This window comes from Eschscholzia californica, unplaced genomic scaffold, assembly GCF_041429995.1.
Source record: "Eschscholzia californica isolate CP2 unplaced genomic scaffold, dmEscCali1.0.p SCAF_6, whole genome shotgun sequence".
In the NCBI taxonomy this organism is placed as follows: Eukaryota; Viridiplantae; Streptophyta; class Magnoliopsida; order Ranunculales; family Papaveraceae; genus Eschscholzia; species Eschscholzia californica.
Genome location: NW_028238483.1, coordinates 15,269,798 through 15,341,886, shown reverse-complemented (window position 1 = coordinate 15,341,886; position 72,089 = coordinate 15,269,798). Strand labels below are relative to the sequence as shown.

The 72,089-nt window shown below is 36.5% G+C and overlaps 3 protein-coding genes across 3 annotated transcripts; 1 reads left to right on the top strand and 2 right to left on the bottom strand.

Moving 5' to 3' along the window:
- Nucleotides 1-20,934: 20,934 nt before the first annotated feature.
- On the top strand, nucleotides 20,935-27,008 carry LOC147531939 (polyadenylate-binding protein-interacting protein 7-like). Its single transcript, XM_086651035.1, has 6 exons — nucleotides 20,935-21,559; nucleotides 22,468-23,347; nucleotides 23,923-24,370; nucleotides 24,474-24,544; nucleotides 25,665-25,789; nucleotides 26,310-27,008. Exons 2-6 carry the CDS (start codon nucleotides 22,565-22,567, stop codon nucleotides 26,602-26,604), a joined length of 1,722 nt encoding a protein of 573 aa, XP_086507161.1. The 5' UTR covers nucleotides 20,935-21,559; nucleotides 22,468-22,564; the 3' UTR covers nucleotides 26,605-27,008.
- A 2,893-nt stretch (nucleotides 27,009-29,901) lies between these two features.
- Nucleotides 29,902-34,487, bottom strand: LOC147531938 (Alpha/Beta hydrolase fold-containing protein). The gene is made up of 8 exons (XM_086648094.1): nucleotides 34,141-34,487; nucleotides 33,369-33,695; nucleotides 32,866-33,063; nucleotides 32,463-32,735; nucleotides 31,921-32,023; nucleotides 31,627-31,745; nucleotides 31,099-31,275; nucleotides 29,902-30,997 (listed from the first exon to the last, which is right to left on the bottom strand). Exons 2-8 carry the CDS (start codon nucleotides 33,666-33,668, stop codon nucleotides 30,203-30,205), a joined length of 1,965 nt encoding a protein of 654 aa, XP_086504220.1. The 5' UTR covers nucleotides 33,669-33,695; nucleotides 34,141-34,487; the 3' UTR covers nucleotides 29,902-30,202.
- Nucleotides 34,488-38,729: 4,242 nt separating this feature from the next.
- On the bottom strand, nucleotides 38,730-42,180 carry LOC147531937 (butanoate--CoA ligase AAE1-like). Its single transcript, XM_086648897.1, has 2 exons — nucleotides 41,917-42,180; nucleotides 38,730-40,205 (listed from the first exon to the last, which is right to left on the bottom strand). The coding sequence occupies exons 1-2, from the start codon at nucleotides 42,115-42,117 to the stop codon at nucleotides 38,730-38,732; spliced, it is 1,677 nt and encodes a 558-aa protein (XP_086505023.1). The 5' UTR covers nucleotides 42,118-42,180.
- Nucleotides 42,181-72,089: the final 29,909 nt, after the last annotated feature.

Here is a 72,089-nt window from a genome sequence, read left to right as displayed (position 1 = left end):
ATTCGCGCTGAACTCCATAAAAGACACCTGAGAATGAGAAACAAGTAATTCATCAGAGTAACTGCTCGAAATGGACTAACTAACCCAACTTAAGAGATTCAGATGGGACATTTTCATGTCTTATCAAACATCCCCAAACTTAGATTTTGCTAGTCCTCGAGCAAAACAGAAAAATAAAACTAAACCAATTCACCATTTTCGTAGGGAAACACGATTGCACTTAGCCTGTGCAACAAGCCGTTAAACCTCTAGGTTGCCCAAGAGGACGAGTTTTGTCTCGTGAGGGTTTGCAGTGAATATACCCACAAAATTCGAAGATTTCGAAAATCCATAAGGATCTAAATATAACATGGACTAAAAATGTTTATCCGGTAGCCTTTCGAAAGTTAATAGAAATGAAATCTAAGTTAACCAGACCATACAAAAGCTAAACATCCCTTCACTAGTAATCATGACCTGAAGTGCACGTGACCAGCCAATATGAGTATTATTTCGGTTCTGAACAGACAAGACTTTGATTACCTTCTCAATACATTTCGCCTCGACTGTTGCCTCACGGTCATACACTCAAAAATTAAAGTCACTCAAGAATGGTTCACTCAATGTGCGAGTATGAGTATGAAAGAAAACTCAACACATTACAAAAGATGGACTAAATTTTTTTGTGAACGACTGATCTCATCGGAAGGAAACAACCACCAATACGGAATGTGGAAGCTAACCAACTCTTCTCACCTGATCTACTTTCTAACAATGCTCCCTAGAGGTTGATAGACTAAGGATGAACTAGAACTTCTGAGAACTTGACGTCTTCAAATCTTCAAGAATTTCTTCAAAGGATAAACACTTAAACTAAACAAACTTTTTTCTTTCTTTTTCTATTTCTATTTCTTTTTTTTCTTTTTTCAATACACTTCTGGTAATAAAACTCAAAATACAAAACATACTTTCTTCACATTATTCTATCTTTGGGTAAAATTCTTTCATTTTGCTTCATGCCTTATTCTCAGGGTTCTAAATAATGGTGGGGTCCCTATCTTCCTCTAGTTGACACTGTTTTCAAGTTTCCAGACTACAAGAGAAAGGTTTACTTCCTGATGACATCCCTACTAAAATTTGAACTCAAGAGATCAACTGAGCTCTAATGAATGTTGCGAGGTTGAGTAGCTCTTCACTCTACTCGGAGTTTACGCAGAAGAGGTCACTCAAAACAAAAAGAAAGGCTCAGAATTTCACATAGGTTAAGTCTCCACTAATGATCGATTAAGTTCTCTCAGAAAAGTCAACTCTTCACCTATCTAATACTCACATGGCTAGTGCACAGCCAACATCAAGACTCGAAATTCGTGAAACAACCTTTAGTAAAAGCACATTACAACCAACTAGACTCTATGACCATTAACAAACAAAACCAACTAGACTCACTTTTTCAGTCCAAAAATTTAAAAATTTTGAAAAATTTAAAACCCTTTTGAATTTTTGAAATAAGGACTTAGCAAAAAATTCAATCCCCTATCCCCAAACTTAAACCGAACATTGTCCTCAATGTTCTGAAGACTATGCAAAAAAAATAACAGGGTGAAGGGAAAGATATTACCTGATTCGGAAGTCCTAAGCGTGGGTTGCCTCCTAGAAAGCGCTAAGTTTAACGTCTTCAGCCAGACGAAACAGATGACTTGAAAAATAGAAAAAATTATACCTACTGGATTACAACTATGTGATTAACTGTAAACCAATAACCGATACATCTGTGGGTCTACCCAAAACACAAAGTTTTCAGTGAACGATAGTCTCACATTTTTGTGAATTGGTGATAGTGTAAGTGAGACTATCAAGTAAGAAGGGCAATCCCCAAACTTAGACGACAATAAGGTCGTTAAGTTTGGCACCGCAATAGAGAGAGTACAGATCGGATAGAATGGGTCATCTAGACTTTTAAGTAAAATTGACCAACCTGTCAGTCGTCTAGATTTTGTTTAGGTTGCTTGGTTAAGTCAGCCGTGTCGTCTGGATGCTCTTTAGTCAACTGATTTTACCGGTAAGACCGGTCTTACCGGAATTTACAACTTGACACCCGTGTCGTCTGGATGCTCTTTTAGTCAACCGATTTCGACCAAAACTTTGACCCTCTCTATTTTTCTCATCCAGACTCCGATTTAACTTTCGTCTTCGCCGTTGGGTTCGTACTGGACTCTACTTTTTATCAGGGCATCTACATTGACCAAAATACCAGAATCTCCAAATGACAAAAATACCCTTTTCTGCGTCTTTCTCCCGTTTTTTATCTGTTTATCGTGCACAATTCTTCAGAAGGCACCTGAGAAAGAAAAACAAGCAAATCATCAGATTAACAGCTCGAAATGGACTAACTAGCCCGAGTTAAGAGATTCAGATGGGACATTTTCATGTCTCATCACGAACGTGATAGATTGAAAGAGTACACTCAAGGTTGAATTTCCCAACGGAAAGAATGTAGTGTTTATGATATTTTTCAATAAACTACAAGATGACGGGAGATGTAGAAATCTACTAGACATTTGTGTGCTTCACATTCAATGCAAAACTCGTTTGAAGTGGGAATTAAGGACCGCGTTGGTGGAATTCTTCTTATGCAGGCACATCAAACTTTTCTTAACCAAACGATTCAGGATGAACCTCTTGAGAGTAGGGGAGGTTGATGCAGATTATACTGGGTTGAGCGGCCAAGATCATGGGCCTCAAAACCAAGCCATTGGGCCTCACGGCCGAACTAGTTAGAGGGCCTCACAGCCGAGCCCATTAGGGTTAGATTTGAGAGTTTCTATGTTTGAGTCTTTCTGATTAAGTCTAGGTTTAGAAGTTTCTATGTTTGAGTATCTTTGATATTTAGGAATTCTAGTTTGAGTCTATCTAGAAGAGTCTAAGAGCATCTCCAATGCAAAACTCAAAAGAAACTCTAAAAATCCTATGTGTCGAGATTCAAATATCAATCTCTAATTTTTCTCTTTCCTATTTGTCAAAATTGAGATCCTCTATACGAAGGACTTCTCCAGTGCAAGACTTTAAATCTCCAAAAATTGCTTATGTGACATCTTTTTTTTCATTAAAATATATGAAAATGTTGACTTGGCATTTAGAGATATATAAAGAGGACACTCTAGAAATGGAGTGTCCTCTTGAGATATCTCCATTTCACCCTCGACACGTCATCTTGGAGATTTAAATTGAGTTTTGCATTGGAGATTAATTTTAAGATAAAAACTCTACAAGTCCTACGTGGCACTCTGAGTTTCTAAGATTGAGATTTGCATTGGAGATGCTCTAAGTTCCTATAGAAGGAAGTCTAGGCTTTTATTGTTATTCACCTTCCAGAGAATTATTAATCAAGTTATCGTATTTTTCCTTTATTCTACTCAATCTTTATTCAAACTTTAGTATTCTTATTATTTTCGCTGCGTCTACATCATGGATTTCATTACTTTATTTTTGCTGGGTCTACAGCTGGTATTTAGAGCTTGAAGAATCTAGGGAATAAAAGATAAATGTTTTTTCATCTACCGATCCCACGAAAAAAATACATCTATGGATACAAATCATCTTGAATGTTGGAAAAATTTTCCATGTTTATGTTGAGATTGTATTCGAGATGCATCTCCATTCTATATTGATCGAGAAAATGAAAGAAAGATCCATAAAGTTTCTAAAATTCTATTCTTCGATGGTCAATTTCATATAAATTTTTTGATTCAACACATGAAAGATTGGTACAGAAATCAAGATGTTCCTGCAAAATATAAGGTTTTTTTGGTTGAGCAACATATGTCCGAAGAAATCTATGAACAATTTAACGCAATACAATGGAGACTCATTGACCAAGGACAAAAAATCATGGATGATTGGATTACATTGAAAAGTATCTTCAGGTATGGTTTTCTTCCTTTGGATGACTATTTGTTATATATTGAAACAAAGATTGACTCGAGAAGATAGTTCTCCGAAGTTACTTCGATCACTGTGATCGATGATATTGAAGGAAAAGTTCTTGACAAAAAGAACAAAATTCTTTCAACGACAGAGGAAAACGAAGTAATGTTCCTTCATTGGACCTAAACTCTAGTTATGCTCTGAAGAAACATGCCAGAGCCAAAAATTTGATTCATATGCAATTTTTGAAGAACAAATCCTCGTTTCGAATCACAAAATTCTTCCACATCAAATTGTGTCGTCATTGGTTTTATCACTTCATAATCATGAACAAATTACAAGTTCTTGGTTTTATTCATGGAATCAATTGGAAGACGCCCATCACGTATTCGATATAGTGTCCCTTAAAGGGTTTTCACCTACTCGATTGTTTCCATCTAAGGAAGAAGTCAATAGGACACTGGTTCTTGCTACACAAAATACTTCCTCTACAAAACTGATTTTGTGTGGAGCATTGGATAAGGTAGTTCTAAACTTGACAATTTATGATGGAGTTTTGGTTTATAGCCTTCACGAATATGAACGTGGGAAGATATTTAAAGTTGTTTTTAAAAAAGTAATGTATTGGATGTAGAAATCGAAGGTTGATAGAGTATTATGTGGTGTTTGTGGTCTTCTTCGTCAAACTAAAAGATGATGGGAGATGTCGCAATTGTTTGGAAGTTTCGTTCATACAATTATTTTTGCGAGATTCTTCGCAATATTGGATTAAAGTTAGTGATTTAGTCCAAGTGGGTATACTTCGAACTCAATGCACCGTTCACTCGAGGATGGAATTAAGGATCGCATTGTTGAGGACAAGTTCGTTCTCGGACGGGGAGTATGATGGAGATCATCCACGGTTAAATGGGTCTCACGGCCAAGGTTAATGGGTCACTCGTCTAAGTCTATGTTTAAAGAGAAGTTTCTTTCTTTTAGAAGTCTAATTTTGGTGTTTAGTTATTTCCAAAGTTTAGGTATTTTATTTTAGAATTTTTGGGTATATGGCCCAAAAAACAGCCCCAAATAACACTTTTAATCCTCTCTAATCCCATAAAGGGTTTAAAAACCAAATTATTAATACAAATAGACATCTAGTCCATTTGGATACATCTAGAGAGAAAACACAAATCTCTAGAATACTTGATAAATCTTAATACCTAAACTAACCTTCCTTAAATATAAAAACACATTTATCTTCTAATTCACCAAATATCTTTTCCATTTTTGTCTCCCAATTTCTCTCTCCAATCACGTTTCTACACAAAAAAACCGTGATCTTCATTATAAATCTGTAACCGAAACCAAAATAATGATTTTCTTTCTCTCTCGACATCTTAATCTTCTGGAAATCCTCCATTAAATCAGAAACATTGTTTCATATTCATTAGATCTTCTTCATCGTTTCATATTCATTAGAGCTGCTGAAATCATCTTCTTCATCAAAAAATCAAGCTGCTCAAATCATCTTTTTCCTCCTTAATCAGGTAAAACACATTATTGAAGTCAATTTTCGCCTGTTTTATAAGTTTTTATATTCTGTTTTAGTTTATTATAACAGATTCTCTCTCTCTCTAAAGTTGATCATATATGATTTTGAGTAAAAGTTTCAAAGATTCGTTTACTAATTTATTATTTTTCGAATGTTTGATGTTTATTTTCTTTTCTGAATCCTTCAAATCGAGTATGTTATTATTGCAATCAATCATCATATCATATATCTTTAGTTTGTTGTTTAAGTTTAATGATATTCACATTTGTTCTTCAGATCTCATTTTCAATCTGTACAGATTTATGAAACCGGCGTTTTCCGTACGGTTCCTCATAACTGAATCTACATTACATGTCGTTTCTGGTAAATTCCCATAATTTATAGTAAATTACTCAAACATCTTCCGTACGATGTTTTCGTAACAGAAAACATAATATTTGTATTTTGTAACAAATTATCCATACTTTATCAGGAATATCAAAAACATTATACTAATGTTCATAAATTATGGGTAATTTATTGAAAATTACGCGTACTTTAAACCCTAAACAGTACTCATTTCATTATTAAAACAACCTCGATTCACTACCAAATCTCATGTACTTTGAAATAAATTATAGGTCATTTACAGTAAATTTGCATACTTTCTAGTACATTACGCAAACATCTTACATACCATTTTTTTATAAGAGAGTGTAAAATACGCGTAATTTGTTATATATTATATATAATTTATAATAAATTATTAAACATCGTATAAGTGCACATAAATTATGTATTATTTATTTACCATTACGCGTACTTTTCACCCAAAACAGTAGCCTTGTTAAGCTTACCAAACCACTCAAACCCTTCAAATATTGTTAAAATTTGACAAACATTATACACAATTTACGGAACTGTACATGTAATTTATAATACAATATATGATTTTTTGTTTAACGTATGCGTATTTATGTGTGTAGATTTGCTATAACAAATGGAATTTCAAACAAAATCATAAAATCAAATTAAGTCAACAAAAATAAAATCGGATGGCTGGGATAAAATATTTACTAAAGTTGGTCAGTTGTTTCCTGGTGGTGCAAAAGCATTTAGATTAGCTCTTCGACATATAGTGTAACTGTTGTGTGTCCTGCTCAAGACTACAAATGGAGAGTACAGGGATGGGCACCATTTTTGAACCAGAGAAGATTTTGTATTTTTTTTTGTAACAGAATGTAAACGATGTGTAATGTAAAAGGAATTATGTGTAATTTATTGAACATGACCCACATACATATGATAAATTACGTTGTATACATGACAAATGATGGTTTCCTCGTCATAAATAACACATAATTTACGTATTTGTTTCATAATTTGTATTCGATGTGTATTTATGTATGAGTAAAAACTAAAACAAATGCTGCTATAATGTTCACAAAAAAATTTACTATTTCTAAATCTGAAAGTTAAGTGAGAGAAAATGATATATACGTTTTATACATTAATCCCCAAATCACGCTTAATTGATTTAAGAAAATATTCTATTTCCAAATCTGAAAGTTAAGTGAGAGAAAATTGATTTGAATCAGAAAAAATTACATAGTAAGAGAGAGAAAATTGATTTGGTTTCCAAATCTGTAAAGAGAGAGAAAACTGATTTGGTTAAGATTTTTGTTTTGAATCGATTTGGAAATAGATTTGCTTACCAAAACAGTTAGAAGAGAGAGAAAAATCAATTTCGGATTTATACGTTAGCTGCTTTAAATCCCACAAATCACGCCCACATTAGATGTAGTTTCCAAATTCACCCTGGAAATTAAAAATCCCGCGATTTTTGTAGGAGGGACATGGACGGTAGTTATTTCTTAAAGAATGGGTTATTATGTCCATAATGTAAAAGGACTAAAAATCCATATTTTGTGAAGATTGGATCATAAACCTTCTTTGAACATTATTTTGGTCTATATACCCACGGATTTATTTTATTTTTCCTAGCTCGTGAGAATAAGAAACTAAGAGTTTAATAATTATTTCCTTCCTAGTTTATGTCGGTCAAGAAGTGTCTAAAACTCTATAAAATGAGTTTAATATGTCCTTGTTATTTAGATCTTCGAATATTATCAATTGAGTTTATTATTAATCGAGTTTATCATTTTTATCATTATTTTATCAGTTTATTTAGTTATTTTATCATAGTTGTAATGGTGGATTCTATTACTTTAACGGTTTTATAACAATCTACGTCACTATATCTAATGCGCCGAAGGGAAGGATTTTTCGCTTGAAAAACTGATAGACTTTCAAACTAGTCTGGTTTTGGAGGATTCGTTGTGCAGGCCACATTGCTGCTCAGATTTTGAGGAAGTCAAGCTGGAGCTAAGGAAACTAAAATGGAAGCAGCTAAATAATATTTGAGTGTGACAGTCCCTTGTTCTTCAAAGTGTCTTCTCTAAAAGAGAAATATAATATCATGTATTAACTTTCTATCACATTCTACGTGAATGTTCTCGCCCAAGTCTTTTATGTGTTAACTCATTCGGTTGTTATTTTTGCTCAGGTAAAAAATGATGCTCCTTTTGGGGATAGTAAAATCTTCACCTATGCTTGCTTGGAGGTTGGGAGTGGATGGAGCAACAACATGTTGGGTAATAAGGGAGGAATATCCAAGAAAAGAAGGAAATCCAAAGGAAGAGAAAAGAGGAAACCAAACCATGATTGGTTTAGATATTTATATTTTATGTTTATTCTTTCCTTTAATATAATGTTTATCTCTTTCTTATGTTTCTATCTTATGTAACCTCCTTAATATTATAAATAAAAGTGAGGAGGAGTCTAATAACTCACTCCAGTTTCATAATCTATTATGGTATCAGAGCTTAGAAAATCTAACGAGTATAGTTTAATCCTATTTAGCTTCTGCTTAACCGGTGGCGGTTGCCGTTTCAATGACTATCCTCCGCCAGAATCAAAGTTTTTTTTAAATCAATTACATTAAGATTAGTACAATTTTTTTTCTAGTATTCTCATCATATTTAGTTCACCAAATTTTATTATCGTTTGTCTTTAACAATTTGATTCAAGACACAAATATCTCCTCCTTTCCAGCTTGTTACTCTTCTCATAGACTAATCGCAATCGATTGATTGTTCAAGTTAAGTTTCATTAGGATGCCAGGTCAATATTTTAAAAGGGACAATTTTGTTATGAGAAGTTGTTTTGTTTCTTCCTGGTTGGGAAACCATCTCGGTCGTCGATTATCACTTAGTCTCGACGTCAATTTTTTTTGTTCCCATGGGTCTATGCATCCAGTGTGATCAAGCTCACTAAGTGCAAAGAACCTCTAAGTTCAGTTTGGTTATGTCCATTTAAATTTCTGAGTGGAATTTATTCGAAAGCCAATTTGCTCTCGATGATTCAAGCCAGTTGCTCACATTATTACCGATGTTTGCTCATCATTATTGTTCCTAAATTATTCAGTTACTTCCATTATCTTCATAAAGCAGTGAATTTATTCGAAAGCCAATTTGCTCTCGATGATTCAAGCCAGTTGCTCACATTATTACCGATGTTTGCTCGTCATTATTGTTCCTAAATTATTCAGTTACTTCCATTATCTTCATAAAGCAGCAGCCTATTAACAACCAATTCAATGGTCATCTCAATTAAGAGTATGTCAAAATTGCATCATCGACTTATTTTTCAAATTGAACTTTCGGATTATTCCCCTTTCAATTTGCGAGAGGGTAATAAGGAAAGAATAACCAAGAGAAGAAGGAAATCTAGAGGAAGAGAAAAGATGAAACCAAATCATCATATACTTAGATATTTATATTTTATGTTTATTCTTTCCTCTAATGTTTATCTCTTTGATATATTTCTATTTTATGTGACCTCCTCAAATTATAAATAAAGCTGAGGATGAGTCTAATAACTCACTCCAATTTCATAATCTATTAGTAACTGAAGAGTTCACAACCCAAACACGTGCCAGACTTGTTTAGGAGGATTCAAAAAATCCGGACTGATTTGGAGGATCTTCTTCTTCGTTGGAACAACTAGAGAGAGAAGAGGATATGGGAAGATGAGGAAGACAAAAAGAGAGGGAGGAGAAGGGGGAGAGAAATAATGGTGGTAGAAGGTGGTGGACGGAGGAGAAGAGAGATTCGAGAAAAAAATTTGCCGACAATGGTCGTTCGCCGCCGACCATTACCGGAGTGGAGAAAAATTGGTGGTGTAGTTGGGAGAAACAGAAAGAAAAATAAAAAACAATTTCACTCAAAATTGTTTCCCTTTAGCAATTAGAAAATAAAATTGTCAAATAAATTTGACCACTTTTTGAGAAATCTTTTCACTCCGAAAAATATTATTGTTTCCCCACAACGCTAACCATCGTAAATAATATTATCATGTGCTACATTTGGGGCATCCTGAGTTCCCTCACTCACATGGTATCAAAGCTGCTCGAGCTTTCTTAAAAATCTTTCTTGATTTTCAGTGTAATCTCTTCTTCCTTGAAATATTAGTTAGATGTCTAGTTTTCCCTCTCTAACTAACATTTCCAACTTGATTTCTATCAAGCTTGATTGAAACAATTATCTTTTTTGGGAAAGTCAGCTTCTACCTATCCTTCACAATTAAGACCTATTCAAGTTTATAGATGGAACTTTCCATTTCTTAAGTCATCTCTTAACTCTGTGTCTCATACTCTACCCTCCCAGATTATTTACTGGTATAGAGTAGATCAAATGTTGTTATCTTGGATAAATGTAACACTTATTGAACCCATTCTAACTCAAATATTTGGTCTTAATCCTCTAGATTTGTTTTTGAGAAAAGTCTTACATGGGAGAATGGCGATCTAACAACTACGAATATAATGTATAGATGCTCTCCACTCATTGCTAGTTGGTTTTGAGTTGGATGACCACAACTTAACATAGTATCAGGGTTACGCCCACACATGATAAGCTAAAAAGCCACATGTGCTCCATGTCTCCCAAAAAAAACGAGTTAGGCTTAAAGCACTCCACACGTGAGGAGGTGTGTTAGAATAGTCTACATGTGTTCCATGTCACCAATAATATAGTATCTAGGTCTTCCCAAACATTACCAATTGGCAACCCCCCCCCCCCCCGGCACACACACCATTATATTGTTTATCATTGATGAAAAATACCCAAAAGGATAGTTGATATTTATTTCACGTTTTCTTGACAATTTTTATTCAACATGCATTTTTCACAAGGTCATAGTGAACATAAGTAAGCTATTAACAAAACAACATGACTAAACAAATTAACAAAATGCATTGACGAATATTCCATATGTTCCAGAATGATCTAGACCTAACTAAAACATTTTATGACTACTCAAGATCTACAAAAAAGTCAAATAAACGACTTAAGCCTACACAAAACAAAAATACTAGGTATAAATTTAAACTCCACCATCTTGTTGTGTTTCCCTTCCATTACTTGCAACAATAACTGAAGTACACCTTCACGAACTCATATCAAAACCATCAAAGCTTGGGTTGCTCTGCATTTTCCCTCCGCTGGTTTTGACCTTTCTGCTAGATGATTCCATTTTCTTTAAAAAGTCCTCTGCAAGTTCTACTATTATGACCAATAGATCTACAGATTTTGCATTTTCTTTGTTTTTTTGTCTGCTATGAACTTTATCAGTTCATCTTCCTCTTGGCATCTTAGATTTGCCAGGTGACCTCTTCAAATTTAGAGGCAAAATGTCAATTTCAACCTGCACACAAAATAACACATGTAACAACCTATAAATCATAATGTGCAATTTATATTGACAATCATTACAAGTGTTTACTGTTCCCCAATCACCCTTGTTAGCGTAAGGGAGTATAGGTTCAAACCATCAAGCTAATACAAAATATGTCCTTCTAGATTAAATTCAAATCACTCCATGGACACATTGAGCACTAAATCAGTAGTATAGCATTTGAGTTTTGTATTTTCAATAAGATGACCATGGTTTCATTCTACATGGAAAATTTTAGTCTCTTTCTGAAAAAAGAACTACTGACGTCAAAATTTATCAATCTGGTATTAGTCACAATAACGAGATCGTGATGTAAATCACGCTTCAATCTATAAGACTGCTTCGTTGAATCCCTCCTTTGCTTCTCCTGATCTGGGGGGGGGGGGAACCTGCAAAGAACTCGGAAACCTTTCCGACGCTCAAGACAGTCATATTGCCCTTGCAGTTAAAGAATTGAATACTGAGTGAACCTTTAAAAACTTACTCGGTGTATTGAGAGAGTTGGTTCAAAGTGTCGCTTCGGGACGATTTGATCATCTTTTATAGCCTGTTTTAACCGACTGTAGAGAGGCAGTGTGATTAAGGCGGTTATTTCTTCATGTATTCTTATTTCTTCATCTAAAATATCTACTACCCAGTTTAAGTTTGCAAGGTGATTGTAGGACGTACAAAAAGTTTGACACGCGTGTTGTTTTACAAGTTATTTAATTACCCAAGTAGGTTGCCCCTTGACCTCTCTAGCATATATCATCCATGGAAAACCCTGTTCTTTGCATCTTACTCGGAATCTGCAACCTTCATTCTTTTCTTCCTTCCAAGCAAATTTCTGAACAATCGCGAATGTTCTTATGTGATGTCTAAATTATTCAGCATTTGGAAATTTCTTTCCAACAGTTAAACTAAGAGGTTCTTCTTAGATTTGATCCAAGTCTTTGTACAACTCATCGACCCCGTTCACAAACTCACTAAATTCAGCCTCTAAGTAAGCTTTTGGTTGTATGATCTTGTCTACTTCTGGCTTGCACACATAGTCCTTATTTTTTTCGACATACAATTTTTCTCATAACTCATCCAAGTCACTGGCATTGTCAGATTGATAATCATCTTCTACCTCGACAAATACATCATTTCAATTAACCACCACATTATCAACCACACTTGATTGATTATTGGATTTCAAGTAATTAAAACGTCATTATTTGTTGTAATAGGATAAAAACAACAATACAAATCTGTAAACAAAGGACCAGCTAGTGAAGTCAGAACTCATAAGACAAGATAACGACAGTTTGGTAAGCCGAAGGTTGAGGAGAAGCGTATTGCTGTCAGAAGGGATGAAGGACAACAGGAAAGCAAATAAGGTGTAGTGACTATTCTCCTCCCTTCACTACTTTGCAGGAATAATAAACAAAGTTGTAGGAGATAAATAAAGAAGATAGTCCAAACTTTTATGGGACTCAAGTATCAATATGCAAGTATTTTAAGCATTGGACTGTGAATAGCAAATGATAGATCTAAAACTTAAAACAACACAAAAGTACAAACTACACCTAGAAAGACAAAATGATTTCCAAATTCCAGACCAACCATGAAGCTAATACAAGATATATCCTCCTAGATTAAAAAACCACTTCATGGACACATTGAGCACTAAAACAGTAGTATAGTGTTTGAGTTTTGTATTTCCAATAAGATGTGCTACCATGATTTCATTCTATAGGGAAAAATTTAGTCTATTCCTGAACAAAAACTGCTGATGTAGAAATTTATCAATCTGGTATTAGTCAGTAATGAGATCGTGATGTTAAATCCTGCTTCGATCTATAAGACTGCTTCGTTGAATCTCGCCTTTGCTCCTCCTGATCTGGGGAAAAACCTGCAAGGAACTCAGAAACCTTTCTGATGCTCAAGACAGTCAGATTGCCCTTGCAGTTAAAAGATTTGAATATTGAGTGAACATGTGGAAACTTACTCGGAGTATTGAGAGAGTTGGTTCAAAGTGTCTGCTATGAGACGATCTGATCATATTTTATAGGTTGTTTTAACCGACTGTAGAGAGGTAGTGTGATTGAGGCGGTTATCTCGTATCTTTAATATCTAGGTGCTGATGTCAAAATTTGTCAATCCTGGAATCAGCTAGAATCGTGAGATCGTATTGCTGGATCTTGTTCGATGGATGAATCTGCTTCCTTGCTTCTTGCACTGACTCCTGAAAACTTTGGGAGAAACCTGCAAAGAGTTTGGAAACCTCTTCGACGCCCAAGACAGTCAGATTGTCCTTTGTAGTTAAATAATTGAATATTGAATGAACCTTGGAGTTCTTGTATTCAACGTACCTTCCTCGAGCTGATTTGGTGCCCTTTTTATAGGCTACTATGGACCAATTTTTAATAGACGGTGTGATGAAACGGTTGAGATCCACCGTCCAGAATCAGTACTACTCTTCGGCAGTTAGCGGATTCATGGTTTTCTCTTTGAGTTTATCTCGTATCTTAGATTTTAGAAATTCCTTTATTTTAGGATCTTTGATAGATATCATGCCGAGTTAGTAGATCTTAAGGAGATGTTTCTTCCTTTTAGGAATCTCGAAGCCCAAGTTACTTAAATAGTTAAGATCTCGACCAACTGAGATCTTTGATAAGATTCAGGATTAAGTCAGTAAGCGTGAGACGCGCTTATGCCTTCCCATGTTCAGGCTTAAGACATCGACCTTGCTTACGTAAACTTCCTTAGCGTTTTCGCGAATCCCAGGGCAGAACCTGGTTTTATTCAAGGCAGGGCAGGACTGAGGCTCCAAAGACGATTGTGTCGACCTCCCGATTATAGGCTTAGGTGGCAGACCTCTTTGGGCTCAGTGGTCCTGTTGCCTTGAGACGGGCTGACCCGTTGGGTCTTTGTTCTTTTCTTGACTTATTAACGTCAGTCAACTGTCGACCATTTTATGTATCATGACAATTGTCGTCACTCTTTAATTAAAGGAAGATAAAGTAAAAAGTAGTAGTAATTAGAAGTCTTTCATGCTGCAATAATTTAAACAAATAATTAAGCAAATATTTAAAGTTTTGAATATACCTGAAGTAGGGTTGTTTGCGAAGCCTGGTTGTCCTTTGCGTGTTCGGACTTTCGGAGTTCTGATTGTCAGGGCTGCCTTCGCCATAGTAGACCTTGTTGAGCAATGCCACGTGTCGGTTGGCACGTGATGTGCATTAACTATTTATCTTGGAGAGCAAGTTTTTCATATCTTCGTCTGATTTTCTGACGTCAAAGATTTAATCTTCGGATCACGCGTTTTCGGGTTCATCTTTTAGATATTTACTCTCTAAAGAAAGATTTAAAAATGGCTGCAATAATGAAGACTATTGATTTTGAAGATATGTTGCCTGCTATGGGTTAGAAATTTGGGTGAGAAGGTTTAATTGGGCATCTTTGTAATGGGTTTCAATTATTGATGGATAGAGATAAAGGTTTGATTACTTTTGATAGTTTGAAGGAGAAGTCAACTTTATTAGGTTTACAAGGATTAAGTGATGAAGAATTAATGAGTATGGTGAGAGAAGTTGATATGGATGGTGATGGTGTTCTTAATATTGTGTTTTAATGTCTAGATTAAGTCTTGATTTAATGGAAGAACCTGTAAGATGGTTAGAAGATGCTCTTCAACAAGAACTTAAAGCTTGATTTGATCTAAATCATTACGTGTTATCACTTTTTCTCTCTTGTTTTTTCACTTTTTTCTCTCTCACCTCTGTTTATTACTGTGACTGTTGATAAAGGAAAGAAATTTGTAACTAATAATAAAGAAAATAAATTTAAAATCAGGGTTACAAAAAAAATCTAAGGTTTTTAGGGTTTAGTTATTAGAGAAAAAAATCAAAGAAAGAGAAAGAGATGGTGAGAGAGAAAAGTTTTTGGGAGAGAAAGAAAGAGTTGATTAATTACACGTGGGAATTAAAAGGAGGGTAAATCTGGAAAATGTAAAAAAAAAGTTAACAGCTAATGGACGAAAATGTAAAAAAGGGGGTCATCTGGATATTTTTGATAAAGTAGGGGGTTACGCAAGAAGCTGGTCATAAACTAGGGGCAATTTGGGAAATAACCCTTTTGGGTTTTCATGCTCACTTTTCTGTAGACATCGCTAATCTTCCGGTGATTAACCCTGATTCAGAAGATACTTCGTACTTAGAGAAACTCAATGCGTTGGATAAAGGACCAGGTGGGATTGTTCCCGATTCTTTTCTTGATCATTCTGTCTTGCTTGCTGGAGGCGTCATTCCTACCCTGCCTGGTATTGTTTAGACTAACTTTGACTTTTGCCTTCCTGTTTTCCATCTTCGTTTTGATGGTTCTTGTTTTTGTAGCTTCGAGAAAGAAATCTAAATCTGTCGCTCAACCATCTTCTTCTTCCAAGAAGCCTCACGTCAAGCAGTTTATTGATAGGCGTGATCGAGGTGCTGCAGGGGTCGTTATTCTAGAACTAGGCAACCTTGTTACTCCTTCTGCTCCTCAGGTCATATTCTTTTCTGTGGTGAGATTAGAGTTCTTTTGAACATTTCTGATTTTTATCTTTTCATAATACCTAAGCTCTTTTGTCGGTGGGACCCCTCTGGTAGGGGAATCTCCTTTTCTTTGAATTGTCGATTTCCCGGTTGTTGTTTTAGAGCCGAAAAAGGGAAGTCGTGTGTGGTTGAGCTGCCAAAGTCTCTTCGCCTCCTTTACGACGACTTGTTCTCGTCATAAAAAACCTTTTTAGACGGTTGAATGATGCACCCGAAAAGGTTGCACACCCAAACGGAGGTATCAAGTAGTAACCGGTAAAACCGGAGTCGATCCAAGGATAGGAAGGTGATTAGGATAACGAAGGAGTCTCGTTCGCCGGTCTAGGTATCACTAGCTAACTTAGACTAAAAAGGAGAGAAATAAGGATAAATGGGGAGTTATGATATTGAATAAGAAACAAAAGAAAACAAATAAAACTAACTAAACAATATATGTAAACGGGCGAGAGAGATTCGAGAGAAGTGTCGGAGGAACAAGAGTCGGGACGGGTAAGAATCGATTCGGGCAAAAGTCGATCGAGAGGGATACTTCGATCCACAAGATCGAAGGTGACAAATACTATTAATCTACTCACATGAAAATGTAATTAACTTCACCCACATTGACAATCCTAAGCATCATGTGTCTAACTAAGCATAATCGATCAAACGTCACTAAGCATCGACTATCAAACTTATACACACTATCTAATGAATTGCAAATGGACAAGTATGACACTAATAAGTATAATACGTCAAACTAAGTATAATCGATCAAAGGTTAGTAAGTATCGATTATCAAACTAAGTACGCATTATCAAACTTTGTATCAATAGACGATTAAGATCAAGGCTTCTAATTTATAAAACTAGACGAAGTCAATTAAACTCACATGTAAACAAATCATAAGTCATTCATCATATTCAAATCATGCTTCCAAAATATCCGAAAACGAGAGCTAATGTGTCGAAGTTCGGGAATCCATAATGATAAATCTACAACTATGTATGGTCCGATTTAACGTGTCGAGGTACAATCAATATTCGACTCCTAAGGTGATGTCTATAAGCACTACGTATAACCGGAGATCATACTTAGTCAAACAAACATCATAATCGATTTTATCCCGAGTCAACGAAAGTATTGTCTAGTCGCCTAACTATGTGAAGCGCATGACAAGACACATGAAATTATGACTTAGACTACGATCGATCGATATCGAATACTTCATTTCTTCTATTAACTATGTGAAGTGCTTGACAAGACACGTGAAAATACGATCTAAACGATAATCGAATCAAACTGTAGCGACCATCATCATCTTCTCCATCTCAAGAACATCCACCATTAAAGCTAACCCTAGCTTTCTCCCACTAGAAATTTCTTGACCAAAATCAAATCAAACCATATGGGAAGCAAGATCATGACATGGGAGTAATAGCCTAAGTTTTCGGACCAAGAAGGTTGCCGAAAAAGTAAGAAAATCCGGCCAAGTTTCCGGGCAAAAACCTTAAGAATTCGGCCAAATCCATTAGATTCGGGCCAAAGGAAGCTTTTCCCGAGCATGGAGGCGCGTGTCTGGTGCTGTCCCGTGTGCTAGCAGCTACGATCCCTAGCTAGAAAGCTTGCAGCCCGAGCTGCGGTTCGTACTCGGAGCAGCTGCTGTTCCGGTCTGTTGCTGCTATTCCGGTATGTTGTGCGTTTCTCGTGCAGCTCCTGAGCAGTTGCTTGTGCTGCAGCTCGAGTTGCTGCTCGGCCGGCCAAAGCTAGGCCGACCTAGTGTGCTGGCCGGCCTATGCTTTGGTCGGATCCTCCTTCTTCTTCTCTCTTGTCTTTCTCTTCAAACCCTCTCTTTCAGGCTCTCTCTCTCTAGCAACCAAGAACACCAACCCTAGCTTCTTTCCCTCTCTAACTTGTTGTGTAGCTTGGTGAAGAAGATGATGAATAGTGTCTAGATTGATTAAAACCCTAGACTTAGTCAAGTTGACTAAGTCTTTAGACTACTTTGACTTGGGCCCAAAAGTGGGTGCTCATAAAATCTCTACACCTTCCTTCTTCTTTGGGTATTCTTGAACTTAAGCTTAGATGTTGGGCTTTGAATTAGAGACCATGGGAGTGCCTTAAACTAGTCTCTACAATTAGAACCAAAGGGGGGGGTGCCTTCAAGAAAAGACTTTGGCTTTTATCTTTCATAACTTCCCCGTCCGAACTCCGATTCGACTTCCGTTTTCACCGTCGGACTCGTCATTGACTCCACTTGTAATTTGATTTGCTTGAAGTCATTTTCTCTCGTTTTGGGTACATGAAATGATAGTGATAATTCGCGCCTTTTATTCCGAATTTATGTTTAACTCCAAAAATGATACCTAACAAGAAAGACACATAAAATATTATTGATAACACTCGAAAAGGATTAATTAGTCTAAGTTAGCTCTCCAAATGTGTCATTTTCGTGTCGCATCACTGAATCTATTTTCTACGGACTTATGTCTTTAGAAATAGTCTTCGCTTTTGTAAGATATGGGAGGATATGAGGAAGAAGATCAAGTTTTGTTGCCTCAAAAAATTTAATAAAACCTACAAATTTCTTTTAATATTTTGAATCTCGAACTTTTTTTTCCCCCAAAGCACCAACGTATATAAAATCCACAAATTAATACTAACTAACGCTAAGTACTAGGCTGAAAGTTGTGATTTTATCGGTGTGCATGTGTAGCATTTTTTTTCTAATAAAAATGCTAAACGATCCTAAAAATGGGCCGACTGAAGGTCCACATGGCCGGCACCCATTAGACGGGTCCTGGTGAGAGACAAACGATCCGTCCAATGAGAGTCGCTCATGTTGGCTTTTGGTCATTTTTATTTTAAGGGAAGGATAAAAATGTTTTATTTTAACACTTATAAAGTAAGGGCAGAAAAAATGAGCTCAAAGTTGGAGCTTACTTTTTTCATCTATTTTCCACTTAGAAGTGATTTTCACTTATTCTATGAAAAAACAAACTACCTAAAATTGTCGGTCCGCACTTAATAAATGTTAATAAGTGCAAAATCAAACACCAGTGTTTTAATACTACTCCATATTCGTTGTTAAAGTTAAGGCCATGACTTTGGGGAATAAAGAAAAACCTCTCGGCATAAAGAATTAGTCAATAAACATTGATTTAGAGGGCATATTCTTCTTTTAATCAAAAAATTAAGGGTTAATTCCATTTTGGCCCCCTAAAGATGACCAACTCACCAATATGGCCCCCTAAAGATGACCAGCTTCCAATATGACCCCCTTTTGAATATTTCCGTCAGTCAACTTTAACAACTAATTATTTCTTTCCCCTTTTACCCTTTTTCTCAAAATAATTTTTCTCTTTACCTTTTCTTCTCTATCTTCTCTCTCTTCTAACTCTCTACTTTCTCTCTCTATATTTCCCTTTTTAGATCTAACAAAGAGGAGGAGAGGGGTTCGTCGGATTTAAAAGTAAAGAGGATAGAATAATATTTTGTCTTCAAATAAAACACAAAATTACACAAGTCAACACTAAATTCACATTTACAGAGTTGTCGGCATCAACATTTGGTTCCACTAAATCCAAGAACTTTGACCTTTCCATATGTTATCCACTCAGATGGATCCAAACAAAAAGGATAAGAAAAGGTGCATTGTGGTGACCATTGAAAGATGTGGTATGTGAAATTGGATTCAAAGTGCATCTTCCACTTGCCACTTAAGTTGCTTCCATTACAGGGGCAAGAAAAAGTCCAAATTTGGACTGCATCTTCTTTCAATTTCAAACCCAAATTTTGACCTTCCAATATATGCAATTGAAAGATGTTGTCCATGTTTGAACAACTGAAAGAATGTAAAGTAGGTTTCGATTTGGCCTTGAAAGTAAGAGAAAATTGGGGATCAATGATGAGATAAGTAGCTGCAAAAACGATTGACCCTTAAGATTTGCCTCGTAATAGTCTTTGCAATTTAGGCGATTAACCCTAGATGACGGATCCGTGATGAGAAGGGTCGATGAAACTTCAGATTTGAGGGGGAAAGATTCATCTCTCTTCAAAACTTCATATGTAATAAGAAGAACAGAAGATCGTGAAAAGGTAGTCAAAGAATAGCTAACACACACATAGAGTGGGAGAAAAAGTAGGGGAAAATGTGGGAGATTAAAGAGGGACGCCTCATTTCATTTTTATAACAAAGACCCCATTAGCTAATGATAAATAATTGATAATTCCTAAATCCAACAACATTAGTTGTTGGTGTATTCTTTTTGGGAAATAGATTCTCAAAGTGGTAAACTTGAAATAAATCTGACATTGTTTGATTACAACAATAGATTCATTCTTTACACTCCTAACCTTTGGTTATAACTTTTTTCCTTCAATATATTATAGAAATTGAAGTAATTAATACCAATATCATCTATATCCATTTACACTATATTGTTCAAATTTCCCTTACAATTAACAAATCAAAACAATAACATAGTAGATTAAAGAGAAAGTAAGACACTCAAAGAAGAAAGATAGGACAATAAACAATAAAAAGAGTTTTAGAGAAAGAAAGTGAGAGGGGAATGAAGAAGAAAATGGGTGACCTGATGAGGGAAGGGACCCAAAATATTTGTGGCTGACATGAAGATACGGGCATGGGCATTTTTGGCAAAAAAAACCAGCTTACTAACGTCTAACGAAAAAAATGACGGAAAAATGAAAAAAGGGGGCCAAATTGGAAGTTGGTCATCTTTAGAGGGCCATTTTGGCGAATTGGTCATCTTTAGGGGGCCAAAATGGAATTAACCCAAAAATTAACTTGATCAAATATTTCCCCCTAATCTTCATATTTTTTTCTCTCTCTCACTCGTTCTTTTACTTTCTATCTCTCTGTCTCCCACTCTCTCACATTATCTCTCTCGTTCTCTCTCTTTCTCTCACTATCTCTTTCGCTCTCATTGACCATATCTCTGTCGTTCTCACTCTAGATCTCTCTCTTTTTCATTGTAGATCACTCTCATCTCTCTCGATGTAGACATATCTCTCTGTAGATTAGTTTTTCTCTCTCTCGCAGTCTTTATCTCTCTTTCTCGCACTCTTTATCTCTCTCTCCTCCTTTGCGGTATGTATAAATCTCTCTGTGGAGATCACATAGTTTGTGGCCACGAAATCCTCAGAGGGTTTTGCTAGAACCCCTCTTTGAGGTCTGATTCTGGCGAAGGGAACACTTCTGTTTGCTAGAACAGTATCTGAGAGAGAAACAATGAGAGATCGATAAAGAAACAATAAAAAATTGAGAGAAATAGTGAGAGATAGAAACAGTGAAAGGTCGAGAGACATAAATAGTGAGAGCAATATAGAGAGATAATATTTTCCCTAAAATATACAAAATAACATAGATTACGTAAATAATTTATTTCCCAATACTATTCTTTATGTCCCAAAGCCGCGATCAAAATATAATCAATGCCGGGGAAGGGATGATATGGAGAGGAAGAGAGAGAGAATAGAAAAAGTAGTGAGAGGATGAAGAGAGTCGTCTTAATCGAGTGGTGAAGAATTGGGCTTTTACTTTCTTTCTTTCTTTCTGTGGTGGTGGTCGTGGTCGTCAAAAGGGTTTTCTAACAAGAGAATTCATCAGATAAGTTGAAAAGAAAAAACTACGCACCTTCGGAACAAGGAGGACACGATTTTCTCTCTCCATTTTCTCTGTCTCCATTTCATCCTCTCTCTCTCTCTCTAGATTTCATCTAATGATCTCTCTGTCATCCTTCTTAGATGGGACGATTTCATCCAATTTCTCCACTAATCGAGTTTCTTAAAGGTAAATTTACCTCTTTTTTTTTCTTCAGATCTTAAAAATGCTATTCCTTTATTAAAATTCTCGTTTTTTTCTTTCAAAATTTGTCTCTTCAGGTTGTTATTTTGGTTCAATCTTTTCATATTTGATGCATAAATCTTTGGACTGTGTGTGTTTTTCTGTGTTTAAATATGTTTTTTTTTTATGTTGGATTTAGGGTTTTGGTATGAGTTTTGGTCTTTCTAGATATATAGGTTTACGGAGGAGATATTCTATCCTTTTATTGCTTTTTTTTCCTGTTGATACTTCAATTGTTCTCCTTTATCTTACCTTTACTTCTTTATGATATTGCTCAGTTATTACATCGTTTCTATCTTCTATATTCTCGCTTTGGATTTTGTTGATTTAATCAAGTTGGACTGAGTTGCTGTCTTCATGTGGAAACCATTCTTCCTAAATCTGAGTAGTTGAATGGTTCTCAAGTTTTTCCTGGGACCATTAAAAAGATTTAGATGGCAAGGAATGCAGTTTGGGTTTCGGTGGAAATTTCGGTAGGCGTTGAAATGGAAACATTTCAGTCATTTCGACCGAGAATATTTCAAAATTTAATTCCTTGTTAGATTGTCCATTGGGAAATTGGAACTTTTGAAGATAAGCACCTCAGAGTGAGAGAATCAGCTTTTGACGATTATGCTGAATTCAGCTTGAATTAATTTACTTTAACGGTTATTTGCTTTTGGTTAGAGATCTGGTAATTGTGCTAAATTTTCTTTCTGTTAATGTTTAACGGTTATTGATGACGTGACTTTCTTTTTGGAAATTTTCTCGTGTAGAGACTGACATAAATCGAGTAATTTGATGTGAAATATGTTCTTTATAGATTTTGGCCGCTACTGGTTTATGGTTTTCTCCTATTTAATTCTTTTTTGCAGGATTCTGCTAACACGTACTCAGAGATTCTTCTTTCCTCTGTATCGAGGAGTTCTTCTATAGTTGTTTGTACAATTTGGCGTTGTATCTTGTTTCCATATGACAATGAGTTTATCGAAAAAGGGTGTAGTGAACAATATCACCAAGCTGAATGCTGCACACACAAGCACAAGTTTGAATCCAAATGCAGCAGAATTTGTTCCTTTGGCTTTTAGATCTCCATCAGGGAGGACCGACACTGGAGAAGTAGCAATGAAGCTTCAAACTTCTGGAACATCTGGAAAAGCAGTTTTAGATCGGACAGAGTCAACTCTCTCTGATGAGGAGGCTCATCAATATTGGCGTCAACAGCTTCCTGATGATATCACTCCTGACTTCAAATTCATGGGAGAAGATGAGATCCAAGGACATGGCAGTCTCTCATTTTCAAAGTTGTCCCTACTTGATGGGATTGAAACTTCAGTGTTATCTCCATCAACCGGTAGGGAACGGATATTCAGTAAGCAACAAGATGTATCGTCTAATGGGAGTGGTAATAATGGTCTGTTTGAGAGGATAAAATATTCTGCTAAGCCATATGTGAAAGATCAGCCATCAGCTGATTTTCTAAATTTGCCAGCTAATCCTTGGGACAGGCAGAGTGTCCACACTGACCACAATTCCGGAATTGCAAATGAGGCTTCCCCATATGACGGGAATTCTAGTGCTGGATTCCATAATTATATGTTCAGCGAGAAGTCTAATCTTGATGGTTCTGAGGTCGATGCTGTCGGTTATTTGGCTACACTGTTCCCCGGTTTTGCTCCTGAAAGCCTTGCAGAAGTTTACTATGCAAATGGGTGTGACTTGAACTTGACAACCGAGATGCTCACTCAACTAGAGGTATGATTCATTCTCACTATAAACGATCTTCTCTTCAGTCTCCAAGACATGTGTCTTTTTCAAAACATACCAGTCTGAGGATTATTGTTCTGGATCCTCTTGAGTCTTCACTATCAAAGAGCTTCTACATTTGAAAAAAACTAAGGTCCAAAAGACTACGGTAGGTTGCATAGTTTTCAACTCTTCATCGTACTCCATTCATACTGCTATGATGCTTCCATTGCAGTTGGTTTCGTATCTCATGATGTAAGGCTCTTTAGTCCTTTTTTATATTGCGGAATTAACATTCACGAATAAGAGAAAATAGAAAAGAGAGAAAAGGGATAAAACAAAATATACAAGCCATACTATAATATGTCAATACAAGAACAAACAGAAGATTTCTTGTTTTGTTATTGTGGCTTAAATCTTTCCAGCACATGTTAGTCATATATCTTGTTACGCTTTGTCTGGATAAGAATATTGAAGAACTTGTAATAAATTTCCCAATGTACTTGGTCAAAGAGATTTATATATATATTGTTATAATTATTATTGGGGTCTTCTGACGAAAGACCAGCTTATTTGTGTTGCAGCTTCAAGTTGATGGTGGTTTCACCCAAAATCTGAACACAAAGACAGGGTCAGCTCTAAATCCTAATTCTGTGGACTTACCTGTGCTCCTAGAGTCTGACAATGATAATGGTTTGTCAAAATATGCTGGAGATGATCTCCAACAAATTTTGAGTCCTTACAGATCTATGGAGAAGGAGAATATTCTGCCTTCTAGGTCTAGCTCTTATGGTCCACATAGAGGTTCTATAGCCTCTGCTTCAGCTGTCAATAGAATGCCATCACAAGATAGCAAGTGGAAGAATGAGACAAATGGCTATTCAAATGGTACTATTGGTTCAAGTAGAAATTATCCTGTTTTAGCTAGCACTTACCATAGAGGGCACGGGAAACCAATATATGATGATCAGTTGCAAAACTATGGTTCAGCCACTGTGCCTCCTGTTTGGCTTGAGACTGGCGAAGCAGTGGGTAAATATATTCTGTCAATGTCTTCTCACATCTTTTCTGAATGATTTTATAAATCTGGTTATGGAATTTATGCCACATTTCCTTGATAATGTTGAGATGGCAGCAAATATGTATTCACAGTTGAGGCAGGAAGCTCGTGATCATGCACACCTTCGTAATGTGTACCTAGAACAGGTATTTAAAGCTTGTCTCATGTTCTGTTGGTTTACAAGGATTCTCTCTTTTGTGAAATTTTGTAGATTAATAAAAGTAACCTCAATTCGGATACACATTCAAGATGAATTTTTCGGTTGCAGGGTGTTATTTATCAACTGAATCAATTTGTTTCTGTCAATCTTTTACGTTGGCTATCATTACTTTAATTCAAATCTCTTCCATAAACTAGAATCATTCACTCATTCCCCCGTGGAAGGGCAAGTTTAGTAACTACGAACTAATAAATTATAAATGTCTCTTATCATAATTTTTTTTTTCTTAAGTTTCAAAAAGAAATGTTCTTTATCATGGTTAAGCATTTTTATTTGGTTAAGTTTTAGGGACTTTGATGTAGTAGTGCGCACATCTGCAAAGGCGTGATTCTTTATGGTAGACATCTACATAGTGGTTTCTCTTTTAAAGGTGAACTAGGCTCAAAGCCTCAAGCTCACAACTTATATTTGACCCCGCCCCAAATTATATGCTTCTAGAAAGAACGAGTGGGAAGGTGAGATGAAATAGGACAAACATATATTCTTTTAGTCTTTTATAGTAGCTGTCAGTTGTGGTTGATTTATTCTTTTTGGAAACATAGGACATGGTAATGATGCAAATCTCTTTCCATATTTAACCTTGACAGGAGGTATCATAGGTTTAGATTCAAACCCTTTCCCTAGTTTGTTAAATCTTAACAACTATGCCTGATCTGAGCTGCTCTATCTCTGGAGTAGAAGAATGAAATCTGTCATGACAATTTCATTCTATGACTTTGTTTTTAATTGGGAGAACAGCGTTATGTAATATAGCTCAACACCTTGTGTAATCCCCCATTGTGGTTTTTTTCCAATTAATTCAAATGATAAAAAAAAACAACTATGCCTGATCTGAGCTGGAATGAGAACCGAAGTCTGATATCAGCTGTCCAAAATATTTCGAAACATTGGATAAAGGAGATTCATCTTCGAATGGGCTAGTTGGGTGTTGCTGCCTTAAGTTTCACAACATCCCAATTTGTTGAAAATACACATTCCTAGTTGTCACAAGTTCAAAATCACATGGTGTTCACTATTATTTCATCAATGTCATTCCATACAAACAGGCCGGACAGGCTTACCTCATAGGCAACAAGGCTTTAGCAAAGGACTTGATTGCGAAGGGGCAGCTGCACAGCATGCATATGAAGGCAGCTCATGAGGAAACTGAAGAACCCGTTTACCGACAGAGGTTTGTTTATCCTTCCTTGTTTACGTTTCTCTTGTTCTATACAACTAGCTAGTTGGCAAGCATTTGTGATTTCAATCGATCAGTGATTTTCTTGTATGCTTGAGTTTGCAGTTTGTCATGGATCCAGAAAATGGAAATCACTTGTGTTTATTTTTGTACTCGGAAGTATTAACTTTTGTTAGTATCTCTTGTACTTCTTTTATATGTCACAAGGATCTCTTAAGCCATTAATCATTATATTGACTTAGAAATCTAGGTCACTCACCTTATATGAAAGACTGTCACAACCCATAAATGATTGTACACAAGAACGAACAAAATAATATAACTGTTGTCTTCACTGTTTTTTCTATACCATTCGTGCATTCTTCTATACAAAATTATCTTCACTTACGCTGCTGGACTCGGTGGCATGATGGCCCCATGAGGTGGTAATTCCGTAATTGCTTGATATTTCGAGTTCAGTATGATTTCTTGTTACATAAATCCTCCATAATTTGGGCCATTACTTTTTATGTAGGAACCCAATTTCTCCGGAGGTTGGGAGGGGACAAGAACGGATGATTGACCTACATGGTTTACAAGTGAGTGAAGCCATCTACAGGCTAAGAAGTGAGCTCAATGTCTGGAAGAGCCCAGCAAGGAGAGATGATCAGCCTCTCCAGTTGTATATCTATGTTGGTACAGACCACCACACCAGAGGATCTCGTAGTCCGGTAAGATTACTAGTTGAAGTGGAACAGTACTTACTCCATGTGGAGGGGCTTGAGTACACAGAACCACAACCTGGCCTTCTCCGAGTTTTGTTATATTGATCCACGATAAAACCAAGCTTAAATGAACAAACCGAAACCCACCACAATCACACCCATTGTCACCATGATATTACCCATCACCCTTGTTATGTGTACACAGTAGAGGAAGAGAAATAGAAGAATCAGAGCCCGACGAAACAGTAGAAACGAAAAACAAAAAACAGCAAAAAAGAAGAAAAAGAGAGGCGATGTTTGAATGTTTGTACTTATCTGTACCTTTGTGTTATATTTTTTTGTTAGAATCGTCTCTGTTAATGTAATTCTAGAAATACACAAAGTAGACAAATTTACGATCTCTCAGATCAAGGTTTAAAATTTGAACACCATATTCTCTGGTTTTACGGGTGACAGGAGAAATATTTGATTTATTGAAGTTTTTTGGTCCCTGTTTGGGTACTTCCAAATGATGGAATGCATATAAGTAGATAACATCATGATTTTAGTAATAGGAAATTAGGCAAAGATCAAATTTCTTGATGGTTGGTTAAAGAGAAACCAATATTTTTCAAGCTAGGGCAAACCTATGTTGGAACTTGTGTAAGTTTTACTATAGCCTGGCAACTAATTCTAGTTCCATGTTGTATAAACTTCTTCAGATTCAAAAGCCAGCCCAAGATTTTCCTGATCTATCTAATTGCCAAACCCACTCGAAGTGTTGATATGTAATATGGTTGTTACCTCATGATGTAAATCGTGTCTGTATGGGGTTTCCTACTTTCCTAGTCGCATAAGACGCAATTGCGTCTCAAAATATGTCACCACAAAGTATGTAGAAATTTCACGTGACCCAAATTGCTTCTCAAAATATGATAAACTTTTGTAGAACTACACAGTATGTATGTAGAAATTTCACGATAGGAACATTAGAGCATATCAATTTTGGCAAAAGATTTCCGGACATAATCTCTACTAGTTGTTCATTTCATTGAACATGTTCAGAAAAAAAAATTACTTATTAAAAAGAAAAAGACACTTTTCAAGTAAAAAATATTTCCTCCATCAAAAAAAAAAAAAAAAAGTAAAAAATATTTCCGCTAAGAGGATATGTCTTTCTAAATATTTTTGGGCCGAGGCTTTGGGGCATAAAGAATAATCACCTGCGAATAAATTCTCAAGGGAATCCATGTTTTTCTGTACATTCTCGCGAGAATATTATTTCTTAATCCTAAAATTAACTTGATCAAACATAGCCCCTAATCTTCATCTTCTGTATCACCATCACCACCACAACTTCCCACCACCACCATTTTGGCCACAATTGCCTCTTTTTCTCTCTCCTCTCTTCTCCTTTCTCACCTACTGTTACCCTCTCTCTCGGTCTCCCTCTCTTTGTCTTTCTCACTATTTGTCTCTGTTGCTCTCACTACCTATGTCTCTCACTGTTGTTCTTTCAATCTCTCATTGTTTCTTGATCGACCTCTCATTGTTTTTCTCTCTAACACACACAAACACTGTTCTGGCGGAGGGAAGTCTTCCCTTCACCAGAATCGGACCTCGAGGAGGGTTTTTGGTGAACCCCTCGAGGATTTCGTGGCCATGACCATTTTTGTGGCCACAAATATTTCGTGACTACAAAACTTTTCTTGGCCATGAACTCTATGATATCTACAGAGAGATCTATACATACCGCAAGAGAGAGTGGCCGAGGTAGAGACTGCGTGAAAGAGTGATATAAACTACGAGAGAGAAAAAGAGAAAGTAATATATAGAGAGATATGTCTACAATGAGAGATATGAGAGTGATCTACAATGAAAGGGAGAGAAATCTAGAGTGGGAACGACAAAGAGATAGTCAGTGAGAGCGAAAGAGATAGTGAGATGGAGAGAGAGAGAGAGAGAGAGAGAGAGAGAGAGAGAGAGAGAGAGAGAGAGAGAGAGAGAGAGAGAAAGAAAGGGAGAGAGATAGAGAGAACGAGAGAGAGAACGAGGGAGAGAGAGAGAAAGATAGAGAAAGGGAGAGAAAAGATGAAGATTAGGGGGCAATATCTGATCAAGTCAATTTTTGGATTAAAAGAAGAATATGTCTTCTAAATCAATTTTTATTGACTAATTCTTTATGACCGGAGATTTGTTTTTTATTCCGAAAGCCGCGGTCTATTTTTATTAAAGACACAATTATCAGAGATAAAATTCAAATATTAGAAAATAAACGTTAATTTTATAAATGTAATCTTATTATTCGTCCAAAAATTCCAACCATACATACCTTAGGGAATCAAATTTTGACCCTAATTAACTTAGAGTAGGGGTGGGAATCGGGCGGGTTCGGACGAGCTCGGGCAACTATGAGCCGGACTCGGGCGGATTGGGCTCGGATAAGCCGAGCCCGCAATTGGTAGTCGGGCGGATCAGGCCGGACCCAACACACACAATAGGAGCCCGTAGCCCGTCCGAGCCCGGCTGCCCGAGCGGGTTCCAGCGGGTTCCTTGTTAAGAGAGAGAGAGGTGGAGGCGGAAAGAGAGAGAGAAGGGTGGTAGATTAGGGTTCGTTTCTGAAACGAGAGGGTTTTTATAGCCGTGGTTGATTTAATCCAACGGCTAAGATATGATTTGAAGGGCCGCCCTATCTCGGCCATTGGATTAAATAATGACACGGGGATCTTGTCGGGCAAACTGTCGGGCTACCTATCGGGCTCTTCTATCGGGCGATATTTTGGGCTTTTTAATCGGGCTCGGACTCGGACGGGCTTTTCGGGTCGGGACTTGGATTTGAGAGCCTGTCCGAGTCCCGACCCTATAAGCCCGAGCCATCGGCCCGGGTAAGCCCGGCTCGGGTTGGCTCCGGTTAGCGGTCGCTAACGGTTCGGGCCGGATCCCGGGGTCTCGGACCGTTTTCCCAACCCTAACTTAGAGGGCGATTTAATTTTGGTAGTGAAGATGAATTAGTTTGTGTTGCTTTTATTTCTTAACTAATTTTTCTATAATGTTCGAAGACTTTTACTGGACAAGGTTGATCTAGCTTCACTTTTTGAGTTATTATTTGTTTTTTTGAGAGAGAAACTCGGTTTTATTTTAATTTTCCGCTAACTATTGATTCAACTTGTTATTTGAAACTATAGCAAACAGTAGTTGAGCAAACAATTTTACCATGTGTGATTAAGTGCTAAACTTAATTCCACATCAACTGTAAAACAGACTTGTAAAGAGGAAATAGGGCAAAAAATGCGAAGGAATTATGTGTTGCTCTCCACGCCCCCCCCCCCCCCCCCCCCCCCCCCCCTTCTTCATCCATCTATCTCTCAGCTTTTACTCTTAGAAGCTGATTTTGGTCCAAGTATCAAATTTTCCTTCTCATACTGTCTCAGAAAGAAATTCTCATTCATTTATATAAACCAAATCATGTAAAAGTAAAAACAAGAAAAAAGTAATAACATTAACAATGAAGAACTATCCTCCAATTTCACAGCTTACAACAGCGAAACTGGATCTACACACAGCCAAAACACGGCTTCCGCATACGTGACTATTTTGCTTCGAATATAACACTTCAAAACAGTCGCAAATCTTCCGTTTACCTCATCATATGACTCAAGAGCCATTTCGAAGCTAAGACTAAAAGCATGTCTCCCCTAATGCTAAAGACTATCCCCCCTATTCACTAGCTAGTTCCAGTAATTGAAGCATCAGTGTTGCTTTCTTTGTCAAGTAATAAAATTAACTGCTCCATTTGTCTTCTATAAACAGGCATTAAGTGATCACTGATCATTGTCTGTGAGAGCCTCAGTTTACTGTACAACGATCTTGATGTCAGAAAGATCCCAATCTTTTCTGTTGCTATTGTTTCATGAGACGTTGTGTTGCTTGGGTTTATATCAGTGTCACCTGTTACAGCCTCGACCTCCTCTGGGAAGGTGACGATATGCATGATTTTTCCGGGAGGGTAAAACCGATGTGCTTCATTAGCGTTCGGTAGGGAGCTTTCAGTTGTAATTCCTGTGGCCTCCGCAATAGCTGTTTCTTCGTGTTCTCTCGTTTCCTCCACAATATTCGATTCTTCTTCCTCTTCTTGTTCGTTGAGTTCCTGCTCGAGTTGTTGCCACAACTCAAATTCCGTCATATAATTTTCACGACTACCATGTTCCATCTGATTCTCCCTATCATCGTCGTCTGAATAAGAACATTCTGCTTGTGTAGTCCACTCGATGCCTTCAGATGTTGATACCGGAATTTCAATAGTTTCGGATGTATTAATTGTTTCATGAGATATTAGAAGAGGTTCAACTGGTTCAGTTGTGGTGTTTAGAGGCTCTGTTGAGTTCTCATTTTCTTCCTTATCTCGATAAACAGTTGTGGACGATCGATGGCGAGCTCCCATGCATGACCATGAAGATAAATTCATGCTTGGACTGGTCCAAGCAGCGTGAGCTACACTGCGTGCTCTTTTCATCACAACCTAATTTAGCGAAAGATGATCAATACGAAAAGGTGGTAGTTTTCTTTTTATCAAATTAATAGGATAATGCTATAAATTGCTTAATTACTGTATAGCCTTACTTGTGTCCCATTGGAGACGGGCCGTAGAATCGCTCCTGCCCCAGCAACTTTTGCCTTGGCACTGGCAATCGAAGGAAGACGAGATCCCAAGGCTGATGCAGAACGATATACTGAGCTTAGTATTCTTGTCTGCTCAATCTGATTTCTTAGATCATTCAGCCAAGCAGATGCTGTCACCTGCACAAGGGTATTCATAAATAAGGAAGAAGAAACATAGGAAACTGATGTCATGTAATAATGTTAGTTTCAGAATGAGATCGTAGAGCACCGAAAGCTGAAAGCCACAAAGAACACACACACACACACACACACACACACACACACATTCTAGGGCAAAGAGTCGGAGTAACATCAACAAGTTTAGACTGTTAAATGCACTTTTGCAGGGTAATAAAATGAAATGTCGAAGACAAACTCCTGCCCATGCTCAGAATATGAACTTCTGGTGGATCTTCAATATCATTTCAAAATACATTTATATTGACGGGAATAACTTATTAAAGTAAGAACAAAGATAAAGAATAGAACCTCAGATCTCAAATCATCTACTGATGCAGCTGAGAATGTAGGTACTAAATCAGCTCCATTTATAACTGAAGTAACGAATTCATTTCCGGATTCAGCCAACTCCCAAGTCATACAAGCACCTACATGGTCAAAATTTTGAGCAGTCAGAAACATTTCGTTGAAGTAGGCACCAAATTGGCGTCTCAAAGAAGTTGGGAATCGTAATTAGTAGTTAACACAACTAAAGAGAGGTAAGGAATCAGAAGTCCAAAGAACTTCTTGTCAAACCTTATAACTTACAGAACCAATACTAACCTGTAGCAAATGTAACACAAGTAGTTGTCGAGAATTCCTTCTGCTCACGCATTATATATGTTAAAATTGCTGCAGTGCCTCCACCCAGTGAATGTCCGACAATCTACAAGAAATCAAGAGAAAACTCATATAAGTTTTAAAGGAAGTTGCTGAAACTCTCTTCTTATTTATTCAGACATAGATAATGTAATGCGGAATATCATGTTTACATTCACAATTCACAGTTTTACACTGGCCGAGCGGAAGACGGACAATTGGGAGACTAGGATAAGGTAACAAGGGAAGTTATATTACATGTTTAAGGGTTAAGAAATATTAATTCCCTAACATCCATAGAGTTCGAAGTTTCTAAGTAGTATTCATTATACATTTCAGCAGGTCACAATCCTTGTGAAAAAACTACGCAGCTTATTTTTATTATACCGGCAGATTTAGGGTACTCTCCTACAGCAGCAATGGAACACCAAGAAAAGAACAACAAAAACGACAATCTGCTCAGGTAACTACCAAAATTACCATAGTTTGACAAAATTGTTTTATACCTTGACTTTGTAATCTGGAAATTTATGAAGTGCTTCAATAAGACAAGGAGTTGCGAGCTTAGCAATCCACCTTGCAGCTGCAACCATTCCACAGTGTGCATAGCCTAAAACTAAATTGCTGACTCCTCCTTCATGTACAACAGTGTGATGAAACGGAACGATTGCACCAGTAGCAGCTGTTAAAGTATCCTTAATGCTATGAGTTCCTCGGATCAGTAAAAGAATACATTCTGTATTTTTGTCAACCAGAACAGTAAAAGCTGGTTTCAAAATCTACACAAGAACCAAACCAAAATAGTCCATTAGGTACTACACGATAACAAGTTAACAACCTAAATAATAAAAAAAAAAGTAAACCGTACTATGTTTGGTATCAACATTGTTTAAGAAATACAGGACTTACCCCTGCTTTAGGTTCCTGAAGAAGGACATCTTCTTCTGAGAAGCCCGTCTCCTCTAAAAACATGGGAAATGGTTTTTTCGAGAAATGCCAGCACAGAGTCAACAATCTCAGGAGTGATTTTAGCTCAACAGATATTTCATATCCTTTAAGTTGCACACTATCTTTCCCACCGAACACACTGGCAACATGTAACTGCCCCTGCAAAGTGAAATGAAAATAGCATAGCATCACACTCATAAATTCTTCCATAATGTACAAAAAATCAAGTGAAGAGCCGTATGCAACTTCACAGTTCAACCAATGAAAAAGTACTCCCATAAGGATCCATCAAGGATCAAACTAGAAGCTCAAGGTTATTGACACAGTGATATACAAGCACATCTTTGACGACAATAAAATTATACCCAACTTTAAGTTCCGATAGACGTGAACCTTTATATTCAGTATATCTTAAGAAATATAAACTTGTTTACAGAAAACACACTAAAAGCAAGAGCTTATACCTGCCTCTTTAAGAGAAAGCTGATTCCAAAAGCCAAATCTCCAATAGGCCACTTGCCCAAAGTTTCAGAATAAGTAAATCTCAGGGTCTCCGACAAAGTTGAAATCGTCTCAAACCATGTCGCTGGTGCTTGTATAGGTCTTCGTGAAACTCGACTCCCGGCAACATTAAGAGCTGTAGTAACTTCTCCACCATTCTCCCCATCCTCTTTTCCTGTTCGATAACTCTGTAGTTTACGGTTTAAAGTATAATATAATAGTGCAGCTGCACCAGCTGCAGTTGCCATGCTTGCTGTTGCCATTGCTTTGCATCCAATGAACAAAAATTCCTGTAAATAAAGTAAAGTTAGAGTGTATCACTTCAAAGGGAAGGAGCTATTCAGATTTCTAATTCCTATTTTTGCAACAAAATCGAGTTTCGGGTTTCTTTCTTTCTACAATAAGCTTAAAGATACGTTTCTTATGAACTACTCAATCACTGAAGAAGAAGAGGAACAAATCCAAGAACCCATACAAGAACCAGCAACTAGGGCAAATAAATCATTCCTAATTCCTCTATTACTGAGAGCGAAAAAAGACTAAAAATTTGAACTTTCCAAGGGAGATAATATCTCAAATACAAAATCAATACAAGCTACATATGTAGAATGAATGAAATTGAACAAATAAACCATAATAACACCAAAACATGAGATTTATAAAACAACCCAAACGTGGTTACAAAAAACCCTAAATCACAAAATGTTTTGGGGAGAGAGAGAGAGATCTACGAACCTGTGAAGAATGAATTACAGAATAGAATTCTTTTTCCTTCGTCTATAAGAGAGAGAGAGAGAGATCTAAGAATGAAATCTCGAAAATCAAGGGATAATATAATTCTAATGGGATTTTCGTTTTGTGTTTCTTTGAGATTTAAAGAAGAAGAAGAAGAAGAAGAAAGAAAGAAGAAGAAGAAGAAAGAAAGAAGAAGAAGAAGAAGAAAGGAGGAGGTTTCCTAACGCGTGAATTTACTAGAGACCACGACAACGGCCACTCGAAGCAAAAGCAAACTGAAGAAGATCCGAAAACCACCTTTTAATACCTTCTGGTTATTTACTATTTACTAATAGCCCCTCCTTTTTAACAAGTACTCACTAATCACCCTCTTTTAACTCCGACTTTTTTAGAGCCTTTGTTTAAAAGGTCCAAATTTTTAATGTCGATGGATTGGACATTGGAAGGATTCGAAGTCAAAACAAAAATAAGTTGCTAGTCCAAAAGTTATGTGGGGGAGGCCTAAAAGTAAATCAATGAACGTACACTTACATTCTTTTGCTTTGTCGCCTCAAACTTGACTTTTCCAAACCTAACTTCTACATGTGCAACACATGTAAGATTTAGAATGGGGGTTCTAGTCAGCTGGGATGTTCTTTTAGGACTTCGGGGAGATTTTTTTTTTTATCGTGCTACTCTACATTTGGAAACATTGGTTAGCTTTTTCTCGACCAAATCTTCTTTTGTCACGAAAGGTGTAAGATGTTCTTTTAGCTCCACAGTAAAGTTGGAGTGATTGCATAAGTTTGCACAGGTTTGTGGATTATAGTTATTCACACGTATCTTTGAGTTGATTCATAGAGGCTTGCACTAAGACCTTCAACCTAAAAAAACATTGAATATGGAGCGTAAGCTACAAAGATATTATTTTCTCCTTTTCACTATATAGCTTGCGCCAAAATTCCATCATAGCACAAGAAATGGGTAGGAGATCCTCTCTCTGCATTAGAAATGATATTTTCGCCCCTTCGATTTTTTTCTAAATGACGCATGGGAAATTTGACCGCAACAGATGACGGTTGAGATGATGCCCATCGATCACCTACTAAGGCAAACCTAATATGATTATAAAGGTGTAGATGACCGCGACAGATGACGGTTGAGATGATGCCACAATTAGTCATCAACCTTGATGATAGCCACGTGGGTATGGTCGTTTGGAGGGTAATATCTGATGAGTCTTTATCTCAAAATCGATTAATTTCTAAACCTGCACACTTAATTGACTTGAGCATTAGAATGTTTTACTCTTACTGATGAATTGTTTCTTTGTTTGGGTTGAATGTAGGTGAAAATCATTTGCAAAAATGAAGTAAAACACTTTAAAACCCAAGTCAGTAGGGTATTTTTGCAGTTAAAAAAATCATTCAAACCTAGTACGGTTATGGGTTATTTCCTTTTTGCCCCTAGTTTATGACCGGCTTCATTTTTGGCTCTCCATTTTTTGTAAATTAAAAATTGGGTCCCTTTCTTTTAACTCCGTCAAATTTCTGTTAGGGTCAATATTCTTCTTCCCAAAACACCCTTGCGTACTTTCTCTCTCTAGATTTTATTAATTAACTTCTGTTGACTTCGTAATCAACAACCCATTAGTTTTCTTCACATGATCATCTTTATCATCATCATCATCACCTTAACTTTATAATTCTTCATTAAGAACAACAATCACCTATTTATTTTCTTTACCATGATTATCTTCATCATCATCCAACGTAACGTCATAATCATCATCAACAACAACAATCACCCTTTGATTTTCTTCACCATGATCATCTTCATCATCGTCATCTTAACTTCATACTCATCTTCATCAACAACAAACAGGGGCGTGGGAGAGGGGGTGCAACCGGTGCCGTCGCACCGGGCCCCCCTCTACCAAGGGGCCCCATTCTTCCTCAGGCTAAAGGTTCGTCATCTACTTATTACAACTGATGTCATAATACAACAGAGCAAATTTAGCAGCTTAGTTGGTGAGTAAGTGGGTCTTGAGCAGTAGAGAGCACGGGTTCGAGGCTCTTCAACATGAAACTAACTTTTTTTTTTAGTTGTTTTATAGGGTTTAATTGTTACGGACCCCTACCACCATACAAAGCCCAATGTTTTTAGAAATTTCATGGTCTTATATATTCTAAAGGCCCCATCCATCTCCCTCTCTCTATTTTTGTTGTTCACTTGTTCCTCTTTGAGTCATCCTAGTTCTCTTATCTTTTATCTCCATCTTAGATACTAACTACAATAGAGTTGCATGTCCTCTTCTTCTAAATGCATCTTTTTTCCCTGTCTTCTTATTAATTTCTACTACCAAAAATATTCATTTTAACAAGATTTTCAAAATCGTACTTATTTGCTATAGGAATACTTCTTTAATTCACATTATATGAAGGGCCCCAGATAAATTTTCGCACCGGGCCCCCTAAATCTCAGCCACGCCACTGACAACAAAAATTACTCATTGATTTTCTTCACCATGATCATCTTCATCATCATTCTTAACTTCATAATCATCTTCATCAACAATAACAATCACCCATTGATTTTCTTCATGATGATCATCTTCATCATCATCAACAACAACCACCATTAGTTGGAGCTCCAATCGTGTTCTATAGGTTCCTTAGACATAAAATACATGATATTGTGAACGATTATCATGTTGAAGTTGTGCAGACGGCCTGAAGTCGTATACCAATTTGTCTTGTACGTGCAGTCAAGGATCAATATCTGAGGGAAACATTGAGCAAGATCTATGCACTTTGGATGAGCAAAAAGCAGATCTTTCACTTGATCAAAGTTCTCCTCGCATCTATACTTTACGAGATAGTGGTATTCAGTTGACAATCTCATAAATTGTTCTAATGCTGACCTTCCTTTACTCTGATTTCTCTCAACTTTTTCTTCTCGTTGTATAGAGTTATCAAGCAAGACTTTCTGGGTTATGTTGTTAGAGAAGCAACAAAAGTGCTTTGGGGTGCACTCCACTGTTTGTAAGTTCCCTGACAAGTTCTCGTTTATCCTCCTTCAACAAGGAAACAAATGCATGACCTGTGAAATTCTGAGCTAGCGGGTGGTTGTGACGTCCGTTTAACACTTCAACGCTCACTTTTCGTGTTACAAACATTTTACTCCAATAGAAAAAGGGCAATCACACTTTGAGTAACTTGTGCATTTCTTTTTTGCGGGGTATTTGTTGGATTTGAAATTCTTCGCCTTGTGACTTGCATATGTGCCGCCCCTAGAACACCTTAGAAAACTGAATGATCCCTTGCCATCCTTCTTTTGTTTTTTCCAGATCGTTTACCTAGGACGAAAAAATTTAGCTTCACATTCTCCGTGCAACACCCAACAACTAACTCTCTTAACTCGAAAAATTGCAAAATTATAGAAAGTTTTCACTTAGTTCATACAATGTATAAAAACGTATAGGATGCGTAAGTAAGAGTATCATACCCTCTCCGTCATAAAGAGTTCACCTAGATAAGGAAATTCAGTTCTTAAAAGTATGTTGCAAACTCCAAATGATGATGTTTGTGAGTTAAATTGGCTGCTCTATAAGAGCATTGCAAAGAATATATAAGTAAGATTTCAAAATATAAAAATACGGAATTGAAATTTACTTTGAAAATTTTGTGGTAAATTACAATAAATTTGCTTATAGTTTCATGGGAAACCCTAGAAAAAGTACTCCCTCCGTCCCAGATTAAGAGTCCCACATTGAGAATCCAACTTATTTTCATCTTTTCTCTTCTTCCATGTTTGCCCTTATTTATTTGATAGTTTTTTCTAAAGTAATTCAAAGATTACAATTTTCATTCTAGAAATACATGTAACCATATTAATTTCGCACTTGATTAATCCAAAAAGAACGGATTTGTTCATTGAAAAACAAGTTTTTGTATTGGAAATAATCAAATGTCTTAATTAACTTAATTAATGCACCATATATTGGAAACATATAAGAAAGGATATTTATGAAAAAGTAAGGAATTTTATGTGATAAAAAAGGAATGAGACTTTTAATTTAGGACATCCAAAAAAGGAATAATGGACTCTTAATTTGGGACGGAGGGAATAGTAAATTTCCGTGGGGTTTCCATAAAATTCTGGTAGACGTCTCTTTTACTTCGAGTTTTGCTCATGAAATCTTTTCCGATTCTTTCAAACTACAAAAAAAAATACAAAATAAAATAATAAAAGTTAGGGTTTTGCCTCATCAATATCATCTTTAATTCCTACAATATAAACGTCCGGAAAAACTTCCTTCAGAGATTGAGGGCTTTTATCTTCCTCGTCCATCTAGGGTTTGAGAAATAAGATAGTAAAGTGGTAGAAGTTGTAGTTTAATTGAGAAAAAGAATAAGTCCAATAATGTCTCCCATTCCAATGATGCAAAGTAACTTAAAATCATACAATAAGATAAAATTAATGCAATTGAGAAATCCTGATTTCATATTTAGCTTATCAAGAAATCATTTTTGGACTAATGTGTATTTAAACTCGTAGCGTGAATAGAGACATTATTGAACGAATGTGTATTTAATCTCGTAGCATGATTAAAGTTTGCTATTCATTTTAGTAAGGCTTCTTATGGCCTTTGCCTTCTTCTTAAGTTCATTCTTCAATACCTTCCCAGTTGACGTCTTCGGAAGATCTTCGAAAACAACAGTTCGAGGAGCCATATAATGAGATAAGTGATCCCTACAATACTTGATTATCTCGTCAGCTTTGACATTTTGTCCTTCTTTCAGCTTCACAAACGCACAAGGTGTTTCTCCCCAATGATCATCTGGTCGTCCTACAACAGCTGCCTCAAGAATTGCTGGATGAGTAAACAGAACCGATTCGACTTCTATTGTACTGATATTCTCTCCACCTGATATAATAATATCCTTCGATCGATCTTTTACCTCTATGTTACCATCTGGATGTCTCACAGCTAGGTCACCAGTTCGAAGCCACCCACCTTTGAAAGCTTCTTCTGTTGCTTTAAGATTCTTAAGGTAACCAGACATTACAGTGTTACCTCTGAAAAAAACTTCACCCATTGTTTTTGCATCGGCAGGGACACTTTTCATGGTAATCGGATCTTTAACGTCAACTTCCTCCATCATAACATACTGTAATCCTTGACGGGCCATAAGCTTAGCGCGTTCATAAGGAGGTAATAAGTCCCACTCGGGATTCCACTCGCGAGTTGTTATTGGACCATATGTTTCAGTTAAACCATAAGCATGGGTTATACGAAAACCCATTTCTTCTATCTTTAGAAGTATCTGTGGAGGTGGTGGAGCAGTACCTGTCACTAGTCTCACAGTGAAAGGAAGTTTCTTTTTGATGGTAATAGGTGCATTGATGATCATGTTCAAGACGGTTGGTGCACCACCAAGGTTGGTTACCTTATGGAGAACTATGTTATCGAAGATCACTTGAGCAGTGACATTTCTTATACAAATATTAGTCCCACCTTGAGCCGCCATTCCCCATATAAGGCCCCACCCATTACAGTGAAACATGGGCGCCGTCCATAAGTACACAGCTGAAGCAGGCATTTTGGCGAGAAGAACATTTCCGAGAGCACTAAGATAAGCACCTCTATGGTGATAAACAACACCTTTAGGACTTGATGTTGTCCCAGAAGTATAACTTAGAGATATCGGTTCACTTTCATCATTTGGTCTTATAACCTCGAAATCTTGTTTTCCTGTAACAATGAGATTCTCATATTCTAAATAATTCTCCAAATCAGAATCAGTTTTGGTAATAGGGGATGATGGTTTATCAGATTCAGCAATTAGCACCAAAAGTGGTGGCTTGGTATTATTTTTGCGGGTGAGAAGGTCAATGGCTTCACGAGCGAGTTGAATGTATTGGTAGTCGACAAGGAGGACTTTAGCTTCTGAGTGCTTCAAGAGGAAAGATAACATGGCAGCGTCATGACGAATGTTGAGTGCACAAATAACAGCTCCAGCCATTGGTACTCCGAAATGAAGTTCATACATTGCTGGAACATTCGGTGCCAATACTGCTACCTGCTCAATCCATTTCAAGTACATAACACATGAAGTTTTAGAGTTAGAAAGAGAGGTATAAAGAAAACCATGAAAATCAAAGGAACTATTGGTGTAAGGTGGGTGCGTGCTCCCTGAACCAGGCCCATTTAAAATAGACCCGGTTTGGCTTATCATTTTAGCGGGTTGGGCTAGCCCGCAACCTAAGACAAGCCCGAGCTGACTCGCAACCTGAACCAAGCTTAGGCTGCAAGGGCGCAAGCGGATAGACTACACTGGCCCCCTCTACCTAGGGCCCCAATTTTTAGTAACGTTGATTAGAAACTTATAGTTTTAACTCCAAGTTTAATTTAGTGCTGACAATTGGCTTAATTGGTGCAGACACTATGTGTCGATGTCGCTCACAATAGATCTCGGGTTGAAGTATCTCGGATGACATTTTTTTTATGTTTCACATTTTCGACACCACAATACAAGGAATAGAATGTAAGTAGCTAAAGCTGCTTTACGCCATAATAAGGCCCACCTTTTATAATGTGGACCGCAACAAAATGTTCTGATTTAGAGTTCTAGAGGAGATTTGCCATTGTCAAAGGTCCAATCTCTTTAACCCTCCTCCTTTATCATTGTCTTTCTCTCTCTATATATGGATATATTTTTTCTTTCTCTTGGTCTGACTTTTGCTTCATCTCTCTCTTTGTCACTCCATCTACTAGTACAACTCACATCCAAATTATATGTGTGTGATGTACGTGTGCAGTCTTTTGATTTCAATTTTCAACTATAAATTACTAATTTAAAATATAAAATAAAAATTTAATATTATTCTAGAGAGAGATACAGAATTTTAAAAAGATAATAAAATTAATTAGAGAAAGAATTGAAAAGGAAGAATTTTAAAACAATTATTTTTTTTTCTAAAAAGATTAGATTATAAATATATTTTTTTAAAACAAAAAAGGAATCCACCCAATTGTGACCGTGTCACATTTGGGCCTGGGAACCCCCCAACCCGGACTCCCGGGTTGGAGCACCCAAGGGCTGGACTGGGTCCCAAATATGATTCGGGAGCTCCAGCCCAGCCACATTGGATTTACTCTTAGGCTATGCTATCAAGTATGAATATTGATTTCAACAAACAAAAATATATGAACATTGTTTTTTTGTTTGTCTATAAGCAAAAACTAATTAAGTTTGTTATATAAATTTATCTTCATCAAGTAATACTTTTTTTATGTAATTATTCCACTTCAGTACTCAATCAAATTGTGTTTTCAATTCATTTATAGTTATAATAAATAAATTTTGAATACTTTCGAATTAAAATTAGTTGTGGAAATAATACGAATACACACATTTGCACAAAATAATTTAATTATCTTATGACATTATTTTTACCTTAAATTGTTTTGATTCTTTTTTATTTCATTAAGGGCCCCGTCTCAAGTTTCGCATTGGCCTGCCAAAGCACTATGCACAGCACTGCGGGGTGAACATGCAGCGGGCAGGTTGGGTCTTTAGCCATTAGCCTAGGCTTGTTAAGGTTTTCGTGGGCTGCCTGTGTAAGACTACACGGTATTCCCCGCTCAGGCTGGGCGGGCAATCATATTGGATGATCAGCGCTCGGTCCAGCGTGCTTGGATGGGCTAGGCCAGCCAGACCCATTTTACACCAAGGAGCGGAACCAACAAAAATGATCAAGGTACTGATAAACAAATAAACTTAAACTTACAACATCGCCACGAGAAATCCCAATCTGTGAAAGACCAGAAGCAAGCTTAACACATCTATCTCGAGTTTGTTTCCATGTAAACTTCACTGTATTGCCATAGACAATAGAAGTTTTCTCTCCGTAAACAATGGCCGATCTTTCCAAGAAGCTAATCGGTGTCAAAGGAACATAGTTTGCTGAGCATTGAATCACACCCTCCATTGATTTCAGATTTTACAAACAACAAATCTCTTTGGATTATTGAATTTCTTCAGAGCTAAAACAGAGAGAAACTCAAACTTGATAGAAAGAACCACAAAAACTTTGTTCTTATAATACTAAGTACATGAGGTTAAATGTTTGGTAACAAATTTATTTTCCAGTAATACCCCAAACTAGATTACATCTACAGACTAACCTACCATGCAAAATCTTTATCTAGAAGGGGTATAATAGAAAAATTGAGAGAAAAAAGTTCCAACAAAGTAGGTAAGTTTATCATTACAATATCTAGATCAAAACAAAAGATTATCTTTCCCTATTAATTATAATAGGGTCTTTGGGGTACATAGTAAAGCATAAATTTTCTTCCCAGTTTTACCTAGTTAATATTCTGATTCTCTTTGTGAATATATAGATTATTAGATTTCTAAGTTAAAAAATGAAATAAATTTATGTTTTACCATCTACCCTTGGATATATAATAGTTGGTTTTGACCTATACAAATTCTGGAATCAAAATATTATAGTATTTCCATATTAATTATGATAAGATTCTTTGGGCAAATGGTAAGACATAAATTTTTTATCAGTTTTAACAAGTCATATTTCAATACCCTTAACCGATCGATCAATTCCTAGATTTCTAATTTAAAAAAGAAAATAATTTATGTCTTATAATCTTCCCTCAGAGTATCTCCAGTGAAATATGTAATCTTAGAGAAATTTTGGTTGCCACAAACTTTTTATTAGATTTTTCTTTTATGAACTCTTGTTAATGCAAAATTTAATTTAGATCTCTAAGATGATGTAGGGTAGTTAATATGATAATCTCTTGTTATCCAATTGGGCGTTTTTAATATTTCTCTCAATAAAAACACCTTTTCCTAAATCTTCAAGATAGCCACTATATTAAAATCAAATAATCATGCCACATAAGTAATAATAATTATAGGGTTCGTTTGTTATGTGGGAAATTATTTGGATGTGAAAGTTTGTTTTTCCAATGGGAAAGAAAATCTACAGTTTTGCATGTACAATTCAAGTTTAAAGTGTTTGATAAAAGGTGTCTTAAGAAAGTCTTGTTGGGGAGCCTTTAGAATATGAGCTTTTTGTTATTAAAAATCTATATAATAAAAAGAAGGGAAAACGATAACTGGGACAAACATCCTTATTTAATTATGTATATTGTCAAGAAACCCTTCTCAAAATTTAAAATATAGTCATTCGTAGAAATAAAGTTACCTATTTAAAAAACAATAATCGTTTCCTTCTTATAAATAAAATAACAAATTGAAGAAAAAAAGAAACAAAATAAATTTCATGGGTTGAAAAAAGAAATCAAAATCTCTATCTTTTAATAAAATAAAAACTAATTTAAGAGAAATGAAACAAAAAAATAATAACTAATAAAAATCTCTCTCTCTCAATAAAATATAATAATAAAGTTCTTACCATTTGATTGATACTAGTGTCCGTGCCTTAGGGCACGGGATATACCCTAGTAATATTAAAAACCAAATAGTAAAAGCAGAATTTAAATGAGCAATAAACAGTAAGTGTAAGTAAATCACTTATCTTTTTGCAGAGTTTAATCAAGTAGTAATCGAACCAACCAGAGAGAATGAACCTGCAAATAGACTGTAGTATAGTAATGGTGGAACAGAGGCACAAGTTTAACTCGCTTTCCTGAAGACTTTAAACGCCCCTGCTACCGTAGAATTTGGTATTGCTTTTGCAGTATTTGAACGTAGTCCCCTAGGATTCAACTATTCCTTATCAGAAATTGAAGAAGCAAACTTCAATTTTGATCTCCTGATCTTGACAGAACTTGAATACAGAGAGAAGAGAAAAAACTGAGAGAGAGATAGAGGACGAATTATTTCTGTCTATTTTTCCTTCTGGGAGCCTATTTATAGAGTACGAAACCAGATCAGAAGACCTTTGGTTGTTTTGATCCAACGGTGGAGAAAAAGTATCCAGTACCCACGTACTTGGACTAATTCCACTAGCCAGTAGTGGAAGAAGAAGTCAGAGAAAATTAAGGCACTGGACTCTTTCCACTAGCCAGTAGTGGGAGGAAAAGGTCAGAGAAAAAAAATATGGCATTTCTCTGGTAGACCAAGACCGAGACCAAGACCGAGATCAAGACCAAGACCGAGACCGAGACCAAGACCTAGACCTAGACGTAGACCTAGACCGAGACCTAGACCGAGACCTAGACCTAGACCGAGACCTAGACCTAGTCCGGGTTCCGGGTTGGGTCGGGTCGGGTTGGACGGTGACCCGACCCGCGAGGGTGTGAAAGAGATAAATGTAAGTGTGCTTAAGGTAAGGGTACCTCTAAAAAGTGATGGGTCTCTCCTCCGGAGACCACTATTGTAACCCCAAGGGCCACACCCCTTTACACCCAACTTTCTCCTTATAAACACAAGCTTGTTTTTCTCTTTGAGAAATGTGGGACAAAACACTACTACTATGATGTAAAAACGCAGCGGAATTAAAAGAGATGAATAACTAAATAAGAACAATGAAAATAAAGATCAAATAAATCTAAATACTCAACTTTATTAAAACTTCAATGGGGTTTTTCTCTCAATCTGAGAATAATAGACAAACTAGATATCCTTTTATAGGATTCTGGACTTTCCTAGATAGACTTGAATTAGACTTCCTAAATAATTAAATACTGCAACTGCCTAAATAACTAGACTCAAATCTGGACCTTTCCAATTATTGGAAATATTAAAATAGCATAATTTCCTAAACCTAAATTATCTAATAATCATACTAAAATAAGGACTTCCTAAATCTACTCTCTCTGGCCGGTTGGTCCATGACCGGGTCCGGTCATGGAAATAGTCTCCACGCCGGGTGCCCCTGCATCAGCATCCCCTTCCCTCAAGAGGTTCGTCCCGAACCGTTTGTGACGAGAATGTAGTTCCTCCGATCCATCTTCAATTGGCAATAACGTCACGATCTTCTTCTTCCATGGAAATTCATAAACATTCAAACGACCACGGTAAGTGGCATCAACATCTGATTGCCATGGTCGTCCTAATATGATGTGGCATAAATCCATATCGGTGACATCACAATTAACTGTAGACAAATAAGAAGAACCAATAGAAAGATTAATAGTACACATGTGATCAACCCGTGTAGTAGTACCCGACTGAATCCAAGCAGTTTTATACGGGTTTGATTTAATCATTGTAGGAATACCCAAGAAATTGACCAGCTTTGTAGAAATTTAATTCTCTACACAACCATTGTCAATCACAATAGTACACACTTTATTCAATACTGTTCCCCGTGTAACGAACAAATTCTTTTGTTGAGATAAATTCCTCTTGAAAGGTGTGAAAAGAACTCTCCGAGTGAGTAACATAACCCGATCACCGTTGTCTGGAATAGTGTTAATTCGTTCCAATTGATCTTCATCTGAATCGGAATCTGATTTCTTTTCTACAATATTTGCTTTACCGCGAGAGGGGCAAGCATTAGAATAGTGGCTTGTTTCAAAACAACGATAACACTTAACTGGTGGAGGTTTTTTATAAGGATTATCTGCTAGTGATTTAGTACCGTCCGCCGCCTGTTTGGATTGATCTAATTCATCCGGTAGAGTTCGAACTGCTTGACTTCTCGTACTGTGTCCTCGGAAAATGGAACGTGAATCTGATTCAAAAGACCGAGCTACACTAATACATTCAGAAACTGAATTAAAAGCTCTTAAATTAACCAAATCTTTAATATCATTCCGAAGTCCGTCCTTGAATTTTTCTACTTTCATTGACTCTGAATGTGGGAGATTAAGTCTTGTAATTAGTCTTTGGAATTCCGAAGCATATTCCTCAACGGAACGTCTTCCTTGGCGACAGCGTAAATAATCAACACAAAATTGGTTCTCATAATCCGGAGGGAGGAAACGGGAGAACATTAATGGTTTCAATTCTAACCAAGAAGAAATAGGAGGTAGGTGTAATAAACGACGATTTTCAGATTCCTGTTTCCACCAAGTAAGAGCAGTTTTAGATAAATAACCAGTTACGCAACGTACCTGTTCAGGACTTTCAACTTGCATAACATCAAAAACAATCTCGAGTCTAGAGACGTAATCCAAGAAATCTTCAATATTTATCGAACCATCATATGATGGTACTTCCATTCGAATACGGTACGATGAACTTGGGTTTGGACATTCGGTGTCGGTTGGTGGAGTGTGGTGTTCACATTTGGTTTGAGTGGTTTGGACAACCAAGGGGGGTCGTTGTGGTAGGTTGATTGGACGGTTGATAGGAGTGGTAGGGTCTCGGGTTTGGGAATGGGTGAAGTTGTGTTCTCGGTTTCGGTTTAATGGGTGGAGTTGGTCTCGGTGACGTGGGTTTGTGGTGTTGTCGGGTTGGAGAGGGAGGTTGATGGTCGTCTCGGTTTCATGTGGACGGCGGTGTTGTAGAGGTGGTGTAACTGGATCATGAACCGTGGGGGTGTATCGTGTTTCGGTATGGAAGTTGTGGTGGGTGTGATGGTGTTGGTATGGTGAGTGGGTTTCGGTTTGGTTGGTAGGGATTGAAGGTTATCGGGTATACGGGTAAAGAAGACGGGGGTCTTGGTAGGTTGTAATGGTTCCTAAAGGGGTGATTGGTTGGGCTCGGTTGGTGATGTTTCGGTTGTTGGTTTGGGGGTTGGTGAGGAGGTGGTGGTCGGCCGAGAAGTGGCTTTCGTGTGGTGGTCGATGTGGTGTTGTAGTTGGCTCGGGGAAGGAGAACGATGGTGGTGTTGACGTGTGGGTATAGGAGGGGTACGTAGGTGTTTGAAAAGGTGTGTTTTGTGAATAGGAGGTGATGAAGGGTGGTGTGATAACCGGAGGGGGTTGCTAATGGTGTGACCGAATAGTGGTGTCGTGGGCTCGGGAGGAAAACCGAGAGGTGGAAATCGGGTGGTGTTGGTGGTATTCGGTAGTTGTGAGGGTTGTTGAGGTGTGATAGTGGTGGGAGGTGGAGTTTGGTTTTTACACATACCTTCTAGTTGTTTGAAGATGATGTTGATGGAGTCATTGAGTTGATCGAATCGTTGATCAATTTTATCGAATTTTTCTGTTGTTTCCTTCTTGTACTCATTGAAACCTTCTTCCAACTTTTTACCTGCAGATAGCCCTTCTTTAATGTTGTCCCATTCAGAGGAAAAGGTTGGTGTTTTCTCCTTAGTTGGTGTAGTAGAGATAGTAGTATTAACCATGATGATAAAAGTGATGAAGAAAGAAAGAAAAAAAAAAAAATTATGGCTCTAGATACCACTTGATGTAGAAACGCAGCGGAATTAAAAGAGATGAATAACTAAATAAGAACAATGAAAATAAAGATCAAATAACTCTAAATACTCAACTTTATTAAAACTTCAATGGGGTTTTTCTCTCAATCTGAGAATAATAGACAAACTAAATATCCTTTTATAGGATTCTGGACTTTCCTAGATAGACTTGAATTAGACTTCCGAAATAATTAAATACTGCAACTGCCTAAATAACTAGACTCAAATCTGGACCTTTCCAATTATTGGAAATATTAAAATAGCATAATTTCCTAAACCTAAATTATCTAATAATCATACTAAAATAAGGACTTCCTAAATCTACTCTCTCTGGCCGGTTGGTCCATGACTGGGTCCGGTCATGGAAATAGTCTCCACGCCGGGTGCCCCTGCATCATACTAACAATCCAAAGTAGTTTGTGGGTGAAAGTCTCTTTAGCTCAAATAAAAGTAGTTATTAGATTTTATTCAAACGCTACTACTAACAATCCCCCACATGAATGAAATTAGAAGAGCTGAATAGAAGAGAAGAGTGTGAGGCTTTGTGTATCAGCGAAGTTGTTGTTATAACTTGAACCTTTGCTTTGTGATGGTTCGTTGGGACTACTAGTCGTTCAGTGAACATGATGTTCTTGAACTGAACTTCTGTTTTGTAGACTCGGTCGAAAAACCTCACACACAAGTCCTCTGATTTCTGTCAAGATCATTCGGTTGTGCTCGTTATCGGCCATGAGCATATCCTAGTATTCATGAGCGCTCTAGAGAATAGCCCAATTCTCATAAGAGCGGCCCCACTTCCACACTCATATAGGTGACTCCATCAAGGGTGTCCTGTTTCACCCCACTTGGTATACCCAAGCTATAGATCTCATCCCCCACATTGAACAGGTACACTCTCTTTGTCATAGGGATGGGTAGGAGATTTCTCCCTTGAGTCTTTACAAGCTCTCATCTACAACTTAGTTGTCCCATTGAACCAAGGTCATGGGATCTCCAGTTCCAAGATTGGGTATCCGTCATAGATGATTTACTCTGATATGGGCTTTAGCCCCATCCCCCTCGACGTTACATTTACAACATCTCTTGATAATCCTTTCGTCAAAGGATCTGCCAAGTTTTCCGTAGATCTCACAAAGTCTATGGAAATTACTCCATTAGCCAATAATTTCTTAATTGAGTTATGCCTACGGCGAATATGTCTAGACTTTCCGTTGTATATGTTGTTTTTAGCTTTAGCTATTGCAGCTGTGGAGTCACAGTGAATAAGAATTGATGGTTTAGGCCAAATTGGAACATCCAAGAAGCTTCGGATCCATTCAGCTTCTTCAGCGGCTTTATCAATTGCGATGAATTCTGATTCCATAGTTGATCTTGCTATGCAGGTTTGCTTGGATGATTTCCAAGCAACTGCAGCTCCTGCTAATGTAAAAACAAACCCACTCGTGGATTTGGATTCTTCTGAGTCTGAAATCCAGTTTGCATCTGTGTATCCTTCTAGAACCGCAGGATACCGCGAGTAATGTAAACTGTGTGATAATGTGTATTTAAGGTATCTTAGTACCTTAATTAGTGCATCCCAGTGGGTTTTTCCAAGATTACATGTGTACCTGCTCAGTCTGCTTACCGCGTAAGCAATGTCTGGTCTGGTGCAGTTCATTATGTACATAAGACTTCCTATCACCCTAGAGTACTCTAGTTGGGATACTGCCTCACCCTTGTTCTTCTTTAAGACTAAGGAATGGTCAATGGGTACTCTTGTAGGTGAGGAGTCAAATTGATTAAACTTCCTTAGTAAAGACTCGATATAGTGTGTTTGACTCAAGGTAATCCCTTTAGGTTTTCTTATTACTTTTATCCCCAGAATTACATCTGCTTGTGCTAGGTCTTTCATTTCAAAGTTTTTAACCAGAAGTTCCTTAGTTTGGTTTATTATTTCTAAGGAAGTGCCTAGGATTAACATGTCATCTAAATATAGACATATAATCACATAACACCCATTTACACATTTAGTGTACACACATTTATCTGACTCATTAATCTTGAACCCATTCTCTAATACTATTTGATCAAAATTTTCTTGCCATTGTTTCGGTGCTTGTTTAAGACCATATAGGGATTTAATGAGTTTGCAAACCTTGTTCTCTAGCCCCTTGACCACAAACCCCTTGGTCCATGTAGATCTCTTCTTCTAATTCACCATTTAGAAAGGCAGTTTTTACATCCATTTGATGTATCTCTAGGTTGTAGATTGCTGCGATTGCTATTAGAATTCTAATCGAAGTGATCCTTGTGAAAGGAGAATAAGTGTCAAAAAAGTCACGTCCTTCTTTCTGTCTGAACCCTTTGGCTACTAACCTAGCTTTGTACTTTTCTACTGTGCCATCTGGTTTTCGTTTCCTTTTAAAAATCCATTTACTTCCTATGGTTTTAGAACCTGGAGGTAAATCAACAAGTTTCCAAGTTTTGTTTTGTATTATGGAGTCCATCTCACTTACTACCGCTTCTTTCCAGAATGGTGCATCTGGAGAAGTCATTGCCTGACTGTATGTTTGGGGTTCATCTTCAGTCAGGTAAGTGAGGAAGTCAGGACCGAAACTGTGTTCTGTCCTAGCTCTCTTACTCCTTCTAGGGTCATCATCTGAGAGTGGAGTATCTAAGCTAGTGGAAGGTCGACTAGACTCAGGGTCTTTCCTTTTTAGAGTCTCACTCTTTCTAGGGAAAGTGTTTTCAAAGAACTCAGCATCTCTTGATTCTAGAATCGGGTTTGAATTTATGCTGTCAACGAAAGAATTTATCACTAGAAAACGATAGGCACTACTGTTCTGTGCATACGCGATGAATACACAATCTATAGTTTTAGTTCCTATCTTAGATCTTTTAGGTAAAGGTATTGCAACCTTTGCCAGACACCTCCACACTTTTAAGTGTTTAAAACTAGGCGTTCTACCCTTCCATAGTTTATATGGAGTTTTATCTTGTGTTTTAGAGGGTACTCTGTTAAGCACATAACAGGCAGACAGAATAGCCTCTCCCCAAAAGTTAAAAGGTAACCCTGAGCTTACTAGCATAGAGTTCATCATTTCTTTTAGTGTTTTATTTTTCCTTTCGGCTACACCATGGGATTGAGGTGAGTAAGGAGCAGTTGTTTGATGTATTATGCCGTGATTCCTACAGAATTGAGTGAAGAGATCTCCTACGTATTCTCCCCCCTCTATCTGATCTAAGGATTTTTATCTTTTTATTTAGTTGATTTTCTACTTCTAGTTTGTAGTTTTTAAAACTTTCTAAGGCTTCATCTTTGCTATTTAGAAGGTATATGTTACAGAATCTAGAGTGATCGTCAATAAAAGTTATGTAGAAGCGTTTACCTCCTCTCGAAGGAGTTGCTTTTAGGTCTCCTAGATCAGAGTGAACTAATTCTAGCGGTTCATTAGTTGTTCTTTCTACGGTTTTAAATGGCTTCTTTTTAAGTTTTGTCTCTACACAAATTTCACATTTGTCTTCTTTTTCTTGTTTAGTTGTAGGAATGTATCCTTGTTTCATAAGTCGTTCTAGAGTGGAGACACTAAGGTGTCCTAACCTACCATGCCAAACATCTGAAGTACTAAAAGGATTATGCACAATCGAGTAAAGAAGAAAATACTTTATTTAATTCAGAATCAGAAACAACATTTAACTTAAATAGGCTCTCAGTACAATACCCTTTCCCCACATAGACCTCCCCCTTTGGACAGAATGACCTCGTCACTTTCAATCACAATCTTGAACCCTTTCTTGTTTAGTACCGAAACAGAGATTAAGTTCTTTCTAATCTCAGGAACGTGAAGCACATCATTCAGAGTCATGGTTTTTCTAGAAGTCATATTTAGAACAATCTTCCCTTTTCCTACGATTGTGGATGAAGAGTTGTTACCCATATACAGTTGTTCTCCTGTTTTTACTGGGTTATATGAAGAAAATTGTGACTTCTCTGAACAGATGTGTTTAGTGGCTCCTGTATCGAACCACCAATCTTTAGTGTTAGTCACTAAGTTGGTTTCAGTTACCATTGCACAAAAATTCTCTGTTTCGACTACGTGAGCAAGATTGGGTCTGGGATGTTTGGTCGGTGGGTTAGGGTTAGGGTTTGCTTTCCTGTGTCTGCAGTCCTTGGCTAGGTGACCAGACTTACCACATATATATTGTTTTTTGGGTGAGCTGGAGCACGTGTGACTTTCAAAGCAATCACGTGTAGCCTAACTCAGATACTATGTTAATTTTTGGTATTTTTGGTCATCCAATTTAAAACTAATTGACAACGAGTAGAGATGACCTAGACATTATATTATTGGCTACTAGATCACCCTTCTCCCACGTGAGACTATTCTGAAACTAAACAATGTATTGTCAATTTGCAATTGGTTTTGCTCGGTTGCTATTCAAACTAATGTTAAGGGCATTGGGTAAGAGATCATACTAAAATGGGATTTTTTGGCTTACCCCCTCATCACTAATTGGTAATTGAGTTTACCCCCCTCAATAATGGGTAATTGAGCTTACCCCCTTGGACTTACTATTAGTGACAAAAACACAAAGGCTATGTTTGGCGTACATGAAATAATTGCCACTACCAAGAACAACTATTCTTCAATATGATTCATATTAGGGATTCTACCACATTTTAATGTTTGATTTGGTCAGGAATATGATTAGTAAAGATTGATTTTGTTTATATATCATTTACTTTCTGATTTTATTATCACATACCAAACATATCCTTACTAGTTTTGAAAAAAAATCTAAATTCAAGGGGATGAGCTCAATTACTAATTAATTTTGAGGGGGTAAGCTAAAAAAACCAAACTAAAATTGCAGAAAATGTTACAAATTAGCTTTTATTTCTTCAAAATTGAAGTCACTAATGATTTGTTCATCCAAATTAGTAATTCATTCTTGTTACTTGTCACAGTTTTGCCATGATTGAAACTCCAAATGAACAAAAGTTCATAGGAATCTTGAATCAAACAACTTCAAAGAAGTTTTAAGTTTATATTTGGACAAAGATCTTTACTCGGTTCTTGAATCGACCATTTCTTCAACAACTTCGGACAAGAGATAGATTTAACTATTGCGTACAGTGAGTTAGAAAGTTAGGGGAAAATGAAGGAGAGAGTGCACTTTTTTGCGGAGAGAGTGAGCTATGAAACCAATTTTACCACATTATATGTGGTTAAATTTTTAAGGTTTTTCCTACTTTTTGTATCACGAGAAATTAATTTTCACACTTATCAAGCCGAACCAGTTAGGAACGTGCTTAAAACTTGATTCAAAAGACTTTTACCGACATTTTTTTTTTATGTCTTGAGTTGGAAATTTCTTAATTAGGAAAACCTATAGGTGCTTCAACCATGTGCACATGACAAGTCATAAATTCTTTGAACTTTTAATATGTTAATGTTGAACTCTTTTATTTTCGAAAAGTTAATGATCAACTCTCTTCGCTGGTTGTAGTGGATCTAAGATTTCTAACTCCAAAAGAAAATAATTGATTGTTAAAATATAATGAAGCATCCATAACAGGTCACATCCAACATTCCAGATGTGAATTCAAGATTCTGGAAATCAGGTAATTAAACTCTCCAAGTTATCTTCTACAAATACAAGTTTCCCATATTATTAGATTTCTCTTTTTAGCAATAACATCTAGATATATACATTTCCACATAATTAGTTCTTTTTGTCATATCCAAAGATTTAGTTTCCAATACCACTAGAAGAGTACAAGTTATTCATCCGGTCCATAGTTAGGTTGTGTTTGTTTTTTCTATTTTTCAGATCTGAAATCTGAATTGGAGTCAATTCAGATTTCAGATGTTTGTTTTTTTAGTTAAGAAAATCTGAAATCTAGACTGAATTAATTTAACATCTGAATTGTCTGAAAAAAATGTCCTCTCATTTCAGACTTCAAAACAAGTCTGAAATGAGAGTCCAAAATCTGAAACATAACAAATGACTTGTATACCCCTCGAAAATTAGAAATATACTAGTTTCTTCCATCTTTTTTACACAGCCAATACTGAACCAAAAAAAACAAACATCTTACTTAGGTGCTGTTTGTTTTTTCTATTTTATGTCTGAATCTGAATTGGCTGAATGAATTGTCTGAACTGAATTGGCTGAATCTGAATTGGCTGATTTTTTTTGTAAGTTTGATGTTTGTTTTTCAAATCTGAATTTTGAAGTCTGAATCAATAGTTTTACATTTATACCCCTATTTAATAATTTCCCATAAGAAAACCTAATTTCACAAAAAACCAATGTCTTTTATCTCTCTCTAATAAAAAAAGAAAAACCCTAACCTCTTGAACGTCTCTTTCCCCATCTAGTTTCTCTCTCTAAAAATGGAGTCACCTGCTACTACGTTTCGATCGAAGAGAATACTCCGATCAAAATCATCTTCACCAGATGAATCTCAATCTCCAAATCTGACTACTCCACAGAAATCGATTCAACTCCCACAAGGCAGCAGAAATCAAGGGTTTGTCAAAGTGATTTAGATTAAAAGAAGAAACACTAAAAGAACCCAATCCCGTTGAATGATTTTAATGATTTTGTTAAAGTGGCACAATCAAAGTGGCAAAAGAAACCCTCAATCAAACTCCCAGAGAAGTAAGGGTTTCAATGATTTTAACCCTAGTTTTAGTATTATGTTTCTTTCGATTCAATCTTCCTTTCTTATACTGATTTTGTTATTGACATTTTGATATAGGTATGAACTATTGTTTAAGTTCTTTAAAAGCATGTTGATTTCAATTAGGTTACTTCTATTGAGGAAGGAAATGACTTCCTTTACAAATATTTCCCCCAAAATTGAATCTTTAAAGAGATGGAAGGATAGAGTGGTGGTGATGGGGGTGGTGGTGTGGTCGGTGGTGATTGATCGGTGGTGGTGGTGCAGTCGGAGGTGGAGGTGGAGGTGGAGGTGGTGATGGTTAGGTGAAGAGGGAGGAGATAGAAGTAATTTTTAGATTTTACAGGGCTAAAGAAGTCATTTTGTATTTTTTCAGATTCCTCCTTCTATTTTCAGACTTGTTTTAAAGTCTGAAAAAAATGGACTCTATTCAGCCCATTTCAGACCTCAAGCCATTCAGCAGAACTTTCAGATTTTGGGAAAGAAAAAAAAGCAAACATCTGAAATCTGAATTGGACCCCAATTCAGATTTCAGATCTGAAAATTTTAAAAAACAAACAGCACCTTAGTTATTCAGATGGAGAACAGGAACAGGAAAGAGAACAGGAAAGAGAAGCTAGGTTTTTCTTTTAAAGTTGGAGAACAGATATTAGGGTTTTCTATTTGTTAAGAAGACCAACAAGGGTATATATGTCAAATGTTTGATTCAGACTTAGTTATTCAGATGGAGAAAACAAACATCTTACTTGTGAAAAAATTTAACCAATTCAGATTCAGCCAATTCAGTTCAGCAATTTCAGATTCAGTCATTTCAGATTTAGACATCCACAAAAAAACAAACACAACCTTAGTCTCTGTAATTTAGATTATCGAGTTACATTCACTCCTCAGATCTATGAAGTTGTGCTTGCCCGATCTCATAATTGCAGAGACTAATAACTAATGCATTCGTGGCTTTATGTGTGGATGTAGGTTGTGATGATATGACCAAACCATGTAAAACTGTAGTGTTCTTTGTTTTAAGTTTCATGTTTCCAATTCATCAGAAACCACGAAATTTGACATATGTCTTAATAATGCCCTTATGGCAACATTAATCTAATAAAAGAACACAGATCTCGATGAAGTTATTTCCAGAACAATTAGAAAGTAACATTACAAAAAATATCGCCGACATTCCTAAATCCGTGAAATATCTAAACTCTAAAATAACCAGAAAATTGATATTTCCTACAAATCCTCATTCAAATAGACTAAAACAAAATAGATGAAATTTTTTGTTCTAAATTGTTGCAGGATGGATCAGGTATCATACCTGGAAGTAAGAAAAATTTATAATTTGTAAATTAAGTTCAAACACGCACTATTAGCCCCCAATAGAGTCCGGCTGTAGTGAGGAAGTTCATGACAAAGAAAGTTCCACAATCGTTATCTTAAACCACGATCTTGTTTTCTCCGGAGGAGGGAGGTATTCTTTCCCTAGAATCTCCTTCATCGTTGATGGTGGATTTCCTTTTTGAAGTTTAGCTTAGGCTTTACATCTTTTAACCTGTTTAGAGTTAGAAAGAGAGGAAGTAAAGCCGGAGGAGGAAGTCGGTATGGATAATAGTCACTTCGCCTTAGATCAATCACTTTCTTTCTCTAATTCACCCAATTAAATGGTGTTTTCTTCAGTATTGCAAGATAAACAACGACTACGTTGGATCGTGTTGGGGATTTGATGAGAAAGTTGAGAGTGAATATAAAATTAGGAAGTTCTCATCATAACCTTAACCAAAAGATCTTCCCCTTACAGAGACAGACAATGGTTGGGTCAGTGAGGAACTTGTGGTGGAATTCAAGAAGAGAGGGCGTTGAGATGAAAATGTCAAATCCGTTTAATAAGCGCAGTCGATAACCTTGTACACTTTGTTCATATTCTTCATAAATTGGTTGATTTGATAAGCAGTTCTTTCAAATCGAAAAGGTCATGGATTTGATTCATGAGCTTGGTTTGTCTATCTTATTGAAAAAAACTGTAATTATCTAAGTAAAATGTAGGCCTCGTTAGATCTTCTCATAGCCTTTAAGAGTCTAGCCATATACTTTCATGGCTTTGAAATTGATGTTACATAAAATGGTCATTCGTTGACTCACGTCAAGAAGTCAAGAAAAGACCAAAAGCCCAATGGATTAACCCGTCTCAAGGCAACAAGACAGTTGAGTCCAGAGAGGTTTGTCACCTAAGTCCAAACTCAGAGGGTCGATAAGATCATCTAAGGAGCTCTAGCCCTGCCTCAAACACAATCAAGTCTGCTCTGGGATTCATAAGAAGTATAGGGGAGTCCGCGTAAGCCAGGCTGATGCCTTACATCCTAAATATGGGAAGGCAGGAACGCGTTGCACGCTTATCGACTTAATCCCGAATCTTCCTAAAGATCTCAGTCGCCTACAACCTTAAGTGTTTAATTAACTTGGACCTCAAGAGGCTCAAAGGAGAAAACATCTCCTAAAAGATCTATCAACTCGGTAGGTGATGTGGCGTTAAAATGCCACATTTAGATCACCTAACTTCGATGATTTAGTTCGTTCCGAGTTTATCTCTCATAATTTATGTGTTTTTCTTGTTAGGTAGCTTATTTGGAGTAAGGAGCTTGATTCAGAATAAAACAAAGCATTTATCACATATTCATCTCATGTGGAAGTGACTGGAAGGAGAACCAGGAGTATTTTGGTTATTTTAGTGAAAAATCAGAGGTCAAATGATAAATGGAGTCTATGGTGAGTCGGACGGCAAAGACAGAAGTCGAATCGGAGATCGAATGGTAAAGTTATGATAGAAAGAAATCAATGGGCATTTTGGTCTTTTCTGAGAAGTAGAGGAAGTGTAGACAATGATGAAGGTGTTGAGTTATGGTGTCAGCTAGTGTTATTAATGGAATCTCAGACATTAGTTCCGCTCTAATGTCAAAAACTAGTATGTCCCAGGATGTCATGCATAAGCTAATAATTATAATTAGTACGATAATTACCTTGAACCTTTCCAATCGAATGCAAAGACCAAGTGCTCTAATTGTTGTTCCTCTACTCAAGACACCCGAATGATCAACTTGATACCCCCACCTTGTTGGTAGCTAGAACACCAATGGTGGTTTGATTAGAAGAACACTTCTTCTTTAAGACTAGATAGACAGTTGGGAATAATCTCTCTTTCTTTCTCTACTTGATGTTGTAGAGAGGAAGCTCCTTCAAAATTCTTCGACACCTTATTCAAGTCCCTAAGAGACATTATATAGAATCCTAGTTATAGTCCAACCCTAATTAGGTTTCATAAAAATCCCCTTTGAATAAGATTAAGGAAATAGTCGAAAATAGAAAGTAGTTTCTATTTTCCGTTTTGTTTATTATTGGCCAGACAAAACAAGCCCATTTTGGTCAGATCTGTCCGGCCCCTATAAGGCCACATGGTCAAGCTTGGTCGCGCCCTTTTGGACCCCAAAACACCCTTTTTGGTGCCCGACCCAAATACCCTTCTTTTGGGCCTTTTGTAGTATCTTTGCCTAAACTTCTTTTTGGCCTATGGGACATATTTATGGGTCTTACCCAACATCATATTTCTCATCCCTCTAGGCATATCATTCGATCAAATAGACATTATTTTGTGTAACCCGATGTAGGACCTAGTCGAAGTTAGCAGCGAATTACTTAGTGATTCGACGATCATAGTTGGTTTCTAGCACAACACTGCGACCCCTAAATCGTCCGGACTTATCTTCTTCATCAATTGTCTTATCCGACAAATTGCTCGAATTACATCTTTGGTCGAAGGACATCTCCTTCAGACTCCCACTTGTACTTTGAACAAGTGCAATACTTGATTCCCTTGTCAATTTGTATCTCATCTAATAGGTCACATCTTTTAGATTTTCTTGATTCCGAACACAACTGTCAAAGACAAATGATTAACTTTTAGTCCATTTGAGCGCGACCACGTATTTTCAGTTGCTACTCATCAAGCGGCCTTCAGACACTTTTTTCTAATATAATTAGCAAGACACAATCCATTCTTGTACGCCTACTCAGCTTCATGTCTATCCTGTCTTTCCCAATATCCGCTTTTATAACCTCCTTTTACAGCGCGGCGTTTGGCGGAACTAAAGCCGGACATTTCTTACATAAGATGAGCGGAGCACTCAGGTTTTGAGGAATCTATTCAATCTTGTCAATGAGAAGTGTTTGACGTTCATTACGATTGATGTACTTCTCATTTGAGGATTATCCAGTGTATATTCCTAATAATACACCCACGTAGTCGATTCAAATACTCCTATTCCTATAGCCCATTAAACAACGCTATCTTGTCGACCTACATGTTAGTCGTCCCGAGTCATTGTTGTCCATTCAATGACCTAGACTAGGGAGATGATAATGAAATATTCCAAGTTCACTTAATAGGGTTTCATTCATCAGATCACGTATCTATCTTACAAACCTATTTGGAATGTTATATTATCCATGTACTGTAATTTAAATACTAAACCAAATTTAGACGACTGCGAAATAACTAACTTATTTTTGATAACGAGAGTTTGTAAATTTGAGTCTCTTCCGTAAAACCCCTTTTACATATTCAATTTACTAGTCAAGGTTATTCTCAGAATATACCTTATGTATGATTCTTATACTTTGTCTTAGGGGACAGTTTAGTTGACTACGGATGTAGTCCGATTAAACTTTTCTTATTATCGAAGGTCGCTTCCTACGATTTTCTATTGATAATTTCTAGTAACCCTTTACTAGAATTAAGGCTTTCATTCTTTCGTTTCTAGAGTCTGCAAGAGTTCCCGACTTGAAACACTTTCAGCCTACTTTCATTCCATATCTGGAAGTTTGCATTGACATGTTCAACTTTCTTTTCCACTTTGAACTAACTCATTCTAGTATTTTTATAAGTCTTTTAGGATGTTAGTCGTGGTTCAGACTGTCTTATCTGAATTCTGATGTCAACACCTCTTAATACTCCAGTATTCGAGATGTTTTGGGCAAATGCTAAATCATGTCCCACATGATCGATTTTATGCCTATAGCATAACCATCTTCCTCATGCGTGCTTGCTGATCAGGGTCTCCCAGACTCTGAGTCTTGCCGAGCTATGCGCCATGAGATTTGGTCAAATATCTCTTCTAGAGTCTTTCGCATTTGGACTTTTAAGGATCCCAACTTTCTTATTTCAGTCCTATCATCTTTTGATCTATAATTGCAGATCTTTGATGCCCATTAGCATTTCATCCTTCGTGGTCCTTCATCAACTGATTCCAACACCCCTATGTTGTTCTCAGTTCTGGTATGTACTCTACACACCGAACCTCTGGAAACGCGTTACTCCCACTAACCTTCTTGAAACCCTTCGATCCAAGATTCTCTTCATTGTTTCAGGAATCAAACGTCATTGATTTTCTCTTTGAATCGAAGATTCCAACTCTTGTCTGCTTCACTCCCTCGTTGGATCTCAGAAGCATGCATGTTTACTAACTCCTAAAGTCGGCAACCGTTTTCGGTTTAGACTTCTTTGTGTTAGTATGGACTCAAACTTAGACTGATGTAAGATCTCGTTCAGTCTCATGGTAGGAATCCACGATCTTAATCTTCTTTGTCTAGTTTTGGGAAACTTCAATGTTTCCATCCATCTCAGTTTTCTTCTTTGAAAACTAATTTCCATCCAATGGTTTCACTCCATTGACCAAATTATCAAGTTCCAAACTTGATGAGATATGGATTCCATTTTCTCTTGGCTCCCAGTCAATTTTAGAGTTGGTTTCCGTCTCTGCGAAGGTCTATGCTCTTATCTTTTATCAGTAAGATTTCAATCTTTTGATCTTGTTAGATAAGCTTTAACGACCTTCGGGGGTTATGAACAACATGATACTCTCAACACTTGAGATATCTCTTTTGAGTAACTTTCAATGATAGTTCTCTGACAAATTTCTATTCGTCTTGCGTGGTAGATACTTAGACCTTTTCCTCTCACTGTTCTATACAAGTTTTGTTGCTCTTTGTCGAACCATTCGACTTTTCCTCCCACTTATCCTTCGTAACTAATTATTCTGTTCAGAACTAATTATTAAAGGGATACCATCATGAGCAAAAAATACTTTGTTCTTTGGGTGGTTGTGAAAAGCCCAATTTCTTGTAAAGCAATTGCGTCAGACTTGCTAATTTATGTCCTTGTAATCCTTGTACATGGCTTTAGCTTTAGACGGAGTAGGTTAAGTGATAAAATGACCAATTCGAGAATATATCCCAAAATGCGAAAGACTGGCTTAAATCCATCATTGATCGAATCATGTCTAGCAGTGTTCGATTACTCCCACTGGATTCATCATCCCTCAGATGTGTTCCATAGAGCGAGTCAGGAAGCCATTTTTCCTTTGATGGTTATCAAGTGTTTGACTTTCTTGCCAAGGTGATTCTTTTACTTCGTTTTGTACTTTGTTTGAACTCTTCAAATATTCTGACTTTAAACTTTATGACCTGTACGTTTCCGTACTTCATGAAGTTGTCAGGGTACGTGTTGAAGTAGCTTTCGTTAGCTTCTGCAAGTAAACTTATAGGTCTGCATAAAGTATTTCGACGATCGTAGTTGGTTTCTAGCTAAACACTACGACCCCTAAATCGTCCAGACTTGATGATCTTCTTCATCAATTGTCATATCCAAAAAATTGCTCGTATTGCATCTTTGGTCGAAGGACATTTCCTTCAGAAGGCACCCCTTGATTTCTAAATGAGAAGTAAGACCCAAAATCTAAGGCCCAGGATCCAAAAGAAGAAGAGCAAAGAAAAATTCTATAAGCACCTATCTTTTATGAAGACCAAGTCTAAATAAGAAGACTAAATCAAGGGTTTGTGAAGGGGGCCATCAAAAAAGAAAAAAAGACTGATTTTTGAGGAGTTTGATCTTCCCCAAAAAGGGGGGATGGGTTTAAGATCCAAAATAATTGGATCAATGGGTATAGAGCCCAAAGATAATATTGAATAGAAAATTAGTCCAGTGGGAGTAATTTACACGCTGACCTCTTTTTTATCAATTTCTTCCTAACCTATCATCAAGTTAAAAAAATTCATACTAATTAGAAGAAAGAAATTACCTTTTCTTAAAATTTATTGACTAATTAAAAGTTTCTCCAATTATGATATACTCTGACCTACTATTATAGGAATAAACTAACTTTCCATTATGTTTATCTCTCTCTAATCTAGGAATTAGTGCTCTAAACTCTTGACCAAGAGAAATTCTAAGAACTTCATAAAGAGGAACTTCTTGATTGAGAGAAACTTCATCTATCTCCTTCTCTAATATCTTCTTCACAGACGTCGGAGAATACCATAAATTCTTGACCGAGAGTAATCTAGGTATTACTCTTTCCTCTCTCTAATTTGTTTTTGGGCAGAAACTTTTCTATATCTCTCTTTAATAAATCTAAGTCTCTGTCTAATCTAGGGGGTTTTCTTCAAATGTAGTTTTTGTTCAATATGGTATTTGATTTTTGGGCATAAACCCTATATATGTTTTTGTTTTAGCATTTTACTGATTCAGAAAAACCTCAAATTTGGGTTTTAGCTCTACATTAAATCGAATTTAGTTTCATATTTAAAGTTTTTTTTGATCTAGCATTTTGAAGATTCTAAAAAAAACTAATGATTAGTTACAACCAAACCTTCAAATCTATGTGATTTTAGTTTTCATGACTCAATGAAGTTATGATTGTAGTAAAACTAAATATTTGGTTTAACATTGTACATATTCTAGTAGAAACCCGTAACTTTGTTTAGCGTTGGAGATAAACCCTATATATTTTTTCTTGGTGGCCAATACGCGGACAACCGTTTTTCTTATATGGACAACTCTCTTATGTGGACAACGCAAAAAAGTTAAATTTTTATATGGACATCAGTTTCTAAGGGGACAACTCTCTATTATTTTCACTCAAGTCCTCTTAGAATCAGATGTATTATTTGATGACCTCCCTCTTTCTCCATAAACCCTAGGTTAGTTTAGTCTTCATCTCTTCTATTACTTGTTCTTCCTCATCACCCAAATTTCTAAAGAGAGAAATTCCTTGGAGAAGCATTGGTGGTTATGGCATCAAACAAAGGCAAGGGAGTTGTTGTAGAATCTTCCCAAAGACAAAGGTTAGAATCCTAAAACTTTAAAACCAATCATGAATAAGAAGATGGTACTGATGGCAGAGAAAATCAGAGAAAATGTGGAAGACGAAGATGGATCTGTTGGTTCCGACTCTGAAAACGTTGGTGAACAGGAAGATGAATCTGGTAATTCGGGTTGTGCAAAAATATGGCATAACAGAACATCACCTGCGATGAAAATTTGGCATAATCAGAAAACTTGCCTGATTTTCGTCGCAACTTTGCTTCTGTTATGCAATATTTTCGTCGGTTTCTGCGAAAATATGGCATAACAGAAGCTAAGTTGCTACGAAAATCTGGAAAATTGTCCGATTTTGCCAGATTTTCGTCGCAAGTTATGTTCTGTTTTACCTCATCAATGTCATTAATCCCTATTATAGAAACGTCCGGAAAAACTTCTTCAGGTGCAGATTGAGGGATTTTGTCTTCTTCATGTATCTAGGGTTTGATAAAAAAAATGGTAGAAACTACAGTTTACTTTTAGTAGAAGTGAAGAAAGAAGAATAAGACTAAGAAGAGATTTTTTATTCTTCATCCATCTAGGGTTTGATAAAAAAAATGGTAGAAACTACAGTTTACTTTTAGTAGAAGTGAAGAAAGAAAAATAAGACTAAGAAGAAGAAGACAGTTTAGGTTTTCAATCTTTAACTATTATTTCTGTTAGTAGTCCACAAGTTACTAATTATTAGTATTTAAGACTTTATGGAGTTGTTCCCTTATTAAATCACAGTCAACTAAGTCAAGCATAGTTGACTCGCAACGGGCCCGAAAATAGTTGTCCATATAACGGTTGTCTGCGTATTGGCCACCTTTTTCTTTAGCATTTTAGTGATTCTGGAAAGACTCTAAATTTGGCTTTTAGGTGAGAATAAGTCCCACAATTGGACTTTACCACCAACAAAGATGCGTATGGTGGAATCTCCGTCAAAGGAGAGGAAAATAAGAGAAGACGGTATACATTTAATAGTTTGTTAGGAAACCTGGTAATAAAATTCAGCATTTGAAATGTTCTACTATCGTTTTGCAATATTTGTATAACTTGCCTTTATGCTTTTAGCATTTTTATAATTTTGATGTTATTTATGTTGTGTTTGTAGCAAAGCAACTACTCAGGAAGGCATAACAGGGGTGTTTTGATAGAAGACCCAACTGAAAAGAGAAAGCTTGCAAAGGTAATAATTTGTTAGTTTTTGTAACGGGCTATGTGATAAAACATAGCAAACATGTTCACATTTTAAATTTTAGAACATCTAGATAGTTATGGGATTATATTGCAATTTGCTAGAATACCAACATTATGTTTTATATTTCGTTCAACTGGTTTATAGATACCGCAAAGATGTTGACAAAACTTCCCCGACGCTACCAACATTTTTCCAGTTTATTAAGTAAAATAGTATAAGCATGATGAACTCAAACTTCTAAGTGTAAAACCAATGATAACCTGTACAATTATGGAACTAAATTTATTGTGTTAAAACATAGCAAACATTTCGACGTTTTAAATATAAGAAACTTCTAGCAAAGTTGCTTTGATTATTTTTGAAAAATGCTAGAAATTTAGTGCACTATCCTACTAGTATAAAGATACCATAAAGATGTTGACAAAACTTCTCCGACACTGCCAGCATTTTGCCAGTTTATTAAGTAAAATAACAAAGGCATGATGAACTCAAACTTCTAAGTCTAAAATCAATTATCTATATAACAAATGACATAGGTTTTAGTGCCATGTCATAACTTGCAATCATAAATCTCATCCGTCAATATCCATAGTTCAATTTTCACCATTGGATTTTTTTCCACTAATTTCACTACCTCTCAACATATAACTCTCACTTATTCTTAAAATAACTACCTACAATTTTCATCTTAAATTTGTGTTGGTCATGTTAATATTGAGGCAAAAAATATCAAATATTTTGATTTTCAAGAGACGATTTTAGTAGGAATTTGATTGACACTTCTTTTTGTTATATGATTGTAGTTTGTCTTCATCAACTAACATGATCGACAAATTATAACATATACAATGGAACTAAATTTGTGGTGTCAAAACATAGCAAACATGTCGACGTTTTAAATATAAGAAACTTTTAGCAAAGTTGCTTTGATTATTTTGAAAAATGCTAGAAACATCAAAATAATGTTTTAGCGCATGATCCAACTGGTATAAAAGATATCATAAAGATGTTGACAAAATTTCTCCGATACTACCAACATCTTTCTAGTTTATTACGTAAAATAACAAAGATATGATGAACTCAAACTTCTAAGTTTACCACCAACGGTAACATATATAATTATGGAACTAAATGTGTGAGAGTCAAACTCTTGACCGACATAGGTGAAAATTGGACCTCATGCATCAGACTTAGTTATTTTTTGTTTTAGGTAAGAGCCATAAGAATTTTCATCACTCAAATGCATTTTATGATTGAATAGCGGCCCATTCAATGATTGAAATGTAAAAGCATTACGTATAATAACAATAAAGAAAATTCTAGAAAAATGTTTAAAATGTTGTTCTCCTAACATAACTAATACATGAGAATCAAGGAAATGCTAGAGAAATGTTAAAAATTTGGTTAACATAATGTAATTAAGTAAGGAAACATATGATACATTATTATGTTGTTGTTACGATGATTCATCAATTAAGTTGTTTTAATTTAGAAGTATTTTTAAGTGTAAGTATATAATTGTGCTTTTAAAATCAATAAAATGTTAGAAAAAATTTGAAAATCCTGTTATATCTAAGAATGTTGTTAGAATCAATAAGATGTTAGACATATAATCAAACTTCTATTCACCTTATCTGACTAATTCATAACATGTGCCCCACATATTATGCTAATAGAATCAGTAAAATGTTAAAAAAAAATACTGAAAACGTTAGAAAAATAAATATCTGTTTACATAATGTTTTCTTATGAAAACAAGATTGTAGCGATGGAAAATTTAATATCTTTTCTTACGAAAAAGTGATAAAAAATGTTACATTTAAGTATGTTGTTAAAATTAAATAAATGTTTTAAGAAGATTCCAACTTTAATCAACATATATATAATTTTCATAATGATTTTCGAGAAAAAATAGTTTGTAGAGATAAAAACGTTGAGAACAATAAGAGATAAAAAGCAAATTACAAAGTCCTACTTTCATGAAGTTGTAAAAACTTAGAGAGAGAAAGGAATCTCGTTTTTAGGACAAGAACGACTAATTTGATATGTTAGTTTTGACAAATATAAATTTTGAAAATAAATATTGACAATCAATTTTGATGTTAATTTTTTCTTAAAATTTATGGAAAAAATATATTTATTAACTCAACCTCAAGAAACCTTTGGTTTACTATAAAATATATTTATAAAAGAACAATAATGGGATAAAATAAATGGTTTGAAGCATAGGGTCCACCAAAAAGTACACTTTTGGACTTATTTTCCATTTTATGTTTTATTTTGGTCTTATAGTGTTTATTGATTTAGGAGTGAATATATGACTAATTACCCCCTTATTTTTTGACCTTAGACTCAAAAATTCCAAAAAAATAGGAACTAGGGTTTTGAAGTGGAAGCTTTGGAACCAAAAGTGGGAGTTCGAGAGAGAAGGAAAGAGAGGTTGTCGGCCAAAGCTTGCTCGGTCAACACTCAAGGCCGGCCAAGTCTTGGCTGGCGAGGTAGAAACTCGGAACAGTAGAGAACAAGACGAACACCAGCTGATCCATTACAATACCAACTCGGTTTGATCTTCAAGCACAGCTCAGGACAAGAAGGCCCTTCACCAACAGCAATCGAGACGAACAAGGGTTGCTGCCAACGTCACCGAACCGACATAGCAGCTCAGGTTGTTCTTCATTAGCTCGGGTAGTCCAACAAGAACAAGGGTAGCTCGAGACTAGGCCGGAATCTCCATGCTTTTGGCCGGTTCTATCTTGAGTTATTCCGCCCATTATTTTGGCCAGAAAGTTTAGGAGTTTTGTTTGAGACGTCGTTACCTTGCTTATCCTTATGTTTGACTTGGTTTTGGGTTGAACTTTTAGAGAGAGAAAGCTTGGCGAAGCTTCCATGGTAGATTGTTCTTGAGAGGAAGAAGATGGTATTATTGGCTAAAGGGACCCTATTTTTTTTACTAAGGGGACACCTATTTTTCACTGTTAAGGGGAGATCGACTGCACCTAACCACCTACATTTTCTAACAATCTCAGCCTCGCGCCTCATCGAAAAAGGAGGATTTCAACCTTAACTTGTGTCTTTCTTGATCTTATTTTTGTTTATTATTTGTTTCGCCATGTCTAGCTAACTTTTGTATTCAGATACTTTTGAAACATGATTTCATGTGATGAATGACTTATGACTTGTTTAAATGTTAATTTAACTAACCTCGTCAAATTTTATAAATTAGAAGTCTTGATCTTAATCGTCCATTGACATATCATTTGATAATTTGTACTTAATTTGATAATCGATTCTTAGTGACTTTTGATGGTTATACTTAGTTTGACGTATTATGCTTAGGAGTGTTATATTGACTCGTTGCCAACTCATTTGATAGTGTGTTATTAGTTTCACAATCGATACTGATGATGCATAAATTGTCCAGACGTTGACTAACGTCAAAGAGTCAAGCACGGACCTGAAGTCCAACGGGTCAACCCGGCCGAAGGCAACAGAACTGCTAAACCCTCAGTACTCCGCTCTCTACACCCCTAATAAAGAAGCCCGAGCCAACTTTGCATGCTAAGCTCTGACCTGGTTTGAGAATCTAAAGTGGAGAAGTTAGCAGAACTCTGTTCGGCCACCTTGAGCACTATTGCGCCTAAGACAAGACTCATCTTAAATGAATAATATTTATCAATGTTATATCAATGTATACGACTAACCATGACACGAGAAAAATAACCAGGCTTCACACACGACTTTGGTCCAGATATACCCTAAAGATTTATTTACTTAAGTTATTTATTGTCACGAACCTCAGAATTCTTCTACTCCTTTGTTTATCTACTTTCGACTAAGGAGTGTTGGGACTCATGATGATACATAAAATGGTCAACCATTGACTGACGTCAAGAAGTCAAGAAAAGACCAGAAGCCAAACGGGTCAACCCATCTAAAAGAACAGGATCGTTAGGCCCGAAGAGATCCACCACCGAACCCCAGAATCGGGAGGTCAGTCAGATCACTTAAAGAGCTCCAGCCCTGCCCTACCTCAAACACAACCAAGTCTGCCTTGGAATTTGCAAGAAGTATAGGGGGGTCCACATAAGCAAGGCCAACGCCTTACACCCTAGACATGGGAAGGCAGAAGCGGCCCACACGCTTACCGACTTAATCCTGAATCTTCCTAAAGATGTCATTCGACTACTATCCTAAGTGTTTAAATAACTTGGGCTTCAAGAGTGTCAAAAGAGGAAACATCTCCTAAAATATCTATCAACTCAACAACATATTTACGAAGTATCCTGAACATAGGAACTTCTAAATATCCAAGATATGAGATAAACTCAAAAGGAAATCCGAAATCTCCCAACTACCGAAGAGTATGCTTAATCCCTAACAGTGGATCAGAACTACTTCATCTACACCGTCTATCACAGTCGGTCCAAAGCAGCCTATAAGGGCATTATATCACCTTCAATAAGGTACGTTCTCGAAGGATCAATACTCAATACTTTAACTGTAAAGGGCAATCTGATTGTCTTTAGTGTTGGAGAGGTTTCCGAACTCTTTGCAGATTTTCCCTCAGGTTTCCAAGAGCAAGAGCGGGAGCTAGAGGAGAAATATCTTTCACCGAGACAGAGTATCAACCATTGAGATGTGATTCAGCCACCAAGTCTCAATTCCCTAACCATTAATCGGAATTTCCATTTTTGACATTAGCAAGAACTTAGAAGTCTTTCCTCAGGATAAACGTATGCGAGTGATCCACATGTGATTATGATGATGCTTTAGTTACTTAACTAAATAAATATGTAAGGTTTAGAAAATACTTGAGCAAGGTTGTATGTGAAGCCTGATTGTTCTTCGCGTAATTGGATATTTGTGCAGTATTGCTTGTCAGGGATGATCCTCAGGGCTACTTTCCAGAGCCACTTCCGTTGATCTTGTCAACGTGTTCATTCGAGTGTAATGGATATTGACGCCTTTGCTTCTTCAGAATGGATTTCCTTCTTTTATCTTTTGATTTTCTAATATTAGGCGTCTGATTTTCTGATCACGCATTTTTTGAATTTATCTTTTGGGTAACCGACCACGATACCTTCTTTGTCAGTCGTGGGACTCGCGTCTTCCTTCTATTGGTGCCTAACCTTAGACGTTTCTTGTCACATTAATGTTGTGTCTGTTTTAGTCAGAGATCCTCCACGATTTACTATAAAGCACTTATGACTTCTTTTGATGTCAAAAATAGTCAATCTCGTATCAATCAGAATAGCGAATTCGCAGTGTTGGATCCTGTCGTGATTGATCAATCTACTCCGTTGACTCTCATTCCTGCTCTTGGGAACCGGGGTGAAAATCTGAAAGGAGCACGAAAACCTCTCTGACGCTCAAGACAACCAGATTGACCTTCCAGTTAAAATATTGAGTATTGAATCAACCTTGGAGGTGAGTTGGTACCCTTTTATAGGATGCTTTAGTCGACTATTGGTAGACGGTGATGATGAGATAGTTCTGATCCACCGTTTGGGATTCATGCTACTCTTGCGTAGTAAGTTGATAGATCTTCTAGGAGATGTTTCCTCCTTTGAGACTCCTAAAGCCCAAGTAAGGTAAAATTCTCGAGATCTTCCCCGACTGAGATCTTTGATTAGATTCGGGTAAGTAATGGCTAGAACAAAAAACAACATCGAAAGTTAAACTCTTCGATCTACCACTTTATATATAAAAAAAATATACTTCTCCCAAAAATCTAATTTTAAAATGCCAAAGAACATTAGATTTGAAAGCAAATTAGTGAAAAAAAAATTAATCCTACAAAAACGACGAAATGTTCTTCAACTAAATAGAAAAATGTTTTGGCGCACAAAGAAGTTAAATGCGAAGGTAACTTCGAATGAAGTACACAATCAGGTATTTATTGATCTCGTGTACAAAGCTATATGCTTTTTTCACTGCATTTTGTTGGGGTCCCTCCTTATATAAAAAGGATTCCCAGTTGGAATAGAATTTCCCTTATTCCTTGTTTGGGGAAAAAGTAGAAACTTCTATTTTTTCAAGCCTAAAAAGGAATTCCTATTTCTATTGGTAATCCTCCTTATTTGTCATTATAAATTGGGAATGAAAGGGATGAAATTATTCATAATTTCGGGTAAGAGAGTATCATACTTTCAAGTCAGAAAGAATCCTCACAGTTGGGAGAGTGACAAGAGAATCCTTTCAGATGATATCCTCTCAGATTAGAGAGAGATAGAGATCAGAGAGATGAGAACAAAGAGAGGTCAGAGAAAGAGAGATTTCTGAAGTGGTTCTTTCAAGAAAGATTGAAAGAGAAAAATATTGGTTTGAAGAAAAGAAGATTATGAATCCTCTGAAGCAATTTAGTTTGTGTTGAACTTATTCAAGCTTTTTGGTAATCTAGGATTTGTTCAAATCCTAATGGTAGTAAGAAATCTTTGTATCTCCTTTCTTGTTTGGTTTATCCACCATATGTTTGGTGATGAATTGGTTAATCCCCTAGTGGTTTAGGGAAGAATTGGTTAATCCTCTATTTATTTAGGGAATAGTTGATCCAAGAGTGTTTCCACACATCTTGAAGAGTTGTTAATCCTCTATTTGTTTAGGGAAGAATTGTTATCCAAGAGTGTTTCTACACATCTTGAAAAATTGGGTTATCCACCATAGGTTTGGTGAAGAATTGTGTACCCATTATTTAATTATAGTGGAAGATTTCTGGAAAAGGTCCCGTGGTTTTTTACCTTCTAGTTTGGAGAGATTTTTTGCCACGTTAAATAATCTTGGTGTCTCTACTTTTACATTCGCGTCGTTTATATTCATATTCCTGAACAAGTTAATTAGGTTATTTTTCCTAACACATTTGACAAGGCTATTAACGAACAAATATTATTTATTAGTTCGTATTCTCCAATTTGCCTTAAGAAAAAGTAATATGATCTACATTTTCCCTTTCGTATTTGACAAACTTAAAGTAATGTAAATTTCGATTTCTTGTCAAAGCAATTTTTGTAATGCAAAAAGTATGAGCTTCACTGGTGAGACTTATAAAATTAAATAAAGCATTCGTGAGTATGCTCGATGTATATTACAAATTGGAAATTTAAAAATACTTAAACACACCATGCACATTGTCTATTGAAAATGAATTTCTGGTGAAGGAAACAAATTTTATAGAGAGAGAAATTGAAAATATTGATCTAAATTTGCATTTTTTTTGTTGTCTTTGAAAATATATTTTTTGCATACTTTTGGATTTTAGCGTCTAGTTTAGAAGTAAAAAAGTCAAAAATTTCATAAGAATATAAAAGTATCACAAGATAACGAAACACCAAGAAGAACACAATTAATAGATGGTGTGTTTGGATGAAGAATCATGAATCAACAGATTGAGGAGTCCTTCAGATTCATGATTCCATGTGTTGACGGCAAAAATGGCAATCTGATAATCAGTCCGAAATTAAAGACTCGAAGCTGGATCGCATCTGATTGAATGATACTGCTCCTTCGATCCCCGCTCCTGCTCCTGGAAACCTGGGGGGAACCTGCAAAGAGTTCTGAAACCTCTCTGACGCTTAAGACAGTCAGATTGTCCTTTGCAGTTAAAGTATTGAGTATTAATTGATACTTGGGGAACATACCTTGTTGAAGGTGATGCGATGCCCTTTTATAGGCTGTTTTGGACCGACTATGATAGAAATTAAGGCAGTTGGGATTCACCGTGTTGTATTAGAACTACTATTTCGTAGTTAGGGTTTCCTCTTTGTGTTTATCTCGTATCTTAGATATTTAGAAATTCCTATTTTCAATAATCGTTACTAAATATCCTGCCGAGTTGATAGATAGTCTTAGAAGATGTTTCTTCCTTTGAGACTCTTGAAGCCCAAGTTAATCAAACACTTAAGATCGTAGCTGACTGAGATCTTTAGGAAGATTCGGGATTAAATCGGTAAGCGTGCGGCGGATTTCTGCCTTCCCATGTTTAGGGTGTAAGGCATCGGTGTGGCTTACGTGAACCCCCTATACTTCTTGCGAGTTCCAGGGCAGACCTGGTTGTGTTTGAGGCAGGGTTGGAGCTCCTTAGATAATCTTACCGACCTCTTGATTCTAGGCTTTGGTAGCAGACCTCTACGGGCTCAGCGGTCCTAATGCCTTGAGCCGGTTGACCCGTTGGGCTTTTTGTCCTTTCTCGACTTATTGAAGATAGTCAACAACTGACCATTTTATGTATCATCATCATGGATTCACGAGTCCGCCCAATTATTTTTTTTTAGTTTGTTTGGTAATTAGAAAGAATCTTACGATTAAAAATTATATCATATATTTATTTTTAAACTCTTTTTTTTTTCAAACACATTTTTCCAAAAAATCGACCATTTTTTTCAAAAAAGGTTTTTTTCACTCCGAAAACTAATTCTTTTCCCGAAAACTTTTTATCACGAGAATTGTTTTTTTCTACGAAAATTGTTTTTTTTCACATGAACTTTTTTTTGGGAGATTAGTAATTGACCCCCACTTATTTAGCTATATTAGGACTACACCCCTAAAATGTTTATGCTTTAGGCGTTAACCTCAGTGTCCTATTTCCCGTCAAATACTTGTTAGCCGGGGTGTGCGAATCACACACTTCT

Excerpts from the sequence above, each read along its gene's own strand:
- LOC147531939 (XM_086651035.1), top strand. The coding sequence starts at position 22,565 with ATGACAATGAGTTTATCGAAAAAGGGTGTAGTGAACAATATCACCAAG. Across the intron at positions 24,371-24,473 it reads TGAGACTGGCGAAGCAGTGG|CAAATATGTATTCACAGTTG; the intron begins GTAAATATATTC and ends TTGAGATGGCAG. Across the intron at positions 25,790-26,309 it reads GAACCCGTTTACCGACAGAG|GAACCCAATTTCTCCGGAGG; the intron begins GTTTGTTTATCC and ends CTTTTTATGTAG.
- LOC147531938 (XM_086648094.1), bottom strand. The coding sequence starts at position 33,668 with ATGGCAACAGCAAGCATGGCAACTGCAGCTGGTGCAGCTGCACTATTA. Across the intron at positions 32,736-32,865 it reads TTCAGGAACCTAAAGCAGGG|ATTTTGAAACCAGCTTTTAC; the intron begins GTAAGTCCTGTA and ends GTTCTTGTGTAG. Across the intron at positions 31,276-31,626 it reads TAGATGATTTGAGATCTGAG|GTGACAGCATCTGCTTGGCT; the intron begins GTTCTATTCTTT and ends ACCCTTGTGCAG.
- LOC147531937 (XM_086648897.1), bottom strand. The coding sequence starts at position 42,117 with ATGGAGGGTGTGATTCAATGCTCAGCAAACTATGTTCCTTTGACACCG. Across the intron at positions 40,206-41,916 it reads GGATTTCTCGTGGCGATGTT|GTAGCAGTATTGGCACCGAA; the intron begins GTAAGTTTAAGT and ends TGGATTGAGCAG.